At 42.8% G+C, this 64546-nt stretch overlaps 1 protein-coding gene across 1 annotated transcript; it reads left to right on the forward strand.

Moving 5' to 3' along the window:
- Positions 1-23743: 23743 nt before the first annotated feature.
- LOC308663050 (vomeronasal type-2 receptor 26-like) lies at positions 23744-36446 on the forward strand (the record flags this gene model as incomplete). The annotated part of the gene is made up of 7 exons (XM_081319192.1): positions 23744-23829; positions 25851-25908; positions 28187-28399; positions 33176-33302; positions 34800-35685; positions 36129-36210; positions 36270-36446. 7 exons carry the CDS (start codon positions 23744-23746, stop codon positions 36444-36446), a joined length of 1629 nt encoding a protein of 542 aa, XP_081175318.1.
- Positions 36447-64546: the final 28100 nt, after the last annotated feature.

Here is a 64546-nt window from a genome sequence, read left to right on the forward strand (position 1 = left end):
AGACTAAGGGATCTTTTCAAAGAACTTCTGATAATCTTTCTAGTAGCATTTTCCTCTTTTGTTTCCAGCTGCATTCCTTCCTTCAAAGTTCTCAGTTTCACAATAATTCCATTGATGGGGTATATTTGGATGAGAAAGGAGATCTGACAGCTGACCTGGACATTGTGAACTGGGTCCTTTTCCCCAACAGATCTGTCAAGAGAGTGAAATCTGGGAGTCTAAAAAAAGAGGCATCCCTGGATTTGAAAATTTTCATTGCCCAGAAGAGTATTGCACAAGTGGAAAAGCTAAACAAGGTGAGACTAATAATTATTTTATTCCACCGAAGTTTATAAAAATGCAAATGACCAGCTGTCTGCAAGGAGTATAAATCGTTCCATTCCCCACCATCTAGTTAGAGCTGAAGAAGCTTCTTGGATGAGAAGCAAAACATCTTCAAAGAAAAACAAGTCCAGTTGCCTCCTGAAAAAACACCTTTGGGACAGCCATGACCTGGATGACTGAGAATGTCCATAGACATTTACAAAAAAAGTATTAACTTTTTGAGGTATGGTAGGATGGGAGTTTCTCCTGAAACACTTTGAGTTTCCATGTCAGCTGACAATGTTCTCAAAATAGCAAACTTCTTCCTTATATTTTCCCTGATAAATTTCATATCTAGATTTTAAATGAAAGTCTAGTGTGTAGAAAACATTAGAAGGTAAGAGAAAAAGAGATAAATTTTGATATTTTTTTCTTGAACAGGAAAGTATTGTACAAGTGGAAAAGCTGAAGCAGGTGAGACTAATATATATTTTATTCCACTGAAGTTTACAAAAACAGGATTTATTTATTTTTTGAAGTCAGGTGGGGTGAGGATTTCTTCTCAATGTCTTTGAGTTTTCATGTCAGCTGATCATGGTCTGGAAAGTATGAACATCTTCCTTATCAGCTATTCAAGTGGCTGTGAAAAATATTGTCTTCAGTTTTCATACAAGCTCTTCACAGAATTTATGGAAAGGGAGGTAGATTGAGCTAGTCATTCAAGTAAATTAGTATACTTAGCCAAAGAAAAGAGTGTCCAACATTTCCCTGATAAATTTCATATCTAAATGTAAAATGAAAGCCTACATTTGTAATGTGTAGGGAAAAGAAGGAAGAGAAACAGAGAAGGAATACGTACTTCAATCAGGTTGATAAACCTCATATTTTGTAATGGCTTCCCATGAGTCAAAACTAAACCTTCAACTGGAAATCACAAAAACCTTCTTCCTGTGCCATTTTTTAAAATATGAGTTCATTTTCTATGTGTTTCTCTTCTCTCTCCTCAGCCCCTGCCTCCTTCCAGATGTGTGGAAAGCTGCCGTCCTGGATTCATGAAGGTGGTTCAGGAAGGGAAGCCCATCTGCTGCTATGACTGTCATCCTTGTGCAGAAGGAACCATCTCTATCATGGAAGGTGGGTGACCCAAGAGGAAAGAGGCAGGCTTTGGGGAGAAGGATAGATCCTAACATTTTTGTGATTGGCTGTTTTGATGAACATTTTTAAACTTGGATTTTTTAAAAAAAAAGAATATTTTAATATTTATTAACATAATATGTGATGGAAATAATCTTGGATTTAAACTGGGAGCAAGTTATTAAAAGATAGAATGGTAATGACCTAACTTGCTCTTCATCTTCTTTACTGGCTAATCTCCTCCATTTTATTTGCCATCTGGAGAAATACAGAAATTTTGATCCTTCCCTTCCCTTCCTTGGTGCACTAATACATGAATATTAGTGGACTTCCCTCCCTCTCTCCCTCTCTCCATCCCCCCCTTCCTTCCTTCCTTCCTTCCTTCCTTCCTCTCATTCATTCATTCATTCATCTCTGATAGGAAAAGAGAAAAATCTTTTCAGGTGAGTGAAATTGAGAAGAATTTTCCCTTCTAGTTGAAGCCACAGGAAGAAGTATAAAACTGAAGATTATTTTTTTAAAAAAATCAGCCCTCAACAGAGATGGCCAAGGACACAGAATCCGTTAGTGTTTGCTTTCCTGGTGTGGATGGGAGGATAAAGACATAGGGAAATCTACCAGCTGGGGGAACCACTTTCCACGCAGAAATCCTCACCATCTCTTTGGTCCAAGTGGAGAGGAGCACAGATATTTGCAAGGAGAATTTAATAGAGCTTCCCCAGCAGCCAGTATCCACATTAAAAGCAGCAGCTGAATTTGGGGGAAAATAACCTCCTTCTTAAAAGAATCACAACTGGAAACATCCACTCAGTGTAAACCACTATTCTTTCCTCTGTTTTAACTAGTCCAGGATAGAATGTTTAAATAACTAGCTCTTTGTGGCTCATTTGTGGGAAAGTTGTGAAATTATTTCAATTTCACTGTAAAAGGGAATTCATAGGATCTGTGGTGCAAATGATGCAACCTTTAAAAGTAAACACAATTCATCCTGGGAATGTGTGGCAATGCTCCTCGTTTGATCTTATTGCTTGCCCTTTTCTCATTTGACCTTGTTATTTGCCCTTCTTTCAAATATGAAACTTTGGCAGCTATGTGCCTCTGCATTGCAACTGCAGCCGGCGTCAACTTCCCTCCGCCCAGTACGCTCCCACAGAGAGGGCCTCCTCAGGGTGCCACCGGTCAAAGAATGCCGACTGGTGGCCCCCAGGGGGAGGGCGTTCTCTGTGGGTGCACCGGATTTATGGAACCATCTTCTGGTCGAGCTCCAGATGGCGCCCGATCTCCGCTCCTTCTGGCGCGATCTTAAAACCCATCTCTTTAAACAAGCTGGCCTGGCCTGATGGGACGGGGTGGGATTTTTATAAATGAACTTAATTTTAATCTGTATTAATTTATTATGGGCATTGTTTAATCACGTTTTAATAATTTTTAATTTTTGTATCTAGTTTTTATGTATTGCCCTGTTCACCGCCCTGAGTCCTCCGGGAGAAGGGCGGTATATAAATTAAATTAATAAATAATAAATTAATAATAAACTTGCCTTTAGATAAAGTGGGGGAGAGGTGTTACTTTCAAGTGGGTAGATGGAGAAATGAAGCTTCTTTGATTCAGCTGCAGATGGTGGAAGCCTGAAGCCTTGTCAAGGACACCAGAACAGCTGTGGATTTGAAAAAGATGGTTCCTATAATAAAGTGGACTTGTTGGTATGGATTATGTAAGACATTGGAGGTTTGGCTGGGAAAACTTTAGTTTAAGTCTATGAATTGGTGTGGGAATCTCAGAGTTAATTTAATGTCAACATCCAGCTTGAGAATCCAAATAAACATTAAGATTTTCAGAAATGGAATTAATCTGGAACTTTATTAGGACTCTCAAGCTGGATGTTGACACCTTCTGTGTTACAGTACTTAAATTTCCTAACCATTTCTGCACAGTACATTTCTCCACACACATAAATCCACACAATCACAAGTTTAACTCCAACCTGATGGAAAAGGGTCATTTGAGGTAGATCTTAATCTTGCTCTTTTCAGATGCTGTAAGATGCACCAAATGTCCACCAGATCAGCATACAAACATCAACCAAGATAACTGTATACCTAGGATTGAAACTTTCCTATCCTATCAAGAAAATTTGGGGATCATCCTAGCTTCCCTTGCCTTGTTCTTATCTTTGGTAACAGTCTTAGTTTTTGGAATCTTCATTAAATTCAAAGAAACTCCCATTGTCAAAGCCAACAATCGGGATCTCTCTTACATCCTCCTCATCTCTCTCCTGCTCTCCTTCTTGACCTCCTTCCTATTCATTGGTCAGCCGAGGAAGGCCACTTGCCTTCTTCAACAAGCAGCATTCAGCAACATCTTCTCAGTTGCCGTTTCTACTATTTTGGCAAAAACAGTCATGGTGGTGTTAGCATTCATGGCCACAAAACCAGGAAATAAGATACAAAGATGGCTGGGGAAAAGCCTAGCCAATTCTATCATCCTTTCATTTTCTGTTGTTCAACTTGTTCTCTGCAGCATCTGGTTGGGCACTTCTCCTCCATTCCCTGAGTTGGACACAGACTCACTATCTGCAGAGATGATTGCACAATGTAATGAAGGATCTATTGCCATGTTCTACCTTACCCTTGCCTACATGGGCTTCCTCTCTGTCATCTGCTTCACAGTGGCTTTTCTAGCCAAAAATATACCTGGGGCCTTCAATGAAGCCAAGCTCATTACCTTCAGCATGCTGGTCTTCTGCAGTGTCTGGATATCCTTTGTACCCACCTATCTCAGCACCAAAGGGAAATATATGGTTGCTGTGCAGGTCTTCTCCATCTTGTCTTCCAGTGCTGGCCTTCTGGGTTGCATTTTTATCCCCAAGTGCTATATCATTTTTTTAAGACCAGAACTGAATACAAAAGAATATTTGTTGTCAAAATAAAATAAAAAATTACTTTTGTTATGTCTTTCCTCAAAATCCCAGTTAAATACTAGGATTAACTAGGAATCTAACTGCCTGCACAGAACACTAACTCATCCCCCCACCAGAGTAGTATCTATTTATCTATTTGCATGGAATAAGCTTTTGAACTGTTAGGTGCACAAACGTTGAGGTGAATGATGGGACCTCACCCTGCCATACACTGCTAGGACTTGCCCTACTGGACAGAGGCCATCTACAGCACCATTAGGCCACTTAGCCACCATGCCTCTACCTCTTTTGTTTAGTATATTTTGCAATAATCTCTTTTATGGGTGGCAATGGTGAAGACGCTTACCTCCACTCAAAAGGTTGAGAGTACAATCCTATGCAAAGGAGAGGAAAGGAGGGGAGGGGAGGGGAGGGGAGAGGAGACCTTAGCTGAACCTAAGTTCCTTCTTGATTTTCTTGGAAGATAGCTCTCTTATTGTTTGTACAAAATAGAGGAATGCATTTTGATGTCCTCACTCCATATGAAGCTCATTCTAAAGGTCTCTTTCACTTTTGTTGCTCCTGGGGGAAAGTAGTGTTTTTCTGCTTCTTCTGTCAGAAATACTTTATTCCATTGTAGAAAGGGTCTCCTTCACTGAATCACTGACAAAAGGACTGAATTCAATCCTTTCAACAGACTCAATAGTTTAAAACTAAAATGGTGGACCTTCAGTCTTTCTTGGGTTCTTCCTTCCTCCCTCCCTTCCGCCCTGTCAACAGGTTCACTGATTAAATTGTGACATTAAGAAAAAGAAAAGAAAAACAACATTTAGAATTTCCAATTGCTAGAAATAAAGAAACACTCTGGCGTCACTCATACGTAATCATCCTCACTAACAATAATTTCAGCCATGCAATGCATTTGATCAAAGACAAGCTTTATAGTAGATTCTACTCTTGCTGTTTTTCAGATGCAGAAAAATGTACCAAGTATCCAGAAGATCAGCCTCAAAACAGCAATCAGGATTACTGTATCCCCAAGATTGTAAACGTCCTATCTTATAAAGGAAATTTGGGGATCATTCTGACTTCTGTCACCTTGTTTCTCTCTTTAATCACAGGTTTTGTCTTGTGGATCTTTATTAAATTCCTGGAAACACCAATTGTCAAAGTCAACAACTGGGACCTCTCCTGCATCCTCTTTATCTCCCTCTTGCTTTCCATCTTGACCTCCTTCTTATTCATTTTCTCAATAACCATTTCTTCAATCTTGGCCAAAACAATCACAGTGGTATTTGCTTTCTTAGCTACAAAACCAGGGAATAAAATACAGAGGTGAAATACCCAAGTATTAAATCCTGAAGTCAAACTTTTGGTGAATAAAATAAATACAGTAAACTTAATTTTCAGGTATTCTGGCTAGTATCTTATACAAAAGCAGTCATATGAACAAGGGCAGCCACTCATCTCTTAACAAATGCAACCCAATTCCACCACAAATCAGGGTCAACTGTATTCACATTGAGGCTTGATGGTTCAAATTCATGTTAAAAATTTTTCTGGGTGCTGGGATTGTTGAACAAAAAATCATCAGGTCAAGTTCCAAGCCAGGAGTAAATAAAATGGAGGCTAAGTCACTTGAAATAAAAATGGAGACTGCTTAGGAAAGAAAGTTCCAGTTTATTGATTAACAGAACCAACAATAGCATGTGGCTCTGGGACAGCTGACCTAATGAAGTTGGGAGTGGGTGGGTTTTTATATCTTCTTGAGCTTTTATTTGAGGTGCCTGTTCCTGTCTGAGTACTTTGACCTGAGCTTGAGTGTGTCCTTTTGGTATTCTAATGGTGGTGGGTTAATCCTATTATGTCCTAAAGGTCATCTCCTGTCCTTAGAATTTGAATGGGAAATGTAGATTTTAGGAATTTTCTAATCCCATTCGCTCCAGCTTTCCTGGCCCCAGTCTTCCTGAATGAAATATATGAACTTTTTGCTAGTCAGTTATCTAAGTTATGTAGGAAGCACATCACAATAGTAATGGGGACTTTAATTACCCTAACATCAACTGGGAGACAAACTCTGCACTAAGTGGAAGATGAAATAGATTCCTGACAATCTAGCAGACAACTTTGTCTCCCAAAAAGTAGAGAAGGAAACCAGGGGATCAGCCATATTGCACTTAATTCTCACTAACAGAGATGAAATCATAGAAGGTGTTGAAGACACAGGAACCTTGGGGTAGAGTATTCATGCAATATTGGAATTCAACATTATGCAAGCACAAACGATAGAACACAGCCAAACTAGAGTCTTGGACTTTAAGAGAGCTAATTTCAATAAACATAGAGAGACCTTGGGAAGGATTCCATGGATGAAAATCCTCAAGGGGAAAACAACCAAAGAAGCTTAGGAAGTTTTGAAAAGTAAAATTATAAAAGCCGAATCTAGCACAATACCAATGAAGAAGAAAAATAACAGCTCTCAAAAGAAACCAGCATGACTGCATAAAGAACTCTCTGATAAATTGAAAGACAAAAAGGACAAGTATAAACAGTGGAAAGAGGGGCACATAACTAAGGCAGAATATCAGCAAATAGCCTGAGCCTGCAAAGATGAAATGAAGAAAGCTAAGGCTTGCAACAAAAGTCAAAAATAGCACACAAAAAAAAGCTTCTTTCAACATATAAAAAACAAGAAAAAGGTTAAGAAACTGACTGGTCCATTAGTGGGAGAAAGTGGCAAGAAGGTGACAAGCAACAGGGAGAAAGAAGAACTATTTAACTCCTTTTTTGCATCTGAACTTACAGAAAAGGGAAAAAACAGTCCATCCTATCAAAAACAGTACCGTAAAAAAACAGATTAAGATAGGCAAGAAAATGGTAAGTGACCACCTGTCCACCCTAGATCAGGGCTTTTCAACCTTTTCATCCATTGTACCACATTATGCCAATGTAGCAGTTCCCTTAACCTAAGTTAAGGGTGTTGTGTGAACTCACCCAGATTTACCACAATCCATCTATGTGATGGCCAATGCAGTATGTGTGCACAGAAGATGGAAAACCTTTTATAGGATCTGCCTTTGGATTAAGGGTCCCTGGCTATCCAGCATGGCAACATTCACAAGACAAGAGATCAGTCTAGTTTGTGGTCCTGTTTTGCAAAGGAAGGAGCATCTCAGGCTTTGTTCCCAAGTTCCCCTTTTCCCAACCGTTGCCTTGTCTTGTGTGTTATGTCTGGGGTTTCTCTTGAACAAGCATTCTTGATTACTTTTGCTTTCATAAGCATTCTTGACCTTTCTTGCACAATAGCAGGTTCCTAAGGATCAAAGCCTGTCTGCTTTGAGATTATAGCTTCTTAACACAACAAAGATGCTAGGGAAGGGAACTTTCAGCCTTTCCTTCAAAGACAAAGCACTTCCTGAAAACCTTGCCAAGGTCTCTGGCTCAGCTCCACCTTCAGCCTGCTTATCTTCAGCAGTGTTTGGGTGTCCTTTGTGCCTGCATATTTGAGTACCAAAGGAAAGTACTTGGTAGCCGTGCAGGTCTTTTCCATCTTGGTATCCAGTGTTGGCCTGCTGGGCTGCATCTTCATCCCTAAGTGTTACATTATTTTCCTGAGGCCTGATCTCAATATGAAGGAGAAGCTAATGATGAAAAATAAAATAGAAATATGACTTCTTCTGAGCTCAATTTTCACACAAGATTTTCAATCATAAATGATCATTCCTTAAGGGAACGTTCTCTGTCCCTGCTCCGTTTTATGCAAAACACCTGATATGTTTACACAGAACATATATTTGTCTTTATTTGATCCCTCTTGTGGTGGGTCTTATTTCCTTGGCAGCCTCACAAAATATCATGTTCACCTGCCAAATAAAAGCAATTCACTGATAAGGGGATTTATACATTCTGTCTCTATTTGTGATGTAATTGGGCTATCATTTGATGTAAAAAAACACAAATGTGATTTTTTGTGCTGTAGCTGTTTCCTGAAATGATATTGCATAGGGCCAACTGCCAATATTTGACTATTTAATATGGATCCAAAAATAAAAAGGTACAATTCCATTTCTTTTCCATGTCATGATATAAATTGGACTACCCCTTTAAATATGACTTTTCCTCTTCTGTTTACTGTTGAGTATGTGAAATTTGGTGGGTTGTGTTTGCCAAGAGGGACAATTCAGTCATTCATTTTTTTTATGGAACAGCCTGTAGAAAGTCAGCACCCACCCACCCTTCTAGAGAAGGAAATATTTTGGGGTATATTAAAAAACAGAATATTATATTTACCCAAAGGAATAATGGAGAAAAATCTTAGGTAGAAACTAAGCAGGCCTGCTCTGTAGAAATGCAGATTTGATAATCTTATTCATAAGCCAAATGCCTTCAGCCATAGCCCCAGAGAAGGTTTGAGCTGATGAGATTAGAAAAACAAAAACTCCAAAGACAGGAACATGACTTTTAGGACATAATAGGATTAAAAGGGCACACTCAAGCTTAGATCAAAATACTTGCATAGGAACAGGAACAACTCCAAACACAAAACTCCAAAAAGGTATAAAAACCCAGCTCCATTTTATCAGCCATCTCAGAAATATGCTGTGTCACTGAAGTTTCTGGCAACTAAATAAATAAGAACCTTCTTTCCAAACAGCCTCTATTTTATTTACTCCCAGCTTGGACTTGACCTGATTATTTTTCTTTAAACAACCGCAATTGCATTTTAAGAACCTGAATAATAATAATAATAATAATAATAATAATAATAATAATAATAATAATAATAATAATAATAATAATAATAATAATAATAATAATAATAATAAAAACTGAGAAAGAACTGGAGAAGATAACAAAATACAAAGACCTACAAATAGAAATAGAAAGACTGTGGCAAAGGCAAGCAAGGGTAGTACCAATAGTAATAGGCGCCTTTTTGGGATTGCAAGAGGTGCAATCCCAAAACAACTGGAGCACCTCTTGAACACCATTGGCATTGACAAATTTGCCATTAGTCAATTGCAAAAGGCAGCCTTACTAGGAACTGCTTCCATCCTGTGACAATAATACCATCAAACATTATTTATTTATTTATTTATTTATTTATTTATTTATTTATTTATTTTATTTGTATACCGCCCTTCTCCCGAATGACTCAGGGCGGTGAACAGGGCAGTCCAAGTTAAAAGACAAAATACAAAAATTAAAAGAGAATTAAACAGAATGCCCACAATTCTTATAATAAGTTAAAACACATTAAAAATAAGTTAAAACACATTAATAAGACCCAAACCCATCCCATCAGGCCAGGCCAGCTTGTTCGAAGAGGTGAGTCTTTAGATCGCGCCAGAAGGAGCGGAGGTCGGGCGCCATCCGGAGCTCAACCGGAAGATGGTTCCATAAATCCGGCGCGCCCACAGAGAATGCCCTCCCCCTGGGGGCCACCAGTCGATATTCTTTGACCGGTGGCACCCTGAGGAGGCCCTCTCTGTGGGAGCGTACTGGGCGGAGGGAAGTTGACGCCGGCCGCAGGTGCTCCCCAAGGTATTCCGGACCCATGCCATGTAGGCTTTGTAGGTCATTACTAACACCTTGAATCTCACCCGGAAGACAACTGGAAGCCAATGCAGCTCGCGGAGCAGAGGTGTAACATGGGAGTATCGGGAAACTCCCAACACAACTCTCGCGGCTGCATTCTGTACCAGTTGGAGCCTCCGAGTGGTCTTCAAGGGAAGCCCCATGTAGAGAGCGTTGCAGTAGTCCAAACGAGAGGTCACAAGCGCGTGAGTGACCGTACGTAAGGCATCCCGGTCTAAATAGGGCCGCAACTGGCGCACCAGGCGAACCTGGGCGAAGGCCCCCCTAGTCACAGCTACTATATGGTCTTCTAAAGAAAGCTGTGAATCTAGGAGGACTCCCAAGTTGCGAGCCCTATCTACGGGGGGTAATAACTCACCCCCCATAGAGAGAGATGGGATATCCTGAATATCCCGAGATGCCGGTACACACAGCCACTCAGTCTTGTCAGGGTTGAGTCGAAGCCTGTTCCTCCCCATCCAGACCCGAACCACCTCCGGGCAGTGGGACATCACATCGAGGGCATCACTGGGGTGGTTTGGGGTTGAAATAAAAAGCTGGGTATCATCGGCATACTGATGATACCCAACTCCAAAACCACGAATGATCTCACCCAGCGGTTTCATGTAGATGTTGAACAGGAGAGGCGAGAGGACCGACCCCTGAGGAACTCCACAAGTGAGAGGTCTCGAGTTTGACCTCTGCTCCCCTGCCAACACCGACTGCAAACGTCCCAGGAGATAGGAGGAGAACCACTGAAGAACCGTGCCTCCCACTCCCAATCCCCTGAGACGCCGCAGCAAGATACCATGGTCGATGGTATCGAAAGCCGCTGAGAGGTCTAATAGGACTAGGACAGAGGAATATCCCCTGTCCCGAGCCCTCCAGAGATCATTCACCAGAGCGACCAATGCCGTCTCCGTGCTGTACCCGGGCCTGAAACCCGATTGGTACGGGTCTAGATAATCCGCTTCATCCAGAACCAGAGGGAGCTGATGCGCCACCACACTCTCAACAACCTTCGCAAGAAAGCAAAGGTTGGAGACCGGACGAAAGTTATTTAACACAGCTGGGTCCAAGGCAGGCCGCTTGAGGAGAGGTCTCACCACCGCCTCCTTCAAGGCGGCGGGGAAACTACCCTCACTCAAAGAGGCAGATATAACCGCCTGGAACCAGCCTCGTGTCCCCTCCCGGGCTGCATAAACCAGCCAGGAAGGGCCCGGGTCCAATAAACATGTGGTGGAGCTCAGCCTCCCCATAATCCTGTCCACTTCCTCTGGAGTTACAGGATCGAACTCCTCCCAGATAACATTGACAAGACCACCCGTGTCCTGATCGTCAGACTCTGCCCAGTCGGAGTCCAAACCGGTCCGAATCTGAGCGATTTTGTCCAACAGATGTTGACTAAACTCCTCGGCACGCCCCTGCAAGGGTTCCTCACTCACCTCCTGATTAAGGAGGGAGCGGGTCACCCTAAACAGGGCGGCCGGGCGATTATCTGCGGACGCGATAAGGGTGGCGAAGTAATTAGACCTCGCCACCCTTATCGCAGCGAGATAAGACCTAATATGGGTTCTTAGTCGCAATTGGTCGGATTCAGATCGGCTGGATCTCCAACCGCTCTCTAGGCCCCGTCTCCGACGCTTCATCTCCCGGAGCTCCGCGGAGAACCATGGAGCCCACTGGGATCTGCGCCGGGTCAGGGGCCGCAAGGGTACAACTCGGTCAAGTGCCTCAGTGGCCGTCCTTTCCCAGGCTTCCACTAAGGCATCTGCCAAGCTGGAAGCAGAGGAGGCAGGTGGGGACCCCACCGCTGCCTGGAACCTCTCAGGGTCCATTAAGCGCCTGGGGCCGAACCATCTAGTTGGCTCAACACACCCACGGTGGGGAGTGGCAAAACGGAAGACCAACCGCAGGAGATGATGATCGGTCCATGACAGGGGTATAACAATTGGGGAGCCCCCACCAAGATCATCTAACCACCGTCCAGATAGAAAAACCAAATCCAGGGTGTGACCTCCCACATGAGTCGGTCCATGGATTACTTGTGTCAGGTCCATGGCCGTCATGGAAGCCATGAACTCCCGAGCTAACTCAGATGATCCTCCCAGGGATGGTAGATTGAAGTCACCCAAAACCATGAGTTTGGGGAACTCAACCACCAGCCCCAAGAGGATATCGAGAAGCTCAGGCAGGGCTGCCGCTGCACAACTAGGCGAAAGGTACACCAGCAGCAAGCCCAACTGCGCCCTAGGACCACAGCTCAATAAGAGAGATTCACACCCGACTATCTGAGGAACGGTGGCCTCCTGAGGACATAAGGTCTCCCTCATAACCACAGCCACTCCCCCACCCCTACCCTGAGTCCGAGGCTGGTGTAGCACCCGGAAGCCTGGTGGGCAAAGATCAACCAGGGGGATACCACCCTCTGGGCCCAACCAGGTCTCCGTGATGCAAGCCAGGTCCGCATGCTCACCCTCGACCAGATCCCGGATGAGAGGAGCCTTATCAACGACGGACCTGGCATTCAGGTACACCAGCCGGAGCTCAGGCGGCTGCACTTCCTCGCTCCCGGGGCCTTGGGGTGAAGGCAGAGGGTCGGAGCGCCTCACCACTTGTAGATAGTGGGGATGCCCTCCCGGATATCGATACGGCCCTCTGTTCATACACCTGCTGCCATTCCCTAACGTCGTGGGAATAGGAAGTCCCATGACCCGCTCCACATCTGCCTATCCCAGGTCCTTGTTAAGGACTCGATAGGTAGACAAAAACGCAAAATCCAGCCTTAACATCTGGCTGACTGTGCGATGATTAATAATAATAATAATAATAATAATAATAATAATAATAATAATAATAATAATAATAATAATAATAATAATAATAATAATAATAATAATAATAATGATGATGATGATGATGATGATGATGATGATGATGATGATGATGATGATGATGGAAGGGACCTTGGAGGTCATCTAGTCCAACCCCCTGCTCAGGCAGGAAGCTGTATACTATTTCAGACAAATGGCTGTCCAGTCTCTTCTTAAAAATTTCCAGTGTTGGGGCATTCACCACTTCTGGAGGCAGGTTGTTCCACTGGTTAATTGTTCTAACTGTCAAGAAGAATTGTTCTATCTGTTAGGAAGATAAATAAATGCAAATATAATGAGCAAAACATTTCAAGCATTTTGCTGGGCTTTGGGAAAGATAAAAGAAAAGAAATAATCAGATCAGTTGGATTTTTTTTCCTGTTCTCCACTTTTCTTTGTATCCATATAAAAAGCAGTGGCTCTTCTCAGGCCTTTGAACTATGGTGCTGGAGAAGACTCCTACGAGTCCCTTGGACTGCAAGGCAATCAAACCGGTCAGACCTAGAGGAGATCAACCCTGACTGCTCTTTAGAAGGCCAGATCCTGAAGCTAAAACTCAAATACTTTGGCCACCTAATGAGAAGGAAGGATTCACTGGAGAAGAGCCTCGTGCTGGGAAAGATTGAGGGCAAGAGAATAAGGGGACGACAGAGAATGAGGTGGCTGGATGGAGTCACTGAAGCAGTAGGCGTGAGCTTAAATGGACTCCAGAAGATGGTAGAGGACAGGAAGGCCTGGAGGAACGTTGTCCATGGGGTCGCGATGGGTCAGACACGGCTTCGCAGCTAACAACAACTTCTCATGGAGGATTACCTACCCTTAGCTAACTGGACACTTATAATTACATCCACTACAACTCATAAAATATGGCGGACGTGCGGGCGGATCTGTTTGAGTGAGCTCTGCAAGTCCCAGAAAAATAGGTGTCCTAGGAGCCCCCCAGGGGTGTTTACACCCCTCTGGGTTGGGGGGATAGTGAGCGCAATAGTTTAGGCAGCTGAAGGAGGAAGGTTTTGGACTCCGTTAGCTGCCAGCCCTGCCGTTTTTTTTTCAACTGGATGTTGGGGGCGCCTACCTGCTCCCTCGGGCGTTTTTCGGGTCGTTTTCGCGGGCCTGGTGGTTGCGGCGGCCGGCGGCTTCGGCGGCGGCGTCCTCGGCGATGGCGGACCCGGCGTTCACGGGAGGTCCCTGGCTGCTGGCGGCCTTGGTGGCCTTGGCGGAGGCGTTTCGGGCCGTTCCGGGCCGCTTCTGTGGCCGGATTGGCCTTTCGCGGCTCTCCCTCGGCTGTGGCGACGGCGGCGTTGCTGGTTCGCTCCGGGGACGACGGGGACGGCGGCGGCGGCGGCGGCGTTCTCCGGGGCCGTTCTGGGCCCGCCTTTCCATCGGCCATTTGCTGGGTGTCCTCGGCGGTTGCGGAGCCGGCCTCGGATGGTCCCTCGCTTCTGGCGGCTTCGGTGGAGGCGTTTCGGGCCGTTCGGGCCGCTTCTATGGTCGGCTTGGTCTCCCTCAGCTGGGGCGGCGGCGGCGTTCCTGGCTCGCTCGGATGGCGACGGGGATGGCGGCGGCGGCGGCGTTGTGCCGGGGCCGCTTTAGGCCTCCCTTTCCATCGAATGTTTATTATTCTCGGCTCCATCAGCGTCCTGGCGGCGGCAGCAATGGCGGTGGCGTCTGCAGCAATGCTCCGGTGGTGGCGGTCGCCCTGGCGGCTCAGCGGCGACGCTGTAATCAACTTATTGTTTCCTCTGCTTGCTTTGCTCTCTCTGGATGGCCTGGTACTCTTACTGCTGTTGGTGGCCTCGAGGGTTCCTGGGCTAGCCGGTCAATGCCGGTGGATCCCAGTGGAGCCCAGTGGTCCCTTGAAAGATCTATGTTTCCCGTGACACCAGTTGTGACTCTGGTTGGTGCCATTGGATTTGTGGACCTAAAAGAACTAGATAATTTGGAAGACCCCAATGACTGCAGAATTGGCCATGATAAACTTTTTCGAAGGACAGAGCAGCGGAGGATTTGGCCACCTAGTAGTGCAGACTTTGATGATGTACTATATTATCTTGTCCCTGCCTTCGGACTGCTCTTTATTGCCATTCACATATCGGCCCCAAAGGATTCAGAGTTCCCTGGGTACCGGCCACAGTGAGAGGGTGGCCTGAACTTACATCTGCTGCCCCTAGAGGTGAGAGCTCTAAGGGACATGCTGTACCCAGGATGGATGCTTCGGACTATTCCCCCCTGGTATAGGCTTTCCAAATGTCGTGAGAGGGCGGTGGTTGGCCTGTCTTGGGGTGACACCCAGCTGAGTGGCAGTGGCTGGGTGGAGGCTCGGGACATCTACTTGCTCTCTGTTTGGTTCCTCCTTAAATCAAAATCAATTGATTATGGACTGCCTATATCTGGACTGCTTTATGCCTTATTTGAGGTACTCCTCTACGGACTTGCTCGCCCTCAGGGGTGCTCCCCCCTCCTGGAGGCGGCCCGCCTTTCCAGCCGAGTATAATCTCGAGGAAGGTCCCATCTATTGGGATCCTGAGAGATGGCCGGGCACGGTTACGGACCTCCGACGTAGACCTAACAGGAGGTCTTTGATCTGTTTTTTGTCAAAATTTTTTTGGGGGTTAGGGAGGAGGGAGGGTTCTTTTCTTGGTTGTTTGGACGAGGGGGGCAGTCCATCTACCGTTGTTCAGGCTAGTGCTGAGGCTGATCGCGATGGGGAGGAGCGGGGGACGGCTGCTTCTGGGGCTCCAGGGCCAGTCGTGGGATTGCCTATTCCCACGACGATAGGGAATGGCAGCAGGTGTAGGAACAGAGGGCCGTATCGGTCTCAGGGAAGGCCTCTCCGCTGCTTACAAGCGGTGAGGCACTCCGACCCTCTGGTTCCGCCCCGAGGTCCCGGGAGTGAGGATGTGCAGCCTCCTGAGCTCCGGCTGGTGTATTTGAATGCCAGGTCGGTCGTTAATAAGGCTCCTCTCGTTCGAGACTTGGTCGAGGGTGAGCAGGCTGACCTGGCTTGCATCTCGGAGACCTGGTTGGGCCCAGAGGGCGGTGTTCCTCTGGTTGATCTTTGCCCACCAGGTTTCCAGGTGCTGCACCGGCCTCGGGCTCAGGGTAGGGGTGGGGGAGTGGCTGTTGTTGTGAGGGAGACCTTGTGTCCGCGGGAGGCCACCGTTCCCCAGACAGTCGGGTGTGAATCTCTCTTTTTGAGATGCGGCCCTGGTGCGCAGTTGGGCTTGCTGCTGGTGTACCTTTCGCCTAGTCACGCAGCAGCAGCCCTGCCTGAGCTGCTTGATGTCCTCTCGGGGCTGGTGGTTGAGTTCCCGAAACTTATAGTTTTGGGGGACTTCAACCTACCATCGCTGGGAGGATCATCTGAGTTAGCTCGGGAGTTCATGGCCTCCATGACGGCCATGGACCTGACGCAAGTAATTACGGGACCGACTCATGAAGGAGGCCACACCCTTGACCTTGTTTTCTTGTCTGGACGGTGGTTAGATGATCTTGGTGGGGGCTCTCCAATTATTATGCCCCTGTCATGGACCGATCATCATCTCCTGCGGCTGGTCTTCCGTTTTGCCACCCCCCGCCGTGGGTGTTTGGAACCACTCAAATGGTACCGCCCCAGACGCCTAATGGATCCCCAAAGGTTCCAGGCGGCGCTGGGGTCCCCACCTGCCTCCCTCACTCACAGCTCGGCCGAGGCCCTAGTGGAGGCCTGGGAAAGGACGGCCACTGAGGCCCTTGACCGAGTTGTACCCTTGCGGCCCCTGACCCGGTGCAGATCCCGTCGGGCTCCATGGTTTTCTGCGGAGCTCCGGGAGATGAAGCGTCGGAGACGGGGCCTAGAGAGCGGTTGGAGGTCCAGCCGATCCGAACCCGACCGATTGCGACTAAGAGCCTATATTAGGTCTTATCTCGCTGCAATTAGGGAGGCGAGGTCTAACCACTTCGCCACCCTTATTGCGTCCGCAGATAATCGCCCGGCCGCCCTGTTTAGGGTGACTCGCTCCCTCCTAAATCAGGAGGTGAGGGAGGATCCCTTGCAGGGACGTGCCGAGGAGTTTAACCAACATCTGTCGGACAAAATCGCTCGGATTCGGACCGGTTTGGACTCTGACTGGGCAGAGTCTGACGATCAGGACACGGGTGGTCTTGTCGATACCATCTGGGAGGAGTTTGATTCTGTGACTCCGGAGGAAGTGGACAGGATCATGGGGAGGCTGAGCACCACCACATGTTTACTGGACCCGTGCCCTTCCTGGCTGGTTTATGCAGCCCGGGAGAGGACACGCAGCTGGTTCCAGGCAGTTATATCGGCCTCTTTGAGTGAGGGTATCTTCCCCGCCGTCTTGAAGGAGGCGGTGGTGAGGCCTCTCCTCAAGAAGCCTGTCCTGGACCCGGCTGTATTGAACAACTTTCGTCCTGTCTCCAACCTTCGCTTTCTTGCGAAGGTTGTTGAGAGTGTGGTGGCGCATCAGCTCCCTTTGGTCCTGGATGAAGCGGATTATCTAGACCCGTACCAATCGGGTTTCAGGCCCGGGCACAGCACGGAGACGGCATTGGTCGCGCTGGTGAATGATCTCTGGAGGGCTCGGGACAGGGGGCATTCCTCTGTCCTAGTCCTATTAGACCTCTCGGCGGCTTTCGATACCATCGACCATGGTATCTTGCTGCGGCGTCTCAGGGGATTGGGAGTGGGAGGCACAGTTTTACAGTGGTTCTCCTCCTATCTCTTGGGACGTTCGCAGTCGGTGTTGGCAGGGGGGCAGAGGTCGACCGCGAGGTCTCTCATTTGTGGAGTTCCTCAGGGGTCGGTCCTCTCGCCTCTCCTGTTCAACATCTACATGAAGCCGCTGGGTGAGATCATTCGTGGCTTTGGAGTTGGGTATCATCAGTACGCTGATGATACCCAACTTTTCTTTTCGACCCCAAACCACCCCAGTGATGCCCTCAACGTGATGTCCCGTTGCCTGGAGGCGGTTCGGGTCTGGATGGGGAGGAACAGACTCCAGCTCAACCCCGACAAGACTGAGTGGCTTTGCATACCTTCGTCCCGGGTTTATTCGGACATTCCACCTCTAGTTATGGGGGGTGAACTATTACCCCCCGTAGATAGGGCTCGCAACTTGGGGGTCCTCCTAGATTCACGGCTCACTTTGGAAGACCATATAGGAGCCGTGACTAGGGGGGCCTTCGCACAGGTTCGCCTGGTGCGTCAGTTGCGGCCCTATCTTAGCCGGGACGATTTATGCACGGTCACTCATGCGCTCGTGTCCTCTCGTCTGGACTACTGCAACGCTCTCTACATGGGGCTGCCCTTGAGGACTACTCGGAAGCTCCAACTGGTACAGAATGCAGCCGCGAGAGTGGTGTTGGGAGTCTCCCGATACTCCCACGTTACGCCTCTGCTCCGTGAGCTGCATTGGTTGCCAGTTGTCTTCCGGGTGAGATTCAAGGTACTGATAACGGTATTTAAAGCACTCCATGGCATGGGGCCGGAGTACCTCAGGGAACATCTGCTGCCGGCATCAAGCTCCCTGCGCCCTGTGCGTTCCCACAGAGAGGGCCTCCTCAGGGTGCCACCGATCAGAGAATGTCGATTGGTGGCCCCCAGGGGGAGATCCTTCTCTGTGGGCGCTCCGGAGCTGTGGAATCAGCTACCGGTTGAGCTCCGGATGGCGCCCGATCTTCGCTCCTTTCGTCGCGATCTCAAGACATTTCTGTTTGTACAAGCCGGCCTAGCCTGAGGGGGAGTGTTGGGGTTATTTTATTTTTCGTTTTTTAACTTTTCTGGGGGTTTTTAGTGTTGTATTTATATTGTTTTTAACTAGGGCAATTTGTTTAATCTTTTTTTTTTAATGTTTGTATTCGCTATTTTATTCTGCCCTGTGAACCGCCCTGAGTCCTCAGGGAGAAGGGCGGTATATAAATGTTATTAAATTAAATTAAATTAAATTAAATTAAATAACCAACTAAATCCATATTGCTAGGTGACCATTCGCACATATGTTTAAAGCCTCTCTTGATACTGGGTGGTATAGAGGCATTTTACTAGAGAAATTTGGGTTTCTCTTATTGCCTCAGTCTTTGACCCATTTTCAATGTTTGGAGCCATATCTGTGAGTTCTCTCTTTGTGCACCTGCCTATGGAGTCATCCAAAGTTCAGAGAGATGATGGTTCTCTTCCCTGCAATTATCAAAATCATAATGATTTATTTCCTGTCTTGTAATCCCAATAGACATTTCTGCAGACTTTCAGAAAATTTAACACAAAGGGGTCAAAGACCCTTTTTGACATCAGTGGCAGACTCCAAAAGCAAAAATGGAAGGTGTGTACATCAGAAATGTTAGATGCATAAATACTTCTGAAGAGAAAGAGTGAGCCTGGGGAGGCTTGTTAGGACTGGCAAGGGCTGTGTTTATTTTTTGTCCACTTCAGAAGTGAAGAATTGTGCGGACTCTGTTTGAATTTTTAAAAATCTCTGACACTTCTGTCTGGGAAGCCAGCTTGGTTTCTTCTAACTTTCTTCTCGTTCATTGAAAGAAGCCATTACAATGCAGATGACTGGATCAAGCTACCAAGACAAGCTGCTGCTTTTTCTACTTCTGCTGCAATTGTGTCCCCCAATAATCCATGATAAGGTGGCAGCCAAATGCTTCCTAACTTTGGGGCGAAACGAAATAGACCCACAAAATCATTTCAGGCCAGGAGAGCTTTTCACCACTGGCATAGTCTCTGCAACCAAGGCTCGGTTTCTACCATTAACCTTCAACACAGTTCCTTTGACTCGGATTTCCCTGTAAGTCAGTCTTTCTGCATTGAACTACAGCAGTTCCATTTCTGATAGTTTCCTAGAATTACAGCCTTTATTTCTGGAGAGAGAGAGAAGTTCCCTGAGGAGGGGATCCAACAGAAATCTGAAAGCTTGAAAGATTGAGCAGGGGGTTGGACTAGAAGACCTCCAAGGTCCTTTCCAAGTCTGTTATTCTATTCTATTCTATTCTATTCTATTCTATTCTATTCTATTCTATTCTATTCTATTCTATTCTATTCTATTCTATTCTATTCTATTCTATTCTATTCTATTCTATCCTATCCTATCCTATCCTATCCTATCCTATCCTATCCTATTCTATTCCTCTGGTTCTGGTGAACAACTCAGATTGGATTTTGCAATTCTAGCGTTCTTAAATTACCAGACATACAGTACATCCTTTAATCTGCTACTATACTGTCTTAATTTACCTTTTAGGCTCTGTGATACACACTGCAGCTGATGAGGCTCCTTTGCAACAGTCAAGTGCAATGACCAGGTAGAGATTGAATGTGCAAATTAAGCAATCATTTTGTTTTAGATAATCTAAGTAGAGCTAGACCACACATATAAAGACATAAGATGAGACTTAGCTTTTACCTGGTCCCTCCACAAAATGCAAAGGTTTCCTCAAGCTGATGACTTTGACTACTCCAGATAACATGGACTAAAGAATGCAAGAACTATGCATTTTCTCTCTATGTGATAGATTAGAGAAGCCCACAATATTGTCTCTGTAACAAAATTATCTGATAGCCTGAAGGACTGCAGGATAGGGTGACTGGTTCGTTCGTTCATTTGTTCATTCATTTATCCATTCATTCATTCTGCAGATGTCTACTGTATGAGTTCCACTGAGAAAATCATGCCAGGTGCTTCACCTTCCCAACCTTTGAGAGACATTTTTGTATCTCATGCCCTCCCAAATGAGGATATGGTGGGAAAGCCAGATTGAAGCATGTTATGAAATAGTTCTCTAGGAGAAGTCATGAATTACTTTAGTTTAATAGCAATAGCAATAGCACTTAGATTTATATACCACTTCACACTTCACAGTGCTTTATAGCCCTCTCTGAGTGGTTTACAGAGTCAGCCTATTCCCCTCAACATTCTCAGTCCTTATTTTACCGACCTGAAAAGGACGAAAGGCTAAGTCAATCTTGAGCCAGTCAGAATCGAACTGCTGAACTGCTGGCAGTCAGCAGTCAGCAGAACCACTGCACCACCAGGGCTCTTTAATGAAAAGAAGGACTGGGGGTAACATGATAGCAGTGTTCCAATATCTCAAGGGCTGCCACAAAGAAGAGGGAGTCAGAAAGCTATTCTCCAAAGCACCTGAAGGCAGGACAAGAAGCAACAGATGGAAACTAATCAAGGAGAGAAGCAACTTAGAACTAAGGAGAAATTTCCTGATAGTTTGAACAATTGAACTGTGGAACGACTTGCCTCCAAAAGTTGTGAATATTCCATCACTGGAGGCTTTTAAGGACAGCCATTTGTCTGAAATGGTATAGAGTTTCCTGCTTGAGCAGGGGGTTGGAGTAGAAGACCTCCAAGGTCCCTTCCAACTGTTATTTTGTTATTCTACCATTCTTTTTAAAAAAGCTAATTAGGTTCTATAGTGTCAACAATTCTGATATTATTTGAATAATATGCAAAACTCTGGGTGTAATATTTTAATTATGAGATTGGCATGATTACCTTGACTCATTTTAGAGTAGTAAAATAAAGACAGCATTTGTTCTGGAGAATCATTTTAAAACATCATTTATTTCACTGTCCACATTTGACGGTTTGACAAACAGTTAAAACAGTTTTAGTTCTGTTTGTGTGTGTGAAGAAAGGATGTCCCAAAGGTGCTTTTTCTTGAGGCAACTGGACTTATCTCTTTGGAGACATTTCGCTTCTCTTCCAAGAAACTTCTTCAGCTCTGATTGGATGGTGGGGAATGGAAGGATTTGTATTCCTTGCAGACAGCTGGTCATTTACATTCTTTTAGACTGTCGTTGAGGCCACCTGGATGTTTGTCTATGTCCTTGGGGTCACCTGAGTGGTGCAAATGGGTGTGGAGCCTTCTTGGAACTGTTGAAAGAGCTGAAGAAGCTTCTTGGATGAAAAGCAAAATGTCTTCAAGGAGAAAAAAGAAAGTCCAGTTGCCTCATAAAGAAGCACCTTTGGGACAACCATGACCTGGATGACTAAGAATCTCCATAGATGTGAAGAAGGGATTTTTTTTTTGAGTGTCCTTGAGTTGAGTGTCCTTTGGCCACCTAATGAGAAGGAAGGACTCACTGGAGAAGAGCCTGATGCTGGGAAAGGTTGAGGGCAAGAGAAGAAGGGGACGACAGAGAGTGAGGTGGCTGGATGGAGTCACTGAAGCAGTAGGCGTGAGCTTAAATGGACTCCAGAAGATGGTAGAGGACAGGAAGGCCTGGAGGAACGTTGTCCATAGGGTCGCGATGGGTCAGACACGACTTCGCAACTAACAACAGCAACAGAGTTGAGTTGAGTTGAGTTGAGTTGAATTGAAATGTATGAGACATCAGGGAATGTCTCCTACATTTATTAGGAGAATGGAAACAAGCCATCCAAATAAGTAATAAAATTGTAAAGCAGAAACAAAAGAAAATCCCTGCTAATAATATATTTTTTCCTGTAAGCTGGGACATGTTTAAAATATATTGTAAGATATTTTAACATTTTACTATTTTATAGTACTATAGCACAAATACTGTTTTACTATTTTTTAGGAAACTACAGAAAGCTGGAAGAATAATTTAATCAAATGGTTGTTGTAATTCAGGCATAGAAACTTTTGTTCTTAACTGAATTAGAAGCATAGTAGTGAATTATTTTAAATAAAGCACAGTTTTCACCAAATTTATCCTATACTTAAATTTGTAGGAGCTCATCCACAAAATACTGGAAAATGCTTTCCTACCTTTTTGCTCTTCAGGAGATCAACCAGGATCCTCATCTCCTGCCTAATTTGACAATGGGTTATAATATCTATGAAGGTTATTTCAATGCACGAATGACTGCCGATGCTTTGTTGGACCTGCTTTCAGCTGGGGAGGCCAATGTCCCCAATTACAGCTGTGGAAGGCAGAAAACCCCATTGGTGGTTCTTGAAGGTGCAGAAACTGATATCTCCATTCAGATCTCAACCTTTCTGGATGCCTACAAAATCCCACAGGTGTGTCTTTTCTGGGAAGACAACTGTTAGTTTTGCGACTTTCAATCAGAGCTAAAAGAACATATCAAATGGCGTTTGATAATGAAAGTGATACTTTAAGGATGAAAGTTCAGTTACAGATCATAGAAGATAGAATAACAGAGTTGGAAGGGAAGTCTTTTAGTCCAACCCCTGCTCAAGCAGAAGACCTACCATGAGGGTGAACAGTCATTCTCCAAGATGTTTCCTAACATCTCACTACCAGGCTAGGTAACATCTTCAGCAGAGTTTAGGCAATGTCCGTGTTCTTCTGTGTCATGGTTCCGATAGATGAAACTAATTAAAAGAACTCCAAGGCAAGAATTTCTTCCTCAAAAAACATTTTATTTAGGAATCAAAGTATCGGCACTTACATAGTTGAACCCCAAACTAAAAGTTCCCTCCCCTGATACAAAGTTACAAGTTGCATTTCCCACCCCAAATCAAGCTGTCACACATCACATTCTCCAATTACAATTAAATGCAGGCTTTTCTCCCCCACCCTTTTGCCACCAAAATGCTACTATTCACTCTGACATTTAATATGTCTGCAGCTGCACTTGTTTCGACTAACTAAGAATGCATAGTTCTCTTCCTCTCCCGACCCTCCTTTGCCTGTCTACATGAGAATCCCCAACTATAGAATGGAAAGTTATAGAGAAAAGTAAAATGGCTACAGTTTCTTCATTTGTCACAATGCTGGCACTTCTATTTATAAAGGTATCAGGTGTGGGTGTATCAGGTGAGGGTCTTGTGAGGGGTTAGGTGTGAATCATCGGTGAGAGGGGAGGTTTGCATGGGTTGGTTGAGGCTGGTGCTGTCACTGGTTGGCTGTGCAGTTGATTTGGATTCTGAGGGGTTCGTAGGCTGTTTGTAGATTGATGTGGCTGTTGATTGAGTTGTTTATGGAGTGCTAGGGTTTGATGAACTCACGAGCATGGCGAGTGGTAGCCTGGCCGATGATGTGCGTTTTGCTGCAATCAAACTGGCAAGAACACTGACACTACCTAAACTTCTAGCCTGGTAATGAAACATTGTGGGTAATGGAACCCACACACTCAGAGAACGAACCTTCACCCTCATCCTACACATGAGCTACAGATATTCGCCAATATTGCAAACCCTACACCTTTTCAGATAAATGGCTGTCCAATCTCTTTTTAAAAGCCTCCAGAGATGGAGCACCCACAACTTCTGAAAGCAAGCTATGCTTTTTCTCCCGTCATAGTCCAAATCCAGACTGAGACACTCTCGTGTGCCCCAAGAAATACATTTATATTATCACAAAATAAAATTCCCACTTGGTACAGATTTAATAAAACCCAAATTGAATTGGAACATTATCTGAGGTGTGTTACAGTGCCATTCCTTCAAGAGGCACTTAGGAGATTGGGCTCCAGCAAATGGCATCTGCAACTATAGAGAGGGCAGATTTCTCAAGATCTTATATAATATCTCTCCCCCCACCCTCTTGCTCCAAGGAAATTATAGAAAATTTTACCCATTATTTACTGTACTGCTCTATTTCTGCTTCAGCATGTTGAAAATTTCTGGACCCACTCTTGTTTAGAAAATTAACTTGGCCTCATTCATGGAACAACCTGCCTCCAGAAGTTGTGAATGCTCCAACACTGGAGGTTTCTGAGAAGAGATTGGACAACTAGTTGTCTGAAATGGTATAGGGTTTCCTGTCTGAGCAAGGGGTTGGATTACAACACCTCCAAGGTTGCTTCAAATTCTGTTATTCTGTTAATGAACGTAGACAAGGAGATAATGCTGTGGAAATTAGTAAACTTTGCACAGGCTGCTTCTAAACAAAAGAGAATGTTCTATCAAAAGTTCCTAAGTTTTAAGAAGAGATTAGACAACCATCTGTCTGAAATGGTATAGGATTTCCTGCTTGAGCAGGGGGCTGTAGTAGAAGATCCCTTCCAATTTTGTTATTCTGTTACTTGCTGTTATAATATTGTTAATTTTCACTGATTTTTTTGGTATATTTTAATGTCTTGTATTAATATTGGCCACTTTTTTAAGATTTTAGGACCACTGGTACAAGCAATAAATTGATTGATTGATTGACCCTAGTGGTTCATTGTGATAGCAAAGTGCTGGATTCAAAGAGCAGTGCGAAGAGGAGCAATGTACTGTATAAGCTAAAGCAGCAGAGACATCCCCACCAAAGGGTCTTCACTGCAAGAGGCAGTCCTTTCTCTTCATATGGATAAGCATCTTCATATTGAGTCTTCATGGATCCCAAATTATAATCTACTTATTTTCTCTCCTTCTCAGATCAGTTACACATTTGCTTCACACATTCTGAGTGACAAGACTCAGTTTCCTTTTTTCTATCCAATGGTCCCCATTGAAGGAGTCCAATATCCAGGAATTATCAAACTTCTCCTCCATTTCAAGTGGACGCTGGTTGGTTTGGTGGCTCCAGACACTAGCAATGGCCAGAGATTCATGAATATGTTGATTTCTATGCTGACAAAGAAAGGCATTTGTGCGGTTATATCACAAAGTTTCACAGTGATTGCCAGTGAGTTCAGAGTAAAATTTAGTCAATACAACAAGTGGAAACAAGTCAATGTCTTTGTTTATCATGCAGAGATGAGTTCTTTCCTAGAAGGCATAGCAGTGATAGAAAAAGTGCTCACGGCCTTTAAGAAACCCATTGTAGGAAAAATTTGGATCACAACAGCCCGCTGGGACTTCACTTTAGGTCTGAAGGTTTCTATCTCTTCTTTCCACAACATCCATGCCATTTTTTCCTTTCTCATGAAAACGAAGAAAGTGGCAAACTATGGTGGATTTAAGCTCCTGTATTCTTTCATGGATCAATTTCTAGAGGAAAGCTTCAGATGTTCATATGCCAAGGCTGCATCCTCTGTGAAAATCTGGAGGCGATGCAGAGAGAGAGAAGACCTGGAGTCTCTACCCCGAGAGAAGACAGAACAGATCCTGGCTCTAGATAGTTATTTCATTTATAATACGATCTGGGCTGTGGCACGGGCCTTGAGTTCGGCCAATTTATCCCAATCTAGGAGGGCAGTGAGAAAAGTTGGCAAGTGGTTGGAGGCCCAAAGTCTGAAGCCTTGGCAGGTACGTCTTCTCCATGATATACATGACTTCTGTGCAACTATTTTGAAAAAAATATATTCTGTAATGAATCTGTAATGAGAATATGTTGCCTTCGCCACCGGCCATCTGTAAGGACCTACCCCAGCTGATCCCTCAGGAAAGCAAGAATCTTGAATCCATTGACTTGAATCAAGTTTGAATTCTAGAACAGAACAGAACAGAACAGAACAGAACAGAACAGAACAGAACAGAACAGAACAGAACAGAACAGAACAGAACAGAACAGAACAGAACAGAACAGAATAGAATAGAATAGAATAGAATAGAATAGAATAGAATAGGAGTAAAGTAGTCCTTCTCTTCACTAGATGAGCCATGCCCAGTTCCTGTAACCCTTCTTCATATTTTTTAGCCTCCAATCACCTAATCATCTTTATTCCCCTTCTGTGCACTTTTTCTAGTCTCAACATCTGTTTATAGTGTGGTGACCAAAACTGGTTGCAGTAAAAGAACTTTTACTGAGAGAAAGTGGTTGCAGAAAAGTCAGGTGGAATCTGAAGGTCCTGTGCAGAGCACAAACCAATTCTTTCATTTTCCCCAAGTCCCAACCCCTCGACCAGTCCACTGGCAGCCAATGTGATGCTGCAAGGATGTTTTGAGAATGCTGAGATGCTGGTCGATAACAGGTCACTCTGAGGGCACAACAGCTTTGGAACTTGGCAAAAACCAGCTGGGAAGGAGTCTGTCCCATCTCCAAAGACAATTCCTCTCCCTAATTCCCAAGTGTTGCAGCAAAGTGAAAGCATCCCAAAAATGCCAACATCCCCCCGCCAACCAACAGAATAGCAAGACACAACTGTGAACCTGACACCCTCTTTGTTCTTCATTTCATACAACAACATCTGCTTCTTGACAATTACATTGCATCTCTCCCTCCTTTCTGAGTTTTCTCTTTGCACACAATCACACAGCTATGTCCTCTCCTCTTCAGAGCTCTCCCCACTGATGGAGTATAAATGTCTGCTAAGGAGTAGTGCTAAGGCTCTTGTTGTTGTTAGTTGCGAAGTCATGTCCAACCCATCACAACCCTATGGACAATGTTCCTCCAGGCCTTCCTGTCCTCTACCATCTTCTGGAGTCCATTTAAGCTCACGCCTACTGCTTCAGTGACTCCATCCAGCCACCTCCTTCTCTGTCGTCCCCTTCTTCTATTGCCCTCAATCTTTCCCAGCATTAGGCTCTTCTCCAGTGAGTCCTTCCTTCTCATTAGGTGGCCAAAGTATTTGAGTTTTAGCTTCAGGATCTGGCCTTCTAAAGAGCAGTCAGGATTGATCTCCTCTAGGACTGACCGGTTTGAGCTAAGGCTCTACCACCTGCTAAATCTCAAGTTTTGCTCCAATGGTCCAGAGCCTTGGCTGCAATCAATTCTCTTACTCTAAGATTGATTAGACACAACCCATGAGGAAGGGTCTGAACAAGCATCAGCACAATTCCAACTTCTCTAAGTAGAGTCAGTCTCCTTCATTCTCGAAAGAGAGATTCTCAGGGGTGAAAGAGAGACTGGCAGAATAACAGAGTTGAAAGGGACCTTGGAGGTCTTCAGTCCCCAGCTCAAGCAGGAGACCCTATATCAGGGCTCCCCAACCCCTGGGCCACAGCCAGTCCTGGGTTGTGGCCCATTCAGAACTGGGCCATGGAAGTGGTAGGCAAGTGTGTGAGCATCTATGAGAATTTAATAGATTATTCAATTCAGTGAAGTTCAGAAAGTGGCAAAGAAAATGGCAGACGTTTCTCCGGGATTTATACATTATGTTTTCTGTGATATACTTTTTTTTCCTCAGCAGCAGTATCATCATATGCAAAAGATCAGGTCCACATATGAAAGTCCAATTAAACTGATGTATTGCTAAACAGCCTATGCACAGGAATCTTCTAGATGAATGGTTAGCACCTGCTTGGAGTTAGATAAGGGTCCATGGATTGGTCTTCGTCCACTTGGGGTTACACAGGGATTCTCGTGTGATCCCTCTCTTAACTCCAACCAAAAGATCTGCCAGGACGTCTCCTACAAGCATCCAATTCATCTTCTATATAGAGAGTCATTTTCTCTTCTCCCCAACCTTCTATAATAAAAGCCAAACTACAATAACCTAGAAGAGGAGACTGATCAGTGCAAGCGATGTTCACCTTCCTTCAAAAAGCACAGAAGTGCAAGCTGAAGCAGTGAATGATGGCTATAGGATAGATGGAAGAAATTTTGACTTCCTTCCTAAACCTTGTTTTCTCTTTTCCATCCCAGCTTCACTCCTTCCTCCAGAACCCTCAGTTTTATAATAATTCCATGGAAGGCGTATACTTGGATGAGAAAGGAGACCTGGCGGCTAACTTAGACATCACAACCTCTGTAATTTCTGCCAATAAAACCATAACTGGAATGACATTGGGGCATCTAGAAAAACAGAAATTCACAATCGACCGAAATATTACTGCACAAATGGAAATGCTGAGCAAAGTGAGTATTGGTTTCATTTCATACCTTTTAATGCCTTTAGTAATATAGTGGCTCTCAAATTCAGAAGGGGAAATCAAATGTCAATCAATTTTATCCCATTAGTTCTTGAAGGTAAATGATATATTATTTGACACTGATATATTATTCACTGCAGTTGTTAAGTGAATCATGTGGTCATTAAGCAAATCCAGCTTTCCTCATTGACTTTGCATGTCAGTAGACAACTGAGAAGGTCATACATGGTATTCACAGAAGCCCAGGATGTGGCAAACATCATAAACATCACTTCTTGCCAAGTGCCCAAATTTTGATTGTTTGACCTTGGGGATCGTGCAATAATTGCAAGCATGAGAACTGATCGCAACTCACATTTTTCAGTCACATTGTAACCTCCAACTATTGCTAAGTAAATAGTTGTAAGTCGAGGACTACCTGTATTCCATCCAATGTTGATCTGAATAATGTAACATTAATAACAGAATAACAGAGTTGGAGGGGACTTTGGAGGACTTCTCGTCCAATCCCCTGCTCAGGCAGGAAACCCTATACCATTTCAGACAAATTGTTTTCCAATTTCTTTTTAAAAACTTCCAATGTTAGAGCATTCACGACTTCTGGAGGCAAGTTGTTACACTGGTTAACTGTTATAACCATCAGGAAATTTCTCCTTAGTTCTAGGTTGCTTCTCTCTTAGATTAATCTCCATCCATTGCTTCTTGTCCTGCCTTCAGCACTGTGTTGGCTTTTTTGGCAGCTGCAGCACACTGCTGGCTCATATTTAAGTGATTGTACATTTCAATCACTTCATTTCAATATATTTCTGTCCCCATAAACATTAATTCGCCATTTCCATCTATGGAAGGGTGGGGGTACAGTCCCCTCCTTTCTCACTTTCAGAGGATTTTTTGCTTCTTGGGGATCTTTTTCAGGTAATCAGTTACAAGATAGGAGAGAGAAGATCAATATTCTCACCCAGTTCCAAGCATGCTGTTCACAGTTGTTCTGGTTAATGCTTTTGGACTTCAGCTGCCAGTAGCTTGGGCTAATCAGCAAGGTGTGGCTAGCCTTTCTTTGTGGGGTTAGAGGGCTTCCCTCAGATCAAACATATCAACCGCCCTCATTCAGCAATCAGCAGGAGGGACCTCTTTCTTTGTCACCTCTCTGGGATGACTTTCGACCCATTTAGGGTCCCCTGGCAGGGTGAAACCAGTTGTGGGGTGCGGAGCCCCAAAATCCCTCAGGTGCATTGCTATGACCCAAGACCAGAAGGCTTCTTAGCTCAGGTGTTAGTTGCCTTGATGGTATTTCCTCCACTGATTTGGACTAAGATCTTCTTTGCTATATTCACTTCTAAAATGTTTCTTGACATAATAATAATAATAATAATAATAATAATAATAATAATAATAATAATAATAATAATAATAATAATAAGAAGAAGAAGAAGAAGAAGAAGAAGAAGAAGAAGAAGAAGAAGAAGAAGAAGAAGAAGAAGAAGAAGAAGAAGAAGAAGAAGAAGAAGAAGAAGAAGTTGGAAGGGAACTTGAAGGTCATCTAGTCCAACCCCCTGCTAAGGCAGGAAACCCTATACCATTTCAGACAAATGGCTGGCCAGTCTCTTCTTAAAAACTTCCAGTGTTGGAGCATTCACCACTTCTAGAGGCAGGTTGTTCCACTGGTTAGTTGTTCTAACTGTCAGGAAGTTTCTCCTTAGTTCTAGGTTGCTTCTCTCCTTGACTAGTTTCCATCCGTTGCTTCTTGTCCTGCTTTCAGGTGCTTTGGAGAATAGCTTGGCTCCCTCTTCTTTGTGGCAGCCCCTGAGATATTGGAACACTGCTATCATGTCACCCCTCACCCTTCTCTTCATTAAACTACACATACCCAATTCCAGCAACCGTTCCCAATATGTTTTAGCCTCCAGTCCCCCAATCATCTTTCTTGCTCTTCTCTGTACTCTTTCTAGAGTCTCGACATCTTTTTTACATCGTGGTGACCAAAACTGGATGCAGTATTCCAGATGTGGCCTTACCAAGGCATTGTAAAGTGGTATTAGTACTTCACGTGATCTTGATTCTATCCCTCTGTTAATGCAGCCTAGCACTGTGTTGGCTTTTTTGGCAGCTGCAGCATACTGCTGGCTCATATTTAAGCGATTGTCCACTAGGACTCCGAGATCTCTCTCACAGTTACTACTATCGAGCAAGGTACCACCTATACTATACCTGTGCATTTGATTTTTCCTGCCTAAATGCAGAACCTTACTTTTTTCACCATTGAATTTCATTTTGTTAGATAGCGCCCAGTGTTCGAGTCTGTCCAGATCCTCCTGTATCTTAAGCCTATCTTCTGGAGTATTGGCTATTCCTGCCAGCTTGGTGTCATCTGCAAATTTGATGAGTTCCCCATCTATCCCCTCATCCAAATCGTTGATGAAGATGTTGAAGAGCACTGGGCCCAGAACAGAGCCCTGGGGCACCCCACTACACACTTCCTTCCATGTAGATGCAGTTCCATTGAGGACCACACGCTGAGTATGGCCTGTCAGCCAGCTATGAATCCATCTGGTGGTGATGCTATCTAACCCACATTTTTCTATCTTATCAAGTAGTAGGTTGTGATCTACTTTATCAAATGCCTTACTGAAATTCAAGTAAATTATATCTACAGCATTCCTCTGGTCCACTAGTTTTGTCACTTGGTCAAAGAATGCAATAAGGTTTGTCTGGCATGATCTGTTTTTGACAAACCCATGTTGGCTTTTAGTGATAACTTTGTTCGCATCAAGGTGTTCGCTGATTTGTTGTTTGATTATCTTTTCCAGAATTTTCCCAGGTATTGAGGTCAGGCTGATAGGTCTGTAGTTTTCTGGATCTATTTTTTTCCCTTTTTTGAAGATGGGAACTACATCAGCTCTCTTCCAGTCCTCTGGTAGTTCCCCAGTGCTCCAGGATCTTTGAAAAATATAATTCAATGGTTCTGAGATCACGTCTGCCAGTTCCTTGAGAACCTTGGGGTGTAATCCATCTGGTCCTGGTGATTTGAACTCGTCTAGGCTGGACAGGTGCTCACTTACCATTTTCTTGCCTATCTTAACTTGCGTTTCTATTCTGTTTTTTTTATGGCACTGGTTTTGGTTGGTTGGACTGTTTTTTCCCTTTGTGTAAAGACAGATGCAAAAAATGAGTTAAATAGTTCTGCTTTCTCCCTGTTGCTTGTCACCTTCTTGCCACTTTCCCCCACTAATGGACCAATCATTTCCTTAACTTTTTTCTTGTTTCTTATTTTCCGGCATATAAGACGACTTTTTAACCCATCAAAATCTTCTCAAAAGTCAGGGGTCGTCTTATACGCCGGGTGCTGAAACTTTAGGGACAGGGCTGGCTGGAAAACCTGGTGCGGATCTCCCATTTAGTCTGTGCAGGGAAAGCGGGACCAATTGGAGAAGAAGCTGCAGTCTGTGATTTTTTACAGGCTGGGGTCTGGGTGTCTTTCCTTCTAAAGTTGAAGAGCAGCTATAGTCTATCCCAACTTGAAAGGCAGGTGGGGAATGCAGCAGTCAGAGCAGCTGCTTAGCTCTAAGGACACATTTGACTCAGGAACTGGGCTGGCTGGCTGGAAAACCTGGAGCGGAACTCCCATTTGGTCTTCTTTTTTTTTATCCCATTTATATCCCGCCCTTCTCCGAAGACTCAGGGCGGCTTACAATTTAAAGCACAAATCAATGTGCTTAGCAATAGCCTTCATTCTATGTATATGCCTGCTTATTAGGGCTTTCACACACACACACACACACAAGCAGCATTATTACAAAGTCAGCTTATTGCTCCCAACAATCTGGGTCCTCATTTTACCTACCTCAGAAGAATGGAAGGCTGAGTCAACCTTGAGCCTGGTGGGATGCGAACCTGCACTAATTGCAGGCAGCTGGTGTTACTTAAGGCTCTGCGCAGGGAAAGCTTTAGAGTGAATTAGGAAAAGTGAAAAAGTGAATTAGGAAAATAGGGAACGGTTGCTGGAATTGGGTATGTGTAGTTTAACGAAGAAGGGACGCGGTGGCTCAGTGGGTTAGGACGCTGAGCTTGTCGATCGGAAGGTCGGCAGTTTGGCGGGTCGAATCCGCGTAGCAGAGTGAGCGCCTGTTACTCGTCCCAGCTTCTGCCCACCTAGCAGTTCGAAAGCACGTAAAAATGCAAGTAGAAAAATAGGGACCACTCCGGTGGGAAGGTAACAGCGTTCCGTGCACCTTTGGCGTCTAGTCATGCCGGCCACATGACCACGGAGATGTCCTCGGACAATACTAAGTTTTCAATGTATAGTATTTTCCTTACTCGAATAAATTCAAAATTACATATCACATTCCTTTCTCTCTAATTCATTTATCTAGCCATTGATAGAATTTATTCCAAGTTCTATAGTAAACTGAATGCTCTTCTCTTTAATGTCTAAAGTTAATTATCTATTTCTGCACAATCCAATATTTTCATATTTAATACTTCTTCAGTCAGTAACTTTTCATTTTTCCAGTATTGGGCATACATAATTCTCGCTGCTGTCAGTACATGTAATATTAGGTATCCGCTCTCCTTGTCATAGTTGGGACCTATCATTCCTAACAAAAACAATTCTGGTTTGAATTCTATTTGTTTTTTCATCATCTTCTCCAACCCTAAGTGTATCTTAAGCCACAGCTAATTCATTTTGATAAGGTGGTCCATCCTTTCCTATTTTTTCTCAAAACGAGTTCATATTCTGAATGTTCTTCCTTTCCCTCCTCAGCCCCTCCCTCCTTCCAGGTGTGTGGAAAGTTGTCATCCCGGATTCAGGAAGGTGGCTCAGGAAGGGAAGCCCATCTGCTGCTATGACTGTATTCCTTGTGCAGAAGGAACCATCTCCACCCAGGAAGGTGGGTGACATCAGAGGGGACTCAGATAGGCAGATGTTGTTTAATATAATTTTAAAAATATATTCTATTCTATTCTATTCTATTCTGTTCTGTTCTATCCTATCCTATCCTATTCATCATAGTGGGTCTCCTTGAAAGAATCCTCTCTTAATCCATCTTTCTCTTTCCCTCATTATCCCAAAGATGCTTTTTCACGAGGCAACTGGACTTTCTTGTTTTACTTTCTTTCACTTTATCAGCTACCACATCAGTTACCAATTTGAAACTTGTAAAAAGCAGATAATTGGCTTGTAGTTGTCCTGTGCTGCCCCTTTTTTGGATCTTTCATTATCAGGTAGGTTTTTCCAGATGTTGATAAACTGCAAGGACAGCAAGTGAATGCAGACCAGTCAGATGTTTCAATCAAAAACCTTACAGCTCATTTCACCCAGTGCTGAAAGGTTAATGAATTTCTTTGCCCTTTTCTTCACTATTTATGCTGTTATTACAAGTTCTTTCATTTCAGCTTTTTTTTTAAATTTTGTTCACTTTCTCATCCTCTACTTCTTTCTTACCCACTTTATTAAACAAGCTTTATTCGTGTTATATTTCTTTGGGTTGTCCCATAGTGTGCATAGAATTGCACTGTTTCTTCTTCATCAGGTGTTGACTGGTTCACTGCAGTATCTTCATTGATGGACTGGTAGAAACCCGTAACTGAAATTCGAGATTTTAGTGTGCAATTCAAGTTTCATATCTGCTCATTTTCTTTGGTTACAGCTGTTATGTACAGCTTTATTATTTCCAGTGCTTCCTTGATTTTTCTTGCTTCTAGAAGTTGTTTCTTGATTGGTTTTTTTTAATCTTATTTTTCAGTTTTTTTATCTATTCTACTTTGCATATATTTGATGTCAGTGTACTGATTTATCTCAAAGGTACTTTTTTCACAAGGCAACTGGACTTCCTTGTTTTTCTTTGAAGAAGTTTTGCTTTTCATCCAAGAAGCTTCTTCAGCTGACTGGGTGGTGGGGAATGGAAGGATTTATACTCCTTGTAGACAGCTGGTCATTTGCATTCTTTTAGAGAGTTGTTCAGGCCACTTGGAGGTTTATCTGTGTCATCAGGGTCACCTGAGTAGTGCAAATGGGTGTGGAGAGTCCTCAACAACTCTCTAAAAGATTGCAAATCACCAGCTGTCTGCAAAGAGTATAAATCTTTCCATTCCCCACCATCCAGTCAAAGCTGAAGAAACTTCTTGGGTGAGAAGTGAAACATCCAGCTGCCTTGTGAAAAAGCATCTTTGGGATAACTATGACCTGGATGACTGAGAATCACCGTAGACAGGCTGATCTACAGAGTTTTCTGCATAGGAAATACATTATCTATTTCAGCATTCTGTATCTTCATTCTTATGTTTATCTCTCAACATTCATTCCTTACTAGTTTTATGCAAATTGTAGCTTCAATAAAAGGTGAAAGAACCAGCTTTAAGATGGCCAATACTCTTCCTATTTTCAGATTCAGAAAAATGCACCCCTTGTCCAGAAGATCAGCATCCAAATATCAGTCAAGATCACTGTATTCTTAAGATTAAAACCTTCCTAAATTATAAAGACTATTTAGGGGTCATCCTAATTTCCATTACCGTGTTCCTGTCTTTAACAACAGCCTTTGTCTTGGGAATCTTCATTAAATACCTAGACACTCCAATCATCAAAGCCAATAACAGAGACCTTTCCTACATCCTCCTGGTCTCCCTCCTGCTTTCCTTCTTCACTTCCTTCCTCTTCATTGGCCAGCCAAGGAGAGTCACCTGCCTTCTCCGACAGATAACCTTCAGCATTATCTTCTCAGTTGCCATTTCTTCTGTCTTGGCCAAAACAATCACAGTGGTGCTGGTTTTCTTGGCCACAAAACCAGGGAATAAAGTTCAGAAATGGCTGGGGAAGAGTTTGGCCAACTCCATCATCCTTTCTTGCTCTGGTATCCAGATAGTCATTTGCAGCAGCTGGCTTGGCACTTCTCCCCCATTTCCTGACTCTGATCTACACTCTCAGCCTGGAGAGATCATCCTACAATGCAATGAAGGATCTATTGCCATGTTTTACTGTGCTCTCGGCTACATGGGCTTCCTGGCTGCCATCTGTTTCACAGTAGCTTTCCTGGCCAGGAATCTACCTGGAACCTTCAATGAAGCCAAGTTGATCACCTTCAGCATGCTGGTCTTCTGCAGTGTCTGGGTCTCCTTTGTACCCACCTACCTGAGTACCAAAGGGAAGTACATGGTGGCTGTGCAGGTCTTCTCCATCTTGGCCTCCAGTGCTGGTCTATTGGGCTGTATCTTCATCCCCAAGTGCTACATTATCATTCTGAAGCCAGATCTGAATACAAAAGAACATTTAAAGTTAAAATAAAATAGTAATTGTTATGAATTACTGGCTAACAATGTCATTTGTTAAATCCAAGTGAAACATAACCCTATTTCACTAAAGGTAAATAAATAATGTGTTTCTTTGTGTATTTTTTCAGCTGAGTGTTTAAAATTACTGTGTGTCTCTACATCTCAGTAAAAATATTTATTTAATTTAAGGGTCACTCATCATTCAGAATTGTCACTTTAGGCACTATCTTGTCAACTACACGTCCTCAATGAAAGCAAACACGAATTTTCAACAGGAACGTGTGACAAAACAGAGGTTGCTTTATTCAGCTCCAATGCACATAAAGTGAAAACAAAGTCAGCACCGCTCCCAATGCTTACATAGTTGCCAGGTACAGGGCTCTGCCCTCAATCCATAGACCAATATCTGCCCACATTTCCATATAATTCCTCCTCCCCCCCTACAGCTCCGTTTGCTGCTGTCTCCAGATGCCAACCCCACGCGCATTCGTCAGCCTGTCTCCCCCCAGGCTGCCCACCCCCAACCAGGTAAGTAGACCATGTAACCCCCACCCTTATTCCTAAACATCTGGCCCCACCGTGCCCAGCTGCACAAGGAACACCGCAGCCCAAACTGCCCTCCGCAAACCCAAAGAAGTCTGTTCCTGGGCTCTTCTGGCCGGCAGCCATCCCAGCAGGGAGCTCCAAATGCTCCGCTGCCCCACCGGTCCCCACGCATAACCGGTCAGCAGTGCAGCCACCGGGACACTCCAGTCACCGCGTAGCCCTCTCCAACGCCTCCTGAATCAGCTGTTTGGTGGCAGACCCAGCAGGAAGGCCCGTTTGAGCAGCCATGCCTACCAGCATTTCCGGAAGCAGCTGGCAGGCAGCCGAAGAAGCAGGAAGCAGCTGGCAGTCGGCCGAAGAAGCAGGATGCCTGGGAAGGCCGGCGGTGTCCGTGGGGGAAGGAGAAGATGCAGCTGCCCAGAGGTAGGCCACATGGGGAGATTATCAGAAGCAGGGTGCTGACTGGAACTGAGGGAGAGGGGCTGGCACGAGAGACAGCCTCTCCCACTGAATGTTTAATTAATTGAAGAAATATACAATCAAGGTTTATTCTAATTTCATAAAGAGCAGTGATTTTCTCAAACCAAGAAACAGGCTATTCATTGTTGCTTTTTTAAAGAAAGAGCCAAATTGCCCTTGGATTAACTGAGGCCAACTATGAGACCTCTCATGCCAGGCAACCCAAACTTTATCTTGAGTTTTGCTGAATTTTAAAAGGAAAAAAAAAGGAATAAAATCAACGGGAAATGTTTTTGATGACACCCCACCCCACCCCCACTTTGTGAGCATTCAAAACAATTGGTTCAGGTAATCCTAAACTTACAATAGTTCACTTAGTGAGCATTTAAAGTTACTAAAAAAATAACATGCCACTTTTCACACTTATGACCATTGCAGGATCCCCATGACCATGTGATCAAAATTCGAATGCTTGGCAACTGTCTGATATTTATGATGGTTGCAAGGTCCTGAGGTCATGTCATACATTTTTGCATTCTTCTGACAAGCAAAGTCATAAAATGAGGCAAAACTCACTTAACAAATGTCTCTCTTAGGAACAGAAATTTTGGGCTTGATTGTGGTCATAAGCCGAGGACTACCTGTACTCTTGAATCTTTTTTTTTCAATTGCACACTGCTGTACAGAAGAACATAGATGGAATATAAATTTACTTTGTTGTGAAATTATTCATATTCATGGCCATGCTAAAAGTTTGGGGCCAAATTCTCCAATGTCCCTCAGTACCCATTTTCCAAGTTTCACAGTATCTCTGTGAGTTGTCTCTTTGGGCACCTACCTTCTGAATAATTCAAAGTTTCTAGAGGGGATTTTCCATTCCTCACAATTATCCCGATCATTGAGATGTATTTGTTGTCCTTCAATGAAGTCTCAAGAGACCTTACTAGAATTATTGAGCAGATTGGTCAACAAGCACATCAAAAAAAATGTTTGATGTCAAAGCCAGACACCAGAGGAATCCTGCATTATATCTTCTCATTAGAAAGAGAGCATGAGGAGATTTTTAAAGCAGGAAGGGGCTGTGCTTACTCCCCTCCCTTTCAGATGTGAAGTCTTGTCTGGCTCCTGAATTAGGAAGGCCATTGAAGATTGTATTTTGGAAGAGAGTTTTTATTTCTTCTACCTGCTCTTCTCTGTCTTTGAGAAGAAGTTTGCAGTGCACCACAGTGAATCATGCCAGGACATCATGTTGCTTCTACTTCTCATTGTGCTGCTTTTGTGGCCTCAGGGAGCTTTTCATTTGATAAATCCAAGAGAAATATAACCTTTTTTGACTAAAAGTAAAAAATAATAATTTTCTCCATGTATTTTTCCAGTGAGTGCTTAGAATTACTGTGTGCCTCTTGTTGTTGTTAGTTGCGAAGTCGTGTCCGACCCATCGCGACCTCATGGACAATGTTCCTCCAGGCCTTCCTGTCCTCTACCATCTTCTGGGGTCCATTTAAGCTCATGCCTACTTTCCTTCTAGTCTATCTCCATTGACCACCAACTGTGTTTTCCATTGTGCCATTGATCTTTACACAAAGCTTATGTTTCTACTCCTATTACTTCTAGGCACCTACTGCTTCAGTGACTCCATCCAGCCACCTCATTCTCTGTCGTCCCCTTCTTCTATTGCCCTCAATCTTTCCCAGCATTAGGCTCTTCTCCAGTGAGTCCTTCCTTCTCATTAGGTGGCCAAAGTATTTGAGTTTTAGCTTCAGAATCTGGCCTTCTAAAGAGCAGTCAGGGTTGATCTCCTCTAGGACTGACCGGTTTGATCGCCTTGCAGTCCAAGGGACTCACAGGAGTCTTCTCCAGCACCATAGTTCAAAGGCTTCAATTCTTTGGCGCTCAGCCTTTCTTATGGTCCAGTTTTCACTGCCATACATTGCAACTGGGAAGACCATAGCCTTGACTATACGAACTTTTGTTGACAGGGTGATGTCTCTGCTTTTTAGTGTGCTGTCTAGATTTGCCATGGCTTTCCTCCCAAGGAGCAAGCGTCTTTTAATTTCTTGGCTACAGTCCCCATCTGCAGTGATCTTGGAGCCCAGGAAAATAAAATCTGTCACTACCTCCATTTCTTCCCCATCTATTTGCCAGGAATTGAGAGGGCCAGATGCCATGATCTTGGTTTTCTTAATGTTTAGTTTCAACCCAAGTTTTGCACTCTCCTTCTTCACTCGCAACAAGAGGCTCTTTAGTTCCTCTTCACATTCTGCCATTAGAGTGGTATCATCTGCATATCTTAGGTTGTTGATGTTTCTTCCGGCAATCTTAATTCCAACTTTTGATTCATCTAGCCCTGCCTTTCTCATGATGTGCTCTGCATATAAGTTAAATAGGCAAGGCGACAGTATACAGCCTTGCCGGACTCCTTTCCCAATTTTGAACCAATCAGTGGTTCCGTGTCCAGTTCTCACTGTTGCTTCTTGGCCTGCATATAGGTTTCTCAAGAGACAAATAAGATGGTCTGGTATACCCATCTCTTTAAGGACTTGCCACAGTTTGTTATGATCCACACAATCAAAGGCTTTAGCATAGTCAATGAAGCAGAAGTAGATGTTTTTCTGGAACTCTCTAGCTTTATCCAAGATCCAGCGTATGTTAGCAATTTGATCTCTAGTTCCTCTGCCTCTTCGAAATCCTGCCTGTACTTCTGGTAGTTCTCGATCCACATACTGCTGGAGTCTAGCTTGTAGAATTTTAAGCATAACTTTACTAGCATGAGAAATGAGTGCAATGGTGCGATAGTTTGAACATTCTTTGGCATTGCCTTCTTTGGAATTAGAATGTAAATTGATCTTTTCCAATCCTGTGGCCACTGTTGAGTTTTCCAAATTTGCTGGCAAATTGAGTGTAGCACTTTTACTGCATCGTCTTTTAAGATTTTGAATAGCTCAGCTGGAATACTGTCACCTCCACTAGCTTTGTTGTTGCTCAGCTTTTCTAAGGCCCACTTCACTTCACATTCTAGGATGTCTGGCTCGAGGTCAGTGACCAACTCATTGTGATTATCAGGGACATTAAGCTCATTCTTGTATAGTTCTTCTGTGTAATTTTGCCACCTCTTCTTAATCTCTTCTGCCTCTGTTAGGTCCCTGCCATTTTGGTCCTTTATCATGCCCATTTTTGCATGAAACGTTCCCTTCATCTCACCAATTTTCTTGAAAAGATCTCTGGTTCTATTGTTTTCTTCTATTTCTTTGCATTGTTCATTTAAGAAGGCATTCTTATCTCTTCTAGCTATTCTTTGGAATTCTGCATTTAATTGGGCATATCTTTCTTTTTCTCCCTTGCCTTTCGCTTCCCTCCTTTCCTCAGCTATTTGCAAAGCTTCCTCAGACAGCCATTTTGCTTTCTTGCATTTCTTTTTCTTTGGGATGGTTTTGGTTGCTACCTGTTGTACAATGTTGCGAACCTCTGTCCATAGTTCTTCAGGCACTCTATCTATCAGATCTCATTCCTTAAATCTATTTGTCACCTCTACTGTATATTGAACAGGGATATGATTTAATTCATACCTGACTGGCCTAGCGCTTTTCCCTACTTTCTTTAATTTAAGCCTTAACTTTGCAACAAGAAGCTCATGGTCTGAGCCACAGTCAGCTCCTGGTCTTGTTTTTACTGACTGTATACAGCTTCTCCATCTTTGGCTGCAGAGCATATAGTCAATCTGATTTCTGTGTTGACCGTCTGGTGATGTCCATGTGTAAAGCCGTCTCTTGGGTTGTTGGAAAAGAGTGTTTGCTATGACCATCGTATTCTCTTGACAAAATTCTATCACCCTGTGCCCTGCTTCATTTTGTACTCCAAGGCCAAACTTGCCTGTTATTCCAGTTATCTTTTGGCTTCCTACTTTAGCATTCCAATCTCCCATGATGATAAGGACATCATTTTTGGGTGTTAGTTCTATAAGGTGCTTTAGGGCTTCATAGAACTGGTCAATTTCATCCTCTTCAGCACTGGTGGTTGGGGCATAGACTTGGACTACTGTGATATTGAATGGTTTGCCTTGGATTCGAACTGAGATCATTCTGTCATTTTGAGGGTTGTATCCCAGTATTGCTTTTCCTACTTTTTTATTGACTATGAAGGCTACTTCATTTCTTCTGAGGGATTCTTGCCCGCAGTAGTATACCTGATGGTCATCTGAATTAAATTCACCCATTCCTGTCCATTTTAGTTCGCTGATACCTAATATGTCAATGTTTAGTCTTGTCATCTCTTGTTTCACCACGTCCAGCTTTCCTTGATTCATGGATCTTACATTCCAGGTTCCTATGCAGAAAGAATCTTTACAGCATCGGACTTTCCTTTCACCACCAGACATATCCACAGCTGAGCGTCCTTTTGGCTTTGGCCCAGTCGCTTCATTCTTTCTGGCGCTACTAGTACTAGCCCTCTGCTCTTTCTCAGTAGCATATTGGACGCCTTCCGACCTGAGGGGCTCATCTTCCAGCGTCATATCATTTTGCCTTTTGGTACTGTCCATAGGGTTTTCATGGCAAAGATACTGGAGTGGTTTGCCATTTCCTTCTCCAGTGGATCACGTTTTATCAGAACTCTCTGCTATGACCTTTCCGTCTTGGGTGGCCATGCACGGCATAGCTCATAGCTTCATTGAATTGTGCCTCTACATCTCAGTAAATATATTTCTTTAATTTAGAAGTCATTCATCATTCAGAATTGTCTCTTTAGGCACTATCTTTAATAAAAGCCTTATTAATTGAAAAAATACCATGTTTCCCCAGAAATAAGTCCCACCCAGAAAATAAGCCCTAGCTTGATTTTTTTTAGCGTGCTCCTAATATAAAAATAAGCCCAGGGGTGGGCATGGCCAGCACAAGAGGTGACGTTGTCTGGCGGCAGCAGCAGCAGCAGCCCATGCAGTGCAGGTAAGTCCAAGCATGGAGGCAGAGGCACAGGGGAAGGCAGGCAATCAAGATGTGCTGCATGGCTGCCAGGCTTGCGGGAGACCTGCACAAGCCAGATGGCCACACAGCATACCTCTGCTTCCTCCTGCTGCCAGTGCTGTCACATGAGCCTCCCATGAGTCTCCCGCAAGTAGTCTATCTCCATTTAAAATACAAAGGTCACCCTTTTAACAACAGCAAAGTCCATATTCTGGACAGAGAGGACCGCTGGTTTGAAAGAGGGGGTCAAAGAGTCCATCTTTGTCAAAACTGAACAGCCCTCTCTCAACAGAGGGGGAGGGATATGATATTATCTATCTCCAGTCTACAGCACAGTCCTTTCATCAGTTCCAAGAAGGCTCCACACCCATTTGCACTACTCAGGTGTCCCTGGCAACACAGATAAGCTTCCAGGTAGCATTAACGACTCACCAAAAGAATGCAAATGACTAGCTGTCTGCAAGGAGTATAAATCCTTCCATTCCCCACCATTCTGTCAGAGCTGAAGAAGCTTCTTGGATGAGAAGCAAAACATCTTCAAGAAAAACAAGAAAGTCAGTTGCCTTGTAAAAAAAAAGCACCTTTAGAACAACAATGATCTAGATGACTGAGAATCTCCATAGACATTTAACTTACAACAGTTCGCTTAATGACCATTTGAAGTTATAATGACACTAAAAAAATGACATGACCATGTTTCATACTTATAACCATGGCAGGATCACCATGGCCATGTGGTCAAAATTCATAAGCTTGGCAACTGACTCTTATTTATGATGGTTGCTGTGTCCTGAGGTCATGGGATCCTCTTTTGTGTCCATCTGACAAGCCAAGTCAATAGGGAAGCAAGATTCATTTAACACCTGTGTTGCTAACTTAACAACTGCAGGGATTCACTTAAAAATTGCAGCAAGAAAGGTCATAAAATGGGACAAAACCAACTTAACAAATGTCTTAGTTAGCAACAGAAATTTTGAGTTCAATTGTGGTCGTAAGCCGAGGACTACGTGTACTCTTGAATCTTTCTTTTTCAATTGTACACTGCTGTGCAGAAGAACATAGAATATAATTTTACTTTGTTTTGAGACTATTCATATTCATGGGCATGCTAAATGTTTGGGGCCAAATTCTCCAGTGTCCCTCAGTACCCATTTTCCAAGTTTGAAGCTATCGCTTGTGAGTTCTCCCTTTGGGCACCTACCTGCTGAATAATTCAAAGTTTCTAGAGGGGATTTTCCATCCCTCACAATTAGCCTGATCACTGAGATGTATTTGTTGTCCTTCAATTAAGTCTCAAGAGACCTTACTAGAATTATTGAGCAGATTGGTCAACAAGCACATCAAAAACATGTTTTGATGTCAAAGCCACACACCAGAGGAATCCTGCATTATATCTTCTCATTAGAAAGAGAGCATGAGGAGATTTTTAAGGGAGGCAGGGGCTGTGTTTACTCCCCTCCTTTTCAGATGTGAAACTTGCCTGGCTCCTCCAGTGAAGATTGTATTTTGGAAAAGAGTTTTTATTTCTTCTACCTGCTCTTCTCTGTCTTTGAGAAGAAATCTGCAATGCACCCCAGTGAATCAGGCCATGACATCATGTTGCTTCTACTTCTCCTTGTGCTGCTTTTGTGGCCTCAGGGAGCTTCTCAGCAGCGCAAAGCCAAATGCCTCTTGACTCTGGAGCAAGAAGAAGTTTATTCGCAGAATTATTACAAGCCAGGAGATTTTCTCATAAGTGGGATAATCTCTGCAACCCAAGCTAGGTTTCTACCATTTAGCTTCAACAAAACTCCTTCCATTCAATTATTCTTGTAAGTCAGTTTCAGCCCTCTGAAATTAACCAGATATTGTCTGCTTGATCTGCTACTTTTGCTCTCTTTCTGTTCTAATTTACCCAGTTTACGTCCTGCAGATGATGAGGTTCCTCAGCACCTATCAAGTAAGATGGTCAAAGTAGAGATCTTTGCTTTCCTTTCAATGTGCAGAACAAACATTCCCTTTCTTCACTTCCTTTAAGCAGAGCTACATTATGTGTATGGAGTATGGGGTGGTCCCTCCTTACTCCTCTCTGGCCCATGAAGGATAGAAGAAAGTCATCCTCAAACTGATCTTGACTTCTGAAAATGACATGGTTGCAAATTCTTAGAAGTACTCCATTTTCTCCCTGAAATGGTGATGGGAGAAGCTTCACAATTTCTTTTCTACTCTAAGATTAACTATTGAGACGAAAGTCCCAAAGGTGCTTTTTAAAAGGCAACAGAATACAGAATATCAGAGTTGGAAAGGATCTTCTAGCCTTCTAGATCTTCTAGTCCAACCCCCTGCTCAGGCAGGAAACCTTATACGATTTCAGACAAATGGTTGTCCACTTTCTTCTTAAAAACTTCCAGTGTTGGAGCATTCCCAACTTCTGGAAGCAAGTCATTCCACTGATTAATTGTTCTCACTGTCAGGAAATTTCTTCTTAGTTCCAGGTTGCTTCTCTCCTTGATTAGTTTCCATCTGTTGCTTCTGTTGCTTTGGACAATATGTTGAGCCCCTCTTCTTTGTGGCAACCGCTTAGATAGCAGAACACTGGGATCATGTTGCTGAAGGAGCAATGGAAGAAACTTCTTGGACGAGAAGTGAAATGTTTTCAAGGGAAAACTGAAAAACGAAAGGACAGTTGCCTTTTGAAAAACACCTTTGAGACAACCATGACATGCATGACTGAGAATCTCCATAGATATTGAGATGAAAGAGTCACAGTTAAGAATGTACTTATTCACTGATTTGGCAAATGTTTATGATTCCCAGTTATGAATTTATGACAAGTATTTAATGCTCCCAAGTTCAATAAAAATGAAAATATTCTAAAATAGTGATCCAATACAAAGATCCTGATTATCACAATGGTGTGCTTGGGTTATGTTTACATCTAGTAAATTAGACTGTAGAATTTATCTCCTAAATCACCCTTTCAATTTTTATCATTATAATCTATACTAATATTAAAGAATAGGTAAAATTTCCAAATATTAAAAGCTGGCTAAAATGATTTTATACTAAAAGGTTGAGATAGAGAGAATATCTATTAAACTAGATTGAATTCTTGGTCCAACTCCAAAGATATTTATAAAATCAGAATAAGCAAAGGTTTGTAACAATTAGATTTTTTTAGACATAACATGAATTAAATATGTTAAGTATTGCATTTAAATATGTGAGATATCTCAGGATATCAGCCACCCCTATTAAGAGAAATTAAACAATCCATTCTAAAATGCTACAAAATATCAACCCATTCATAAAATTGACTTTCTGTTCTTGTTATAAACTGAGATAGTACTTTTGAAACAGGATTTGAAAATTTTTAGTACTAAAATGTATTAATTTGACCAGTTTTCTATATTAATATTTTTAGGAATGTTTTAACTCTCACATAAGAATACTGAGTGAAGTAGAATATTGAATAGTATTTCAGGAAAATGTTCTTTTGATTCATTTTCTAATATATTTATACATGCAGGGGACAATACACAAAATACTGGAAAATGCTCTCCTTCCTTTATGCTGTCCACCACTTCCACCAGGATTCTAGGAATCTCTTACCTAACCTCACTCTGGGATACAATATCTATGAACACTATTTCAGTGAGCAAATTACTTTGGATGCTCTTTTGGATCTGCTTTCAGATGGAGAGGCCAATGTTCCCAACTACAGATGTGGAAGGCAGAAAAACACCCTTGCCGTTCTTGAAGGGGCCAATGCTGACATCTCCATCCTCATTTCAAACATGTTGGGCACCTATAAAATCCCACAGGTATTTCTTTACTGAGAAGACAATATTTAACCATAGAAATTTAAATCTAAGAACAGAGTTTTATCATGGACTTTGGGGATGAAGGATCAAGATTCCCAAAGGGAGAAAAGAGTTTTACACTTAGCTAAGAAAAACCAACTGTATAGGTACAGAATAGGTGAAAGATGGCTTATTGCAAGTAACTGTGAGAGGGATCTTGCAGTCCTAGTGGACAATCACTTAAATATGAGCCAATAGCTTGCCTTCAGAAATCGTGGGCGCTCCATCACTGGAGTTTTTTTAAGAAGAGACTGGACAGTCACTTGTCTCATATGGTATAGGTTCTCCTGCTTGAGCAAGGGGCTGGTCTAGAAGACCTCTAAGGTCCCTTCCAGCTCTATCCTATTCTAACAGCATGCGGCAGCAGCAAAAAAAAAGCCAATGCAATGCTAGGCTGCATTAATAGAGAGAGAGAATCAAGTGAAGTATTAGTACCACTTTACAAAGCCTTAATATGGCCACACTTGGAATATTGCATCCAGTTTTGGTCACCGCAATATAAAAAAGAAGCTGAACCTGTGGAAAGAGTCCAGAGAAGAGCAAAAAAAAAATCTGAAGGCTAAAATGTATGAAGAATGGTTACATGAATTGGATATGCCTTGTCTAGTGAAAAGAACTAGGGGAGACATGATAGCACTGTTCTAATATTTGAGGGACTCCTACAAAGACAAGGCATTCAAACTATTTTCCAATGCACCAAAAGGCAAAACAAGAAACAGTAGCTAAAAACTAACCAAGGAAAAAAGCAACCTAGTACTAAGAAGAAATTTCCTAATGATAAGAGCAATTAACCAATGGAATAACTTGCCTTCAAAATTTGTGGGTACGCCATCAGTGAGACTTTCAAAAGGAGACTGGACAATGACTGAGTTACTTGGCAATAAATTCACAAATTTTCTGGAGGAATATTTAAACTAAACAACAGGGACAGTGAGTTAATTGATACAGAACATCCCTGTCCCCACCAATCTAAAAATTATAGGATTATCAGTGCATGTAACATAGAAGTGTGTGTGGACAAGAATATCAACCTTGCTGTCAAGCAAAATCAAGCTTTAAATAGCAAGTGCCACACAAAGTGCACTAACCAAAAAGTGGTAAGAAAATAGGGGAACTCAGGCACCACACAGGTTATGTAGAAAGTAAACACAGGGTCAGTCAAAAAGGACTCAAATGCCTATACGCCAATGCACAGAGTATGAACAGTAAACAGGGTGAACTAGAAATTCAGGTAAATGAGGGCAGATAAGATATTGTTGCCATTACGGAAACATGGTGGGATGAAACACACAAATGGAACACACAGCTAGAGGGATTTAAATTATTTAAAAGAAACAGACCAAACAAAAGAGGAGGTGGAGTTGCTCTCTATATAAGAAATAACTACATATCTACAGAAATAGCGCACAATAATGATGAAAACAGTCTTGAATGCATTTGGGTCAATATAAAAGGGGGAGAAATGACATTGCCATAGATGTATACTATAGGCCACCCAACCAAACAGAGGAAATAGATGAACTTTTTGCTAGTCAACTAACTAAGGTATGTAGGAAGCACATCACAATAGTAATGGGGGACTTTAATTACCCTGAAATCAACTGGGAGACAAACTCTTCACCAAGTGGAAGATCAAACAGATTCCTAACAAACCTAGCAGACAACTTTGTCTCCCAGAAAGTAGAGAACTAGGGGATTAGCCATATTGGATATAATCCTCACTAACAGACATGAAATGATGGAAGGTGTTGAAGCCACAGGAACTTTGTGGGGGAGTGATCATGCAATATTGGAATTCAACATTCTGGAAGCACAAACAATAGAACACAGTCAAACTAGAGCCTTGGATTTTAAGAGAGCTAATTTCAATACATTTAGAGAGAGCTTGGGAACGATTCCATGGACAAGGATCCTCAAGGGGAAAACAACTCAAGAAGCTTGGGAAATTTTGAAAAATGAGATAATGAAAGTCCAGTCTAGCACAATACCAACAAAGAAGAACAATAACAGCTCTCAAAAGTAACCAGCATGGCTGCATAAAGAACTCTCTAATAAACTGAAAGATAAAAAGGACAAGTATAAAAAGTAGAAAGAGGGGCACATAGCTAAAGCAGAATATCAGTAAACAGTCCATGCCTGCAAAGATGAAGTGAGGAAAGCTAAGGCTCAAAATGAACTAAGTCTTGTGACCAAAGTCAAAAATAACAACAAAAAAGCTTCTTTCAACATGTAAAAAAACAAGAAAAAAGTTAAGGAAATGATTGGTCTATTAGTGGGGGAAAGTGGCAAGAAGGTGACAAGCAACAGGAAGAAAGCAGAAGTATTTAACTCGGTTTTTGCATCTGTCTTTACACAAGGGGGAAAAACAGTCCAACTTATCAAAAATAGTGCCATAAAAACAGATTAGAAACACAAGTTAAGGTAGGCAAAAAAATGGTAAGTGAGCACCTGTCCACCCTATATGAGTTCAAATCACCAGGATCAGATGGATTACACCCTAAGGTTCTCAAGGAACTGGCAGATGTGACCTCAGAACCACTGAACTATATTTTTAAAAGATCCTGGAGCACTGGGGAATTACTAGAGGACTGGAAAAGAGCTGGGTTTTTTTTTAAATTTTAATTCCATTTATATCTCGCCCTTCTCCGAAGACTCAGGGCGGCTTACAAGCTTAGCAGTAGTTCCCATCTTCAAAGAAGGGGACAAAATAGGGTTAAGTGTTTCAATATCTCGGGGGCTGCTACAAATAGGAAGGAGTCAAGCTATTCTCCAAAGCACCTGAAGGCAAGACAAGAAGCAACAGATGGAATCTAATCGAGAGAAGCAACCTAGAACTAAGGAGAAACTTCCTGACAGTTAGAACAATTAACCGGTGGAACAACCTGCCTCCAGAAATGGTAAATGCTCCAACACTGGAAGTTTTTAAGAAGAGACTGGACAGCCATTTGCCTGAAATGGTATAGGGTTTCCTGCCTGAGCAGGGAGTAGGACTAGATAACCTCCAAGGTCCTTTCCAACTTTATTATTATTAGTATCAGTATCAATATCAGTATCAGTATCAGTATTAGTATTATTTATCTGAAATGATATAGGTCTCCCAATCGACATATGAGGATTCTTCCGACACATTGAAACAGCAAAATGCTGCACTTAAGGAGCAAGTAGAAAGAAAATCAATACCTGTGCAGAGCAGTGAAGTCACCACCAAAGAATCTTTATTTCAGAAGGGTTCATTGGGAAGAGAATTGCTATTTAGGGGCTTTCTGGGTCACTGTGCTGGACCAGTATATATTCAGCTGCTCCATTTTATATCTAGTTTAGGAAGTAAGAACTGTGTTAGTGTATTTAGCATTTACAGGGTTAATACAGCAGCCTTAGCAGCATTGTATGTAAGAACATGTAGCATTTACAGGGTTAAATGCTATTTCCTCAGGAGATAATAATAATAATAATTAATAATAATAATAATAATAATAATAATAATAATAATAATAATAATAATAATAATAATAATAATAATAATAATAATAATAATAATATATAAAGTTGGAAGGGACCTTGGAGGTCATCTAGTCCAACCCCCTGCTCAGGCAGGAAACCCTATACCATTTCAGGCAAATGGCTGTCCAGTCTCTTCTTAAAAACCTCCAGTGTTGGAGCATTCACCACCTCTGGAGGCAGGTTGTTCCACTGATTAATTGTTCTAACTGTCAGGAAGTTTCTCCTTAGTTCTAGGTTGCTTCTCTCCTTGACTAGTTTCCATCCGTTGCTTCTTGTCCTGCTTTCAGATGCTTTGGAGAATAGCTTGACTCCCTCTTCTTTGTGGTAGCCCCTGAGATATTGGAACACTGCTATCATGTCACCCCTCACCCTTCTCTTCATTAAACTACACATACCCAATTCCAGCAACCGTTCCCTATATGTTTTAGCCTCCAGCCCCCTAATCATCTTGGTTGCTCTTCTCTGTACCCTTTCTAGAGTCTCGACATCTTTTTTACATCGTGGTGACCAAAACTGGATGCAGTATTCCAGGTGTGGCCTTACCAAACCATTGTAAAGTGGTATTAGTACTTCACTTGATCTTGATTCTATCCCTCTGTTAATGCAGCCTAGCACTGTGTTGGCTTTTTTGGCAGCTGCAGCACACTGCTGGCTCATATTGAAGTGATTGTCTACTAAGACTCCGAGATCCCTCTCACAGTTACTACTATTGAGCAAGGTACCACCTATACTATACCTATGCATTTGATTTTTCCTGCCTAAATGTAGAACCTTACTTTTTTCACCATTGAATTTCATTTTGTTAGATAGTGCCCAGTGTTCGAGTCTGTCCAGATCCTTCTGTATCTTAAGCCTATCTTCTGGAGTATTGGCTATTCCTGCCAGCTTGGTGTCATCTGCAAATTTGATGAGTTCCCCATCTATCCCCTCATCCAAATCGTTGATGAAGATGTTGAAGAGCACTGGGCCCAGAACAGAGCCCTGGGGCACCCAACTACACACTTCTTTCCATGTAGATGCGGTTCCATTGAGGACCACACGCTGAGTACGGCCTGTCAGCCAGCTACAAATCCATCTGGTGGTGATGCTATCTAACCCACATTTTTCTATCTTATCAAGTAGTAGGTTGTGATCTACTTTATCAAATGCCTTACTGAAATCCAAGTAAATTATATCTACAGCGTTCCTCTGGTCCACTAATTTTGTCACTTGGTCAAAGATGGCTTATGGGAAGTGTAGTCTAGCTGTTTAGTGAATACCATGCTTTCTAGTTAAGTGGGTGGAGCTTCATAGTTTATTACAGGATTTCCTGGCTGTATGCCAGGCTTCTAAGACCTTTGTACTAAATATGCTACACGCGTGTCTAGCAGCTGTAATCAGGTAACGCTGATGATATGGAGGAAATTACTCCTTTTTTACCTACAGAAGTGGATAGATATGATTGTGACCAGACCAGTCCACAGCAAAGAAAGTTTGCCTAGATTATCTGGAAATAAATCTTTCTGAACACCCATTTCATTGAGTTATACTGTATGATTTCTGGAATTATAAAGCATCTTAATTCTGGGAGCCAAAACAGTCACATAATAAATTTGTCTTCCTTTTTCAGATCAGTTACAGTTTTGTTTCCCCAATTCTGAGGGACAAAACTCAGTTTCCTTTCTTCTACCCAATGCTTCCTGCTGAAGGTGTCCAGTATCCAGGGATGGTCGAGCTGCTCCTCCATTTCAGATGGACCTTGGTTGGCCTGATGGCTCCAGACACCGACCAGGGAGAGAGGTTCATGAGGACAATGACTTCCATGCTGGTCAAGAAGGGCATTTGTCCAGTTTTATCTCAACTGTTTTCCATAAAAGTCACAAACCTGGTGATGACATTGGAATCATTTGCCAAGTGGAGACAAGTGAATGTCTTTCTCTACAGTGCAGAGATTAGTTCATTCCAGATAGGAATATTCATTACGCACGGAATGCTTAAACGTCTCAAGGAACCCACCATGGGAAAACTCTGGATCATAGCAGCCTGCTGGGATCTCACTTGGGATTTCATGGAAAGTAGTATCTCTACCTTCGAAAACATTTGGGGCTTTTTTTCCTTTCTTGTGCAGACAAATAAAATGGTGGCCTTTGACGCTTTTAAACAATTTCACTCCTCCATGAAACACTTTGTAGAGAAATCCTTTACGTGTTCCTCCACCAAGGACGTTTTCTCTTTGAAAGTCTGGAGACAGTGCAGGGAAAGAGAAGAAATGGAGCTTCTACCCCAGGAAGAGATCCAACAAATCCTGTCTCTCGGCAGCTCTTTCACTTACAACATAATCTGGGCTGTGGGGCTGGCCTTGCATTCAGCCTATCTCTCCAGATCCAAGGGGCCAATGAGAAACAATGGTGAGAACCTGGGAGCTCAAAGGCTGAAGGCCTGGCAGGTATTTTAGTGCACAACTCAGTTCCAAACTGTAAGAAGGGAGGGTTCAGCATCCAGGTTACCAAAAATGTTCTCTTTTTCTTTCAACAGTTTACTCTGTATGTATTTAAGCAATACGTTAGTAGCTGTTATGGTTCAACTATGTCCAGTTTCTGCCCTGAAGGAGTAAATAAATCTAGAACCTGGGATTTGTGTAGAGAAATATTCAGTTTGCCCTCAGGGTAAACCAGGGGCTTTTATCATAGAACGTCTGGTTTCCTTTCCAAATACTCTCCTTTCCTCTTCCTTTCCAGTTTCATGCTTTCCTTCAAAACCCCCAGTTGTATAATCATTCCATTGATGGGGTGTATTTTGATGAGAATGGAGACCCGGCTGTTGACTTGGACATTGTGAACTGGATGGTTTACACCAACAATTCTGTCACCAGGATGAAATCTGGGCATCTAGAAAGACAGGGAATCCAGGGTTCCAAACTGGTGATTTATGAGAACAATATTGCACAGATGGAAAAGCTGAACAAGGTGAGGAAACCTCTTTATTTCATTCTTTCTGTAACTCTTACAATGGGGTAATAGCGGATTTGAAGGATCCCCAGTTTCACATCAGAAATGTTGCCTTTTTCTAAACTCAGGTGGTTTTTTAAAAAATATATTTTATTGATTTTTTTTTACACTAGCAGTCTTTTTTGTTCTTGTTGTTAGTTGCGAAGTCGTGTCCGACCAATCACAACCCTATGGACAATGTTCCTCCAGGCCTTCCTGTCCTCTACCATCTTCTGGAGTCCATTTAAGCTCACGCCTACTGCTTCAGTGACTCCATCCAGCCACCTCATTCTCTGTCGTCCCCTTCTTCTATTGCCCTCAATCTTTCCCAGCATTAGGCTCTTCTCCAGTGAGTCCTTCCTTCTCATTAGGTGGCCAAAGTATTTGAGTTTTAGCTTCAGGATCTGGCCTTCTAAAGAGCAGTCAGGGTTGATCTCCTCTAGGACTGACCGGTTTGATCGCCTTGCAGTCCAAGGGACTCGCAGGAGTCTTCTCCAGCACCATAGTTCAAAGGCTTCAATTCTTTGGCGCTCAGCCTTTCTTATGGTCCAGCTTTCACTGCCATACATTGCAACTGGGAAGACCATAGCCTTGACTATACGCACTTTTGTTGACAGGATGATGTCTCTGCTTTTTAGTGTGCTGTCTAGATTTGCCATGGCTTTCCTCCCCAGGAGCAAGCGTCTTTTAATTTCTTGGCTACAGTCCCCATCTGCAGTGATCTTGGAGCCCAGGAAAATAAAATCTGTCACTACCTCCATTTCTTCCCCATCTATTTGCCAGGAATTGAGAGGGCCGGATGCCATGATCTTGGTTTTCTTAATGTTTAGTTTCAACCCACGTTTTGCACTCTCATTCTTCACCCGCAACAAGAGGCTCTTTAGTTCTTCTTCACTTTCTGCCATTAGAGTGGTATCATCTGCACATCTTAGGTTGTTGATGTTTCATCCGGCAATCTTAATTCCAACTTTCTCATGATGTGCTCTGCATATAAGTTAAATAGGCAAGGCGACAGTATACAGCCTTGCCGGACTCCTTTCCCAATTTTGAACCAATCAGTGGTTCCGTGTCCAGTTCTCACTGTTGCTTCTTGGCCCGCATATAGGTTTCTCAAGAGACAAATAAGATGGTCTGGTACGCCCATCTCTTTAAGGACTTGCCACAGTTTGTTATGATCCACACAATCAAAGGCTTTAGCATAGTCAATGAAGCAGAAGTAGATGTTTTTCTGGAACTCTCTAGCTTTCTCCATGATCCAGCGTATGTTGGCAATTTGATCTCTAGTTCCTCTGCCTCTTCGAAATCCTGCCTGTACTTCTGGTAGTTCTCGATCCACATACTGCTGAAATCTAGCTTGTAGGATTTTAAGCATAACTTTACTATCATGAGAAATGAGTGCAATGGTTCGATAGTTTGAACATTCTTTGGCATTGCCTTCTTTGTAATTAGAATGTAAATTGATCTTTTCCAATCCTATGGCCACTGTTGAGTTTTCCAAATTTGCTGGCAAATTGAGTGTAGCACTTTTACTGCATCGTCTTTTAAGATTTTGAATAGCTCAGCTGGAATACTGTCACCTCCACTAGCTTTGTTGTTGCTCAGTTTTTCTAAGGCCCACTTCACTTCACATTCTAGGATGTCTGGCTCGAGGTAAGTGACCACCTCATTGTGATTATCAGGGATGTTAAGCTCATTCTTGTATAGTTCTTCTGTGTAATTTTGCCACCTCTTCTTAATCTCTGCCTCTGTTAGGTCCCTGCCATTTTGGTCCTTTATCATGCCCATTTTTGCATTAAACGTTCCCTTCATTTCTCCAATTTTCTTGAAAAGATCTCTGGTCCTCCCTATTCTATTGTTTTCTTCTATTTCTTTGCACTGTTCATTTAAGAAGGCATTCTTATCTCTTCTAGCTATTCTCTGGAATTCTGCATTCAATTGGGCGTATCTTTCTTTTTCTCCCTTGCCTTTCGCTTCCCTCCTTTCCTCAGCTATTTGCAAAGCTTCCTCAGGCAGCCATTTTGCTTTCTTACATTTCTTTTTCTTTGGGATGGTTTTGGTTGCTACCTGTTGTACAATGTTGCAAACCTCTGTCCATAGTTCTTCAGGCACTCTGTCTATCAGATCTAATTCCTTAAATCTATTTGTCACCTCTACTGTATATTCAACAGGGATATGATATGATGTCCCGTTGCCTGGAGGCAGTCCAGGTCTGGATGGGGAGAAACAGGCTTCGTCTCAATCCCGCCAAGACTGAGTGGCTGTGCATATCGGCATCTCGGGTCAACCAGACTATTCCATCTCTAACGATGGGGGGTGAGGTGTTACCCCCCGTTGATAGGGCTCGCAACTTGGGCGTCCTCCTGGATTCACGACTCAATTTTGAAGACCATATAGGAGCCGTGACCAGGGGGGCTTTTGCCCAGGTTCGCCTGGTGCGCCAGTTGCGACCCTATCTGGACCGAGATGCCCTACACACAGTCACTCATGCGCTCATGACCTCCCGTTTGGACTACTGCAACGCTCTCTACATGGGGCTGCCCTTGAGGACCACTCGGAGGCTTCAACTGGTGCAGAATGCGGCCGCGTGAGTTGTGATGGGGGTCTCCCGATACTCCCATGTAACACCTCTACTCCGCGAGCTGCATTGGCTTCCGGTTGCCCTCCGGGTGAAATTCAAGGTGCTGGTGATGACCTATAAAGCCCTACATGGCTTGGGTCCGGGATATCTGAGGGAACACCTGCTGCTGGCATCAAGTTCCCTTCGTCCAGTGCGCTCCCACAGGGTGCCACCGGTAAGAGATTGCCGGCGGGTAACACCCAGGGATAGGGCCTTCTCAGTGGGGGCGCCTGCCCTTTGGAACCAGCTGCCAGTGGAGCTGAGGACTGCCCCCGACCTCCGCTCATTCCGCCGGGGCCTGAAGACCTGGCTCTTCGAGCTCTCTGGCCCAGGCTGAGGATTAATTTATTTTAATTGGGGTTTTATTTATATAGGGATAACTTTAATCTTTTTTAAACTTGGTTTTTAACTTTTGTATTTTTGGTTTTTAATTGCCCTGTAAACCGCCCTGAGTCCTCCGGGAAAGGGTGGTATATAAATGTAATAAAATAAATAAATAAATTTAATTCATACCTGAGTGGTCTACTGCTTTTCCCTACTTTTGTCAGTTTAAGCCTAAACTTTGCAATGAGAAGCTCATGGTCTGAGCCATAGTCAGCTCCTGGTCTTGTTTTTACTGACTGTATAGAGCTTCTCCATCTTTGGCTGCAGAGCATATAGTCAATCTGTTTTCTGTATTGACCATCTGGTGATGTCCATGTGTAGAGCCGTCTCTTGGGTTGTTGGAAAAGAGTGTTTGCTATGACCATCCTATTCTTTTGACAGAATTCTATCAGCCTGTGCCCTGCTTCATTTTGCACTCCAAGGCCAAACTTGCCTGTTATTCCGGTTATCTTTTGGCTTCCTACTTTAGCATTCCAATCCCCCATGATGATAAGAATATCATTTTTGGGTGTTAGTTCTATAAGGTGCTGTAGGGCTTCATAGAACCGGTCAATTTCATCCTCTTCAGTACTGGTGGTTGGGGCATAGACTTGGACTACTGTGATATTGAATGGTTTGCCTTGGATTCGAACTGAGATCATTCTGTCATTTTGAGGATTGTATCCCAGTATTGCTTTTCCTACTCTTTTATTGACTATGAAGGCTACTCCATTTCTTCTGAGGGATTCTTGCCCGCAGTAGTATACCTGATGGTCATCTGAATTAAATTCACCCATTCCTGTCCATTTTAGTTCGCTGATACCTAAGATGTCGATGTTCAGTCTTGTCATCTCTTGTTTGACCACATCCAGCTTGCCTTGATTCATGGATCTTACATTCCAGGTTCCTATGGAGAAAAAATCTTTACAGCATCGGACTTTCCTTTCACCACCAGACACATCCACAGCTGAGCATCCTTTTGGCTTTGGCCCAGTCGCTTCATTCTTTCTGGTGCTACTAGTACTAGCCCTCTGCTCTTCCCCAGTAGCATATTGGACGCCTTCCGACCTGAGGGGCTCATCTTCCAGCGTCATATCATTTTGCCTTTTAGTACTGTCCATTTCATGGCAAAGATACTGGAGTGGGTTGCCATTTCCTTCTCCAGTGGATCACGTTTTGTCAGAACTCTCTGCTATGACCTTTCCATCTTGAGTGGCCCTGCATGGCATAGCTCATAGCTTCATTGAATTACGCAATATATATAAAAAATAGATCTGGAAGGGACCTTGAACGTCTTCGAGTCCAGCCCCCTGCTTAAGCAGGAAAACCTATGCCATCTCAGAAAGTGACTGTCCAGTCTCTTCTTAAAAATCTCCAGTGATGGAGCGCCCACAATTTCTGGAGGCAAGCTTTCCACTAGTTAATTGCCCTCCCTGTCAGGAAGTTTCTTCTTAATTCCAGGTTGCTTCTCTCTTTGATCAGTTTCCAACCATTGTTTCTTGTCCTGCCCTCCGGTGCTTTGGAGAATAATGTGACCCGCTCTTCTTTCTGGCAGTCCCTCAAATACAGGAATACTGCTATCATGCCTCCCTTATTTCTTCTTTTCTTTGTTTAATCATATAGTACTCCATCTGGTAAATCGAATCAAATCTCTTAAATATAGCTCTAGTCTTCTTCTTTTGCCAGGTAGTTTTCTGAGTCAATATGTTATGCTTGCCAGGGAGTTCTTCCTGTATTTTTGTGAGTGTGGTGGGAATGGGAAAGACAAGTTAAGTAGGATGTACATTTTTGGTCTCCCAAACTCTAATGATTTTCCTGGCAGCTCTGTAATCCATTTTGTTAGAATGTCTTTCTTATCCTCAAGTTTGTTTTGAAGTCCTGAAAGATAAATTATCTTTTCCATTTTCATTGTTGTGGCAAAATCTTGCAGATTTTCTTTTGTTTGTCTTAAGCTGTAGTTCTCTTCATTTGTAGCTTCCCTATTTGGGTCACTTTCCTCTGATTTATGCTCTGTTATCTGATTTGTTTGTTTATTCTTTATTGTTGTTTTCTGACAGTTTTTTAATTGTAAGTTTAAATTGAAGATGTGCTCATTTATGTCATCGAAGTTGTTTTTAATGTCATTGTGGTTTGAAACAATTGTCATTTGAATCTGTCGCAGCATTGCTTACATTTCCTCCTGGAAATTATATATCTTATCTTGTTGTGTTGTTCCTGCAGATCTCTGATGTTCCAGGTTGGGGCCTTCAGAAGGGAATATGAGGTGTGGTTTCCTGTCACTTTTAGATAGGTATGCAACATCCATTTTCTCTTTTCCCCCCCTCCAGATAGTCTTTCACTGATACCATAGTCTCTATGTTTAGCCTTATCAAACCAGCTAATCTAAAAATCCAAACAACCAAATCTTATATAGTTCTTTTTTATATGTGGTTTCTGTAATCCAATGTGTTTCTAGTTATCAAAGCACCAATGAAAGGAATGTTTTATAACAGTTCTTCTGTTCAGAAGTCTTACAATTATCAACCAGACAAAATTGCAGTCCAGAATGTTTACCCAGCTAAGAGCTTTCCAGTAAATTCTCCCCTAGAAGATTAGCCAAAGGTCAAGGTTTTTCTTTCTTTTCAAACAATTCTTGATCTTAGAAATTACAGCTCAGTAAGTATTTATAATCCCAGAAGGTCAACAGTTTTTAAAACAAATGTGATTCTCACTTTGTAGTAGATGGTCCAGTATGTATTCTTTCCTCTGTTCCCAGCTGTTCTTTATTTGGCTAAAAGTCAAAGCAGCTGTACTTTTATGGTCTAATCCTCCACTAGATGTCAGTAGTTAACAGTTTTCATAATTCTCAGATTTATCCAGACTATAGCCATCATCATCATCATCATCATCATCATCATCATCATCATCATCATCATAATAATAATGTTGGAAGGGACTTTGGAGGTCATCTAGTCCAACCCCCTGCTAAGGCAGGAAACCCTATACCATTTCAGACAAATGGCTGGCCAGTCTCTTCTTAAAAACTTCCAGTGTTGAAGCATTCACCACTTCTGGAGGCAGGTTGTTCCACTGATTAATTGTTCTAACTGTCAGGAAATTTCTCCTTAGTTCTAGGTTGCTTCTCTCCTTGACTAGTTTTCATCCATTGCTTCTTGTCCTGCTCTCAGGTGCTCTGGAGAACAGCCTGGCTCCCTCTTCTTTGTGGCAGCCCCTGAGATATTGGAACACTGCTATCATGTCACCCCTCACCCTTCTCTTCATTAAACTACACATACCCAATTCCAGCAACCGTTTCCTATATGTTTTAGTCTCCAGTCCCCCAAATCATCTTTCTTGCTCTTCTCTGTACTCTTTCTAGAGTCTCGACATCTTTTTTACATCGTGGTGACCAAAACTGGATGCAGTATTCCAGGTGTGGCCTTACCAAGGCATTGTAAAGTGGTATTAGTACTTCACGCGATCCTGATTCTATCCCTCTTTTAATGTAGCCTAGCACTGTGTTTGCTTTTTTGGCAGCTGCAGTATACTGCTGGCTCATATTTTAGTGATTGTCCACTAGGACTCCGAGATCTCTCTCACAGTTACTACTATCGAGCAAGGTACCACCTATACTATACCTGTGCATTTGATTTTTCCTGCCTAAATGCAGAACCTTAGTTTTTTCACCATTGAATTTCATTTTGTTAGATAGTGCCCAGTGTTCGAGTCTGTCCAGATCCTCCTGTATCTTAAACCTATCTTCTGGAGTATTGGCTATTCCTGCCAGCTTGGTGTCATCTGCAAATTTAATGAGTTCCCCATCCCCTCATCCAAATCGTTGATGAAGATATTGAAGAGCACTGGGCCCAGAACAGAGCCCTGGGGTACCCCACTACACACTTCCTTCCATGTAGATGCAGTTCCATTGAGGACCACAAACTGAGTACGGCCTGTCAGCCAGCTACGAATCCATCTGGTGGTGATGCTATCTAACCCACATTTTTCGATCTTATCAAGTAGTAGGTTGTGATCTACTTTATCAAATGCCTTACTGAAATTCAAGTAAATTATATCTACAGAATTCCTCTGGTCCACTAGTTTTGTCACTTGGTCAAAGAATGCAATAAGGTTTGTCTGGCATGATCTGTTTTTGACAAACCCATGTTGGCTTTTAGTGATAACTTTGTTTGCATCAAGGATTTCGCTGATTTGTTGTTTGATTATCTTTTCCAGAATCTTCCCAGGTATTGAGGTCAGGCTGATAGGTCTAGTTTTCTGGATCTATTTTTTTCCCTTTTTTGAAGATGGGAACTACATCAGCTCTCTTCCAGTCCTCTGGTAGTTCCCCAGTGCTCCAGGATCTTTGAAAAATATAATTCAGTGGTTCTGAGATCACGTCTGCCAGTTCCTTGAGAACCTTGGGGTGTAATCCATCTGGTCCTGGTGATTTGAACTCGTCTAGGCTGGACAGATGCTCACTTACCATTTTCTTGCCTATCTTAACTTGCGTTTCTATTCTGTTTTTTATGGTTTTGGTTGGTTGGACTGTTTTTTCCCTTTGTGTAAAGACAGATGCAAAAAATGAGTTAAATAGTTCTGCTTTCTCCCTGTTGCTTGTCACCTTCTTGCCACTTTCCCCCACTAATGGACCAATCATTTCCTTAACTTTTTTCTTGTTTCTTATACCGTATTTTCTGGCGTATAAGATGACTTTTTAACCCATGAAAATCTTCTCAAAAGTCAGTGGTCGTCTTATACACTGGGTGCTGAAACTTTAGGGACAGGGATGGCTGGAAAACCTGGAGCGGATCTCCCATTTAGTCTGTGCAGGGAAAGCGGGACCAATTGGAGAAGAAGCTGCAGTCTGTGATTTTTTACAGGCTGGGGTCTGGGTGTCTTTCCTTCTAAAGTTGAAGAGCAGCTGTAGTCTATCCCAACTTGAAAGGCAGGTGGGGAATGCAGCAGTCAGAGCAGCTGCTTAGCTCTAAGGACACATTTGACTCAGGAACTGGGCAGGCGGGCTGGAAAACCTGGAGCAGATCTCCCATTTGGTCTTTTTTTTATCCCATTTATATCCCGCCCTTCTCTGAAGACTCAATGTCCTTAGCAATAGCCTTCATTCTATGTATATGCCTGCTTATTAGGGCTTTCACACACACCCCACAAGCAGCATTATTACAAAGTCAGCTTATTGCTCCCAACAATCTGGGTCCTCATTTTACCTACCTCGGAAGAATGGAAGGCTGAGTCAACCTTGAGCCTGGTGGGATGCGAACCTGCACTAATTGCAGGCAGCTGGTGTTACTTAAGGCTCTGCGCAGGGAAAGCTTTAGAGTGAATTAGGAAAAGTGAAAAAGTGAATTAGGAAAATAGGGAACGGTTGCTGGAATTGGGTATGTGTAGTTTAACGAAGAGAAGGGTGAGGGGTGACATGATAGCAGTGTTCCAATATCTCAGGGGCTGCCACAAAGAAGAGTGAGCCAAGCAATTCTCCAAAGCACCTGAAAGCAGGACAAGAAGCAATGGATGGAAACTAGTCAAGGAGAGAAGCAACCTAGAACTAAGGAGAAACTTCCTGACAGTTAGAACAATTAACCAGTGGAACAACCTGCCTCCAGAAGTGGTGAATGCTCCAACACTGGAAGTTTTTAAGAAGAGACTGGACAGTCATTTGTCTGAAATGGTATAGGGTTTCCTGCCTTAGCAGGGGGTTGGACTAGATGACCTCCAACTTATGATGATGATGATGATGATGATGATGATGATGATGTTTAATCCACTTGCACTGTTTTATGTTTACATGTTTGATGACAAACAGCCTTATGATTATAAGTGACAGTTTTCCTACTAAGTACCTGCATGTCATAAGCATTTGAATTAAAATTACCATATTAAAATCAAATCTGATGTTTTTTAATTTTTATTTCATGTGCGTTGGAAGAGGGGTAGTCTTATATGGCGAGTATAGCCCAAACCCTATAATTTAAAAGGAAATGTAGGGGGTCTTCTTATACGCCCAGTCGTCTTATATGCCGGAAAATACGGTATGTTGAAAGAAGCTTTTTTTGTTATTTTTGACTTTGGTCGCAAGCCTTAGTTCATTTTGAGCCTTAGCTTCCCTCACTTCATCTTTGCAGGCATGGGCTGTTTGCTGATATTCTGCCTTAGTTATGTGCCCCTCTTTCCACTTCTTATACTTGTCCTTTTTATCTTTCAGTTTATCAGAGAGTTCTTTATGCAGCCGTGCTGGTTTCTTTTGAAAGCTGTTATTTTTCTTCTTTGTTGGGATTGTGCTAGACTGGGCCTTTATTATCTCACTTTTCAAAATTTCCCAAGCTTCTTGAGTTGTTTTCCCCTTTAGGATTCTCATCCATGGAATTCTTCAATGTGTCAGCTTAATGTCCTTTTCTAAAAGACGTCGGTATCTAAACTAATCTAACTTTCAAAACTATGTCTGTTCTCATCATTAGATGAGATGATAAACTGGCAAGTAGCCTGCAGCTAATTCTTTAAAAAAAATTATTAGGGTTGGGGAAGGGGGTAAAGGGGTGGGAATTAGGGTTAGGGTATAGGGAAGGTTGGGGGTGAGGGTTGGGGTTTCCCCCAATAGCATTCAATATTTGGCAAACAGCATATTGTTTGGTTAAATATATATGAATAAAAATGATAAAGCTAATGATTGATAATAATAGTTATAATAAATTATCATAAACAATACTAAGTTTTCAATGTATAGTATTTTCCTTACTCGAATAAATTCAAAATTACATATCACATTCCTTTCTCTCTAATTCATTTATCTAGCCCTTGATAGAATTTATTCCAAGTTCTATAGTAAACTGAATGCTCTTCTCTTTAATGTCTAAAGTTAATTATCTATTTCTGCACAATCCAATATTTTCTTATTTAATACTTCTTCAGTCAGTAACTTTTCATTTTTCCAGTATTGGGCATACATAATTCTCGCTGCTGTCAGTACATGTAATATTAGGTATCCACTCTCCTTGTCATAGTTGGGACCTATCATTCCTAACAAAAACAATTCTGGTTTGAATTCTATTTGTTTTTTCATCATCTTCTCCAACCCTAAGTGTATCTTAAGCCACAGCTAATTCATTTTGATAAGGTGGTCCATCCTTTCCTATTTTTTCTCAAAACGAGTTCATATTCTGAATGTTCTTCCTTTCCCTCCTCAGCCCCTCCCTCCTTCCAGGTGTGTGGAAAGTTGTCATCCCGGATTCAGGAAGGTGGCTCAGGAAGGGAAGCCCATCTGCTGCTATGACTGTATTCCTTGTGCAGAAGGAACCATCTCCACCCAGGAAGGTGGGTGACATCAGAGGGGACTCAGATAGGCAGATGTTGTTTAATATAATTTTAAAAATATATTCTATTCTATTCTATTCTATTCTATTCTGTTCTATCCCATCCTATTCTATTCATCATAGTGGGTTTCCTTGAAAGAATCCTCTCTTAATCCATCTTTCTCTTTCCCTCATTATCCCAAAGATGCTTTTTCATGAGGCAACTGGACTTTCTTGTTTTACTTTCTTTCACTTTATCAGCTACCACATCAGTTACCAATTTGAAACTTGTAAAAAGCAGATAATTGGCTTATAGTTGTCCTGTGCTGCCCCCTTTTTGGATCTTTCATTATCAGGTAGGTTTTTCCAGATGTTGTTAAACTGCAAGGACAGCAAGTGAATGCAGACCAGTCAGATGTTTCAATCAAAAACCTTACAGCTCATTTCACCCAGTGCTGAAAGGTTAATGAATTTCTTTGCCCTTTTCTTCACTATTTATGCTGTTATTACAAGTTCTTTCATTTCAGCTTTTTTAAAATTCTTATTCACTTTCTCATCCTTTCTTACCCACTTTATTAAACAAGCTTTATTCGTGTTATATTTCTTTGGGTTGTCCCATAGTGTGCATAGAATTGCACTGTTTCTTCTTCATCAGGTGTTGACTGGTTCACTGCAGTATCTTCATTGATGGACTGGTAGAAACCCGTAACTGAAATTGGAGATTTTAGTATGCAATGCAAGTTTCATATCTGCTCATTTTCTTTGGTTACAGCTGTTATGTACAGCTTTATTATTTCCAGTGCTTCCTTGATTTTTCTTGCTTCTAGAAGTTTTTTCTTGATTGGTTTTTTTTAATCTTATTTTTCAGTTTTTTTATCTATTCTACTTTGCATATATTTGATGTCAGTGTACTGATTTATCTCAAAGGTACTTTTTTCACAAGGCAACTGGACTTCCTTGTTTTTCTTTGAAGAAGTTTTGCTTTTCATCCAAGAAGCTTCTTCAGCTGACTGGGTGGTGGGGAATGGAAGGATTTATACTCCTTGTAGACAGCTGGTCATTTGCATTCTTTTAGAGAGTTGTTGAGGCCACTTGGAGGTTTATCTGTGTCATCAGGGTCACCTGAGTAGTGTAAATGGGTGTGGAGAGTCCTCAACAACTCTCTAAAAGATTGCAAATGACCAGCTGTCTGCAAAGAGTATAAATCTTTCCATTCCCCACCATCCAGTCAAAGCTGAAGAAACTTCTTGGGTGAGAAGTGAAACATCCAGCTGCCTTGTGAAAAAGCATCTTTGGGATAACTATGACCTGGATGACTGAGAATCACCATAGACAGGCTGATCTACAGAGTTTTCTGCATAGGAAATACATTATCTATTTCAGCATTCTGTATCTTCATTCTTATGTTTATCTCTCAACATTCATTCCTTACTAGTTTTATGCAAATTGTAGCTTCAATAAAAGGTGAAAGAACCAGCTTTAAGATGGCCAATACTCTTCCTATTTTCAGATTCAGAAAAATGCACCCCTTGTCCAGAAGATCAGCATCCAAATATCAGTCAAGATCGCTGTATTCTTAAGATTAAAACCTTCCTAAATTATAAAGACTATTTAGGGGTCATCCTAATTTCCATTACCGTGTTCCTGTCTTTAACAACAGCCTTTGTCTTGGGAATCTTCATTAAATACCTAGACACTCCAATCATCAAAGCCAATAACAGAGACCTTTCCTACATCCTCCTGGTCTCCCTCCTGCTTTCCTTCTTCACTTCCTTCCTCTTCATTGGCCAGCCAAGGAGAGTCACCTGCCTTCTCCGACAGATAACCTTCAGCATTATCTTCTCAGTTGCCATTTCTTCTGTCTTGGCCAAAACAATCACAGTGGTGCTGGTTTTCTTGGCCACAAAACCAGGGAATAAAGTTCAGAAATGGCTGGGGAAGAGTTTGGCCAACTCCATCATCCTTTCTTGCTCTGGTATCCAGATAGTCATTTGCAGCAGCTGGCTTGGCACTTCTCCCCCATTTCCTGACTCTGATCTACACTCTCAGCCTGGAGAGATCATCCTACAATGCAATGAAGGATCTATTGCCATGTTTTACTGTGCTCTCGGCTACATGGGCTTCCTGGCTGCCATCTGTTTCACAGTAGCTTTCCTGGCCAGGAATCTACCTGGAACCTTCAATGAAGCCAAGCTCATCACCTTCAGCATGCTGGTCTTCTGCAGTGTCTGGGTCTCCTTTGTACCCACCTACCTGAGTACCAAAGGGAAGTACATGGTGGCTGTGCAGGTCTTCTCCATCTTGGCCTCCAGTGCTGGTCTATTGGGCTGTA

The sequence above is a fragment of the Vipera berus genome (genome assembly GCF_964194415.1).
Source record: "Vipera berus genome assembly, chromosome: 2".
Classification (NCBI taxonomy): Eukaryota; Metazoa; Chordata; class Lepidosauria; order Squamata; family Viperidae; genus Vipera; species Vipera berus.